Raw genomic sequence first — 67,139 nt, 5'->3', positions numbered from 1 at the left:
CCTCCTCCCTCTCCTCTTCTTCCCCCCTTCCCTCTCTCTCCCCCTCCCTCTCCCTCTCCTTCTTTTTTCTTTTTCCTTTTTGCTGGGGATCGAACCAGACAGGGCCTTGTGCGTGTTAGGCAAGTGCTCTACTGTTGAGCTATGCCTCGTCTCCTTTTTCCCATTTTTTGATTTATTATATGCTGTTGTTTTCTAACACAGGTTAAGCGTAGGTAGAATTTATTGAGGGAACTCTTTTGTGTAAGAAAGCTTCTGTCTGAGAGTGACAGAAAGGGGCTCAGAAAGTAGGTTGCCTCTATTGCTTTGTTTTGTCTGTTTGAGACAGGGTCTCTCTATGTTGTCCAGGCTGGCCTCGAGCTCACTATGTAGCCCAGGCTGGCCTTGATTTATTATTTTAAATAAATATTTCTAAACCAGGTGGCCCACGCCTGTAATCCAAGCACCCAAGAGGCTGAGACAGGAGGATTGCTGTGAGTTCGAGGCCAGCCTGGGCTACACAGTGAGACCTTCTCTCTCTCACACACACACACAAAGGAAACATTAAAAAAATAAACATTTCTAAAAACACCAATTTCACGCTAACTGCCTTTTGTAAAAGCACCCCGGGATGTCTCTACTTATTATTATCTTGACACTGCCTACCACCACAAAAGACAGTCAAGCCAAGGATTCCCTTGGTCAGCACCTGCGTGTGCCACTCCCCGACCCCGGACACCGCTCAGGAGCGCTGCCAGAGGCAGAAGAGGGCAGAGCCCACCTCCTCCTGGGGATCACCTGCAACCTGGTCTCCCCAGGGCCGGTGAGCAGGAGGTTGGGGACACCTCCTCACCCCATTATGCTCTATATTTTTATGTTTTACATTTAATTATCTACTTAAACAGGTGATAAAAATGAGATGCTTCTCAGGTGGCTCAAGGCCCACCAGGTCCTAGTATTCAACAGGGGAAAACAAGACCAATTAGTTGGCACCAAAAAACCTGACCCCAACCCAGCCTGGACCCATGGAGCCCGACGACTGGAAGAGCTCCAGGGAAGGATGTCAGGCGCCTGCAGCGCCCTCTGCCGGGCACAAGGTGATGGTGCCGCAGTGGGAAAGAGGCGCTCCAGCCTCTAAAAGCGGCAGAACTCTAGGAGAGGGGAGGGCGGGCTACAGACAAGAACCACGCGCACAGAAACTGTTACAGAGAACCAACGCCTGGGATCACAGCATATTCAAGGGCTTCTGCATGCCAAGAGAAACCAGCAGCGTGAAGAGGCAACCTGCAGGATTGGAAAAGATTTTTGTTAGCTGCTCCTCAAAGGACTAATATCTAGTATATATAAAGAACTAAAAAAAGGCAGACCACCCTCCCAAACTTAAAGACCAATCCAAAAATGGGCATCTGAGACGAATAGACACTTCTCAGATGATGAAGTAGAGACAGCAAATAAGTATATGGAAAAATGTTCAGCATTGCTGGTCTTTTGAGAAATGCAAATTAAAACAACACTGAGGTTCCATCTTGCCCCAGAAAGAATGGCTGTCATCAAGAAATCAACCAATAACAAATGCTGGCAGGGATGTGAGGAAAAAGGAACCCCACTGCACTGTTGGTGGGAGTATGGACTGGTACCACCACTGGTGGAAATCAGTATGGAGAGTCCTCAAAAAACTAGGACTGGAGGTCCCATTGGATCCAGCTATTTACTTTCTTGATATCTCCACAAAAGAATGAAAAGCATCACACCACACGGATATACGCACACTCATGTTTATAGCACTATAGTTTGTAATAGCCAAATCTTGGAAGCAGCCCAAATTCCCATCACTGGATGGATGGATGGATAATGAAGACGTGGGTCTTATATACAATGGAGTTCTTACTCTGCCATAAAGAATGAACCAGACGTTTTTTGGTAAATGGATGCACCTTGAGAATATGACTTTAAGTGAAATAAATCAGGCATGTTTGTTTAAATAATGCATTGTTTCTTTTGTGTGAGAAACCCAAAGGGTAAGTAAGGAGCAAGGTGGGGGATGGATACTGGGCAATAGGAAGAAAAAGTTCAAATGGGAAGGGAAATGAGGAAGGGAGGGAATAGAGATATAAAAAACCAAAAAACAGTGGAAGGAAAACAATACAAGCAAGGTGTTGTAAAGGAAGAGGGGAAGACGGATTGAAAGGAAGGGACAAGAACGAGAAAAAAAAGAATTAAGATATATATTATAAGGTACATAGCTAGGCGTGGTGGCACACACCTGTAATCCCAGCACTTGAGAGGCTGAGGCAAGAGGATCACTGCGAGTTCAAGACCAGCCTGGGCTACAAAGTGAGCTCAAGGCCAACCTGAACTGCATAGTGAGACCCTGTCTCAAAAACACCAAAAAATAAAGTATAAGGTACTGATGGAGACTACTACAAAGCAGACCTGAACAGGACTTAAATTAATCAATTGGCTTTTCATGTTCACTTGTGAATCTGCCCAAGGCCTAGGCTCCTTATCTGGAAATGCTGGACACATAGTAAGTGAACCTCTGTGAGTTACTAATCCCTACTAAAACCTGTAGTGGTGGATGAAGCCAGAAAGCCTCAAAGAATAAGACAACATCTCAGCCAAGGACACCGGGATCAGATCTCAACTGGATAAAGACTGTAGCCTCAGGCATCTCACTTCTGGGTGGATTAACTTAATACCCTATTTAGAGAAGTCCTTGAGTAATTCCACCCTTGTTGAGTACTCCCCTCCCTTCTTCTGATAACCAAATAAATATGGGTGACCCAGAGAAGGTCTTGGTCTTAGCCCTGAGAGAATCTTGAATTTTATGAGAGGGCTCTGATCCTCCTGGAGCCCTGAAATCATGCCATTAGCCTGTTTTTATTTAGCCTTCGCTGTACACTCATACAGGAGATTATGGACTTGATCAGCCCACAATAACTAAGAGATATTATTAACCTGAGAGGGTACAAATTCCCTGTGATGTATGTGATCATTGTATATGTAAAAAATGTACCAATAAAGTTAATTTTTAAAAAGTGAGCTTTGAGGCCTGTGATCCCACCATTTGGGAGGCTGAGGCAGGGGGATTTCCATGAGTTGGAGGCCAGCCTGGTCTATAGAGAAGTGAGTCCATAGTGAACTACTTAGGGAGACCCCTTCTGAAAAAACAAAGGTTAGTGTTTGACACTAGATTAAAGGGAAATTGTAAAACAGCAATCTTTCCTGTAGGGTTTTACGTAAGACTTCTGTTTTTCCTTCTACTTGAGGAATACAGTATTTGCCTGACCCTAGGGCAAGCATGGATGTTGTTTCTCAATGGAAACTGTACTGACCACTTCAGAGAGGGAGTGAGATCGATGTGGAGGACTGACCACTGACTCTTGGGTCACAGTTTCATTCATTTTGTCACTTGTGAAAAGGCATTTAACTCTCTGTGCTGTGCCTAAGTTTTGTTCTTATGTTTTGTTTTCTGAGATAGGGTCTCTCTATGTAGCCCAGGCTGGCTTCAAGCCAGTGGTGATTCTCCTGCCTCAGCCTCCCAAATGCATGTGCCTAATTTTAAAGTAAAATGGAAGGAGAAACCCTAAGTCTCTGACAATGGGAATGTAAGCACCAGACCAGCGCCACATTCCCAGTTTATGTTGGGCCTGTCAGGTGGTGGCTGCCCCTGCTTATTGTTCCCTGCCATGACCTGCAGTCCAGCACCCTCGGGGGAAGATGCAGCACCCACGCCCATCTGCACAGCAAGGGGCAGGGCATCTGGAGCAGACCAAGCCCAAATGCTCCTGCGCTGTCTGGACAGCACTCCCAGGAAATCTGTGTTGAGCTGGTCTTGAGGGTGCAGGCAGTGGCTGGGACAGCTTTCTTCATTAAAATTACTTAACTCTCATCAGAAGGACCTTTCTTCCCCAAACTTTCCTCCAAAAACATAATAATTAGAAGAACAGCAAGCCCACTGCCCATTCATCTCACTGGAAGCCTCCGCACTGATGTGTGGTGACAGTCTCAGGGTGCTCTGAGACCAGTGTTAGGTTTGACGATGTGTAGCTGGTACATTGAATATAGTAATGCAGATGTGACTCTGATATGATGTGGTGTTCTGACTTTCATCTCTTTTCAGAAAAACATTCCATGAGATCTGTGTTCTCTACGCTAAGTATTACATCTTATCTTCCACGTACCTAGGCCTGGATTTCTCAGCAAGCGTTTTCTTTAACTGATACATAAAAATATACATATCCTACATACTAATGGTATACTGTGTGGTGTTTTTATATCTGTACACATTGTGTGATGTGTAAATCAGGTTAAACCCATCCATTCCTTCAATCATTTATCATTTCTTTGGCAGGGTCTTGCTGTGTTGTCCAAGCTGGTCTCTTAGTCTCAAATGATTTTCTTGCCTCAGCCTCCTGAGTAGCTGAGTTCATGCCACTGCACTGGTCATAATTTTTAGATTCTACATGTGAGTAAGATCATGTGGTACTTGTCTTTCTATGCCTGGCCTATTTCATTACAATATAAGGGAGAAAGAGCCTTGTTCTGCCCCGCATTTTTTTTTGCTCTTGTTACTTTGCTGTCTTCTGCCACCTTGAACTATGGCTCCTCACCATGCCACCCTGCCTTGGAGTCAGCTGATTACAGAAACCTCCACAAACTGTGAGCTAAATAAACCTTCCCTTGCTTAATTTTGAGTGTTGGGTATTTTATCTCAGCAATGAGAGAAAAGTAACCAAGACAGAATTTGGTACCAGGAGCAGGGTTGTTACTGTGACTATACCTGACCATGTGGTTCAAGAGCCTTTGGAAATGGCTTGTGGGAAGAGTTTGGAAAGTCCCTGAGATGTCTTCTGAAAAAGTAGAGCTGGAATGCCTTAGGCTGTTCTGTGTGGGAGGTTCTGGTCAGAACTCAGAAGACCGGAAGGCTGATAGAAATCCTGCCAGTAAAGACCAGGTTCAAAAGATTTCTGCTAGGAAAAAGGACTGCATTGATTGCTGGACTCCAAATGATGTGTGTTGTAGCTTGGCAGAAAGTTTGCATTTTGCTTGTGTCCAGGGACATTGACTGAGACTGAGATTAAGGGCAGTGGACTGATTAAACTGGCAAAAGAAAATTCAAGGCAGTCCAATGTTAAGGTGGTAGCATGGCTATTGTTGGGGGACCTTTAGTCAGATCTATGTTCAGAATCAAGAGCAAAGAGCCCAGCAGGATGATTTAAAATATTGTGAGTTTGGTCAGAAAGGAGGCTCCAGAAAGCTGTGGACTGCAAAGATAAGGCTGAGGAGATCTCAATTGCTGAGAAGGAACAGGAGAATCAAAAAGATGGCCTGAGGGCATCACAAGAAGCAGCAAGTCTCCACCTTTTGCAGCCTCAAAACTGCCAAAGGGAAAGACTTTGCTTTGAGGAGAAAGGCACAGAGTGCCATGATCTAGAAGGATGATGGCCACACTATGCTCCAGAATGGCAGTGGCATAGAAAATGCATTCCTTAGAATGGGTTTCAGAGTGCTCAGCAATCCAGGCATTTGACCCTTTCAGCCAAGAGAGAGGGAGGCCTGGCTACTGCTCCAGGTGGCAGCAGACCTTGGCATCATCCATGTGGCACCAGTTTTAGGTGCATGCAGAATGCAGGAGATGTGGGTTAACAAGGCTTCCTTTAATATTTCAGAAGTCCTGGGAGGCCGGGCAGTATGCCCCTGAGAGGGCAGTGTGTGAAGCTGGGAGGTTGAAGCTGAAGGTGCAGTGGAGAACCCAGAAGTTTGGAGAGGCCGGGAACACGGACCACCTAAGGAAAGTTGCAGGAAGGGAGCAAAGTGGGCCTAAGAGAGAAGCTGTGGGAGCTACAATCACCGAAAGTGCCATAGGGGTTGAGCCACACAAGCCCTTTGGCTCTCATAACTTGCCACAGATTGCTTCAGATATTGAACACAGAACTTCAGGACTTAATGTGTACCTTGCTGGATTTTGGTTGCAATCTTTTGTATTCCCCTCTTTGCAACTTTTGGAATGAAAAAGTTTATTTTGTGCCATTCAATGTTGGAAGCGTCTCTCTCACAGGAAGGCACACAGACAGGAATTATGACTGTTCAAAACAGAAGCTCATGCTTGTGAAATTGTTAATTTTTTTAAAAAGAAATTTCTCTGAATCTGTTAATCCAAACAGTAATAGTTTATAAATGTATCCCTTATCCTGCCCCCCTTCATCAGCCAGTGTATGTAGCAGCAGTAGGTTTTTATTTTGTTTTTTGGCTTTCTTTTTTCTGGTACTGGGAATTGAACTCATGACCTTGTGCTTGCCAGGCAGGCGCTGTGCCACTGAGCTAAATCCCCAGCAGTAGTAGGTTTTTAGATGAAGCTGTGTGACCTTTTCCCCTTGTCCTTGAGATGTGCTCAATAATTGTTGATTAAAAGGCGAGCCCTCAGTCCTTAGTGCAGATTTCATTCCTCCATAGAAACAGCAAGAAGACTGAGGAGCCCTGCTCAGAATCAGTGCTTCCAGAACTGTGAATTAATCAAAGGCTTGCAAGGATCTGAGAGGCTTTCATTCAAGAAGAAAGCTACTAAAAACCGGAAATAACAGCAGGCTCTGTGGCACCTGAACTCTACACGTTCCACTTTCTACTTCCCACTCCTGGTAGCCTGGAAAACCAACAACCTTGCAGTCAGCAGGCTCCGGGGATGGGCAGGAGGGGGCAGGGTGCTTCAAGAGCTCCCGGAAGAGAGGCATCATCATCTGCCTGTTTGAGAGCCCCGGAGATTCCAACTGCAACTCCACGTTGGAACTCACGGTGAGAAGCCTGTTGCTAGAGTGATGGCTGGAAATAAGCTCCAGGAATTGTGGGGTACCACAGCCAGGCACAGAAGAGCTGGCTAAAACTTAAAAGGAGAAGCCCGGAAGTGAGGGCTCTGGAAGCTCTGACCTAGTCCCTGGACCCGAACACATAGGGCAGTGGGTACAGTGACTAGGACAGACGCGAGGGGGCACTCATCCGTCCCCTTGGGCTGTCCTAGAACCTCAGAACAAGCAGAAGGTGAGGGCAAAGGCAGAGTTGTGCACTGCCTGCTAGGGCACCGAGGGCCCACTCAGGGTGCACTCAGAGACCCCACAGAGGCCAGAGACTCACCCGTTTAAGGCATTTACCAAAAACCTTGGTTCCATTGTTAGCTGTGACTCCGCCAGCCGCACATGAAGTTCAAAGGGCACACATGACAAACAGTACAGGGTCTACAGAGTTAGCCCCGGCAGTCCCAGAGCAAATAACAGGAGAAACAACTAACAGCTGTACCGAAATATGCTTATACAGGATATCCCATGAAGTGGAGATTATTGATAAAAAGCTAGACATAACAGGAAGTAGAAGCTGTAGAACTGAATAGTACAGGGGAAAGAATCAAACCAGGTGGAAACAAAGTTTTGCACTTGACTGAAATGAAAGTTATTATTAATTTAAACTCAATTTTTTATAAATTACGATGTTAATTGTAATTTTCAGCCAAGCACTAAGAAAATAAGTAAAAAGTAAAAAGAGACCACAAGAAAAATAAACCATGAGGGAAACAGAGAGATAGAAAGAGAAAAACACAGACAGAGAGAAAGAGAGAGAGGGAGGGAGAGATCTAAGACACATGAAACCAAAAATTGAAGGGACAATTAGGCAATTCTACAGTCATATTTGGAGACTTCAGTAATCTACTTTCAAGAATGTATACAACAGGGGCTAGGGATTTAGCTCAGAGGCAAAAAGCTTGCCTGGCAAGCGCAAGGTCATGAGTTCGGTTCCCGGTACCGGAGAAAAACCAAAAAACCAAAAAACCAAAAAAAAAAAAAAAAAGAATGTATACAACAAGAAGGCATAAGATCAATTAAGATCAATGAAATAGAAGATTCGAACAATGCTATAAATCAACTGGACCAAACAGATGTCTACAGAATACTCTACCCAATAACAGCAGAATATGTATTCTTATACATGTTCTTCTCAAGTATACATTGGAAATTTTCTAGGTACAAAGGCTGATCAAACAATATGGTGTGTGTTTAAATTTTAAAAACTGTGTTACAATGAAGACATTGCCATTAATCCCCCTCAGAATCTTTCCCCTCACTTTGCACACCCTCATCCCATCCCTCTTGACACTTTCTGAAGCTGTTCTGGAAATCCTCTCAAGCATATCTTTATTATTATTTTGCGGCGGATGGTCTTTTTTGACACAGGGTTTTGCTATGCAGTTCAGGCTGGTCTTGAGCTCATTTTGTAGCCCAGGCTGGTCTCGAACTCACAACGATCCTCCTGCCTCAGCCTCCCAAGTGCTGAGATTACAGGCATGAGCCACCATACCTGGCTCAAGCATATCTTTATGAAGTGTGATCAAAAATGCAGTGAATGCTGCTGCTGAGTGCCATCTGATGGAAATGCAGGCTTGTGAAAATATGACTAGGTGTCCTCATCTATCTTACTCACTAGATTCGAAACTGTGTGATTTGCATCTCTTCCCTAAGGTCAAAAGTTTTGAGCCAATTCAGGACATAGAGGCAACCATGACCATGCAACTAAAGACACCAAGGAAGAAGGAGTTCCAGAACTGTTTCAAAAAGTGGCAAGAAGAATGAAGTAAATGTGCTTAAAATGAGGTGAGCATTCTGAGGGGAATTAATGTTAACTTGTCTTGGGGCTGGGGATTTAGCTCAGTGGCAAAAGCGCCTGCCTGGCAAGTGCAAGGTCGTGAGTTTGGTTCCTGGTACCGGAGAAAAACCAAAAAAAAAAAAAAAAAAGTTAACTTGTCTTTTACTGTAATACATTTGGAAAAATATTTAAATATTCATCATATTTCCATCACACCTCACCGTATTAGGCTATTTATTAAAACACATGTTAATACATTTAAAACTATTAAAATCATGCAAACCATGTTTTCTTCACAGTGGAATAAAATTTGAAATTTGTAGCAGAAGGAAAGTTAAGAAATGACAAAATGAGTGGATATTCCATTTTCTGATGTCCTCTTTGAGCTCTTTTTTCAGAGTTCTTGAATTTTCATTTGAGAGGTCTTTCATGTCTGTAGTTAGGTATTGATTTTTTTGTTTTTTGTTTTTCGGTGCCAGAAATAGAACTCAGGACCTTGCTCTTGCCAGGTGTGTGCTATACTGCTGAGCTATATCCCTGGCCCCACTGACACATTTTTTTGGGGGGAGTACCGGGAATTGAACTCAGGACTTTGTGCTTGCCAGGCAGGCACTTGAACCACTAAACCATATTCCCAGCTTGATTTTTTTTTTAAGCTATCATGAATGGTCTTGTTTTTCTGACTTCTTTCTCAGTGAGTTCATTATTGGTGTAGGGGAATGCTATTAATCTTTGTGTGATGATTTCATATCCTGCTCCTTGGCAGAATTTATTTATTGGTTCTAAGAGTTCTCCGATCATTTTGGAGTCTTCTAGGTGTAGGATCATGCCATTTGCAACATGGATAATTTGACTTCTTTCTCTCCCATTCACGTCCGTTTTGTTTCTTTCTCTTGCCCGGTTGCTCTGGTCAAGTTGGAGGACTGCATTGAACAGCATGGGCGCATGTGCCTTGCTCCTGATTTTACAGGGAGCAGCTCCCGTGTTTCCCACGTAGTGCAATGTTGCCAGTGGGTTTGGAATTATACAAATTATTGTACCTTCTAGAGGCCATTTGAAAACACGATCTTTTTAAGCAGGAGAATAAAACAATTTGTGATTAATTATCTTGGGTTTTTAAAGGTCCTTTTCTGACACTTTTTGTGCAAACCCAGAAGGTCTACATTAACTCCCCTAGAAGGTCTATTTTACTTAATCTCTGAGCTCTGTTCACAGCGCTGTGCAGGACTAGGATTGTTCACTTTATTTTGAAGTGGAAGCTGGAACAAACCTGGGACCTGGCTCTTGGCTCTGACAACTAGCAGCGCCTTTCTTTGACTGCTGCCAGCCGAGGACTCAGAGCAGGCTGTGCTCACAGCGGCCTTGGAGCCAGCCCGGCCAGGCCGGCGTGGTCTGGCGGGAGGGGACCCTGGAGGGCAGGCGCCCAGCTCGTCCTCACTCAGGACCTGAATGCGGCCTTTTGCAGAGCGGTCTCTGTCCAGTGTGGAGATGGATTGTTCTGAGAACAGAAAGATCTCCGTGTGGAGTCAAGACCGACGGCTACAGGATTCAGGGCGGGGCTGACTAACCGGATGAGGTCCGTGGGATTCTTTCCGGGTTCTTGGTGTCTGTTCTAAAAAGGGGCCAAGACACACGGGAGGCAGCGAGGGCGCTCATTCATTGAAGGCAGAGGAGAAGTCCGCTGGGCAGAGGGGCAGCCGCTGGGGAGAAGGCTCACAGCCCCCCAAGGTCGAGGGGAAGAGCTCTTTTGTTTACACTGTTCTAGGGTTCTCTTTTTTATGTAAAGAAGGCGTTGAGAAAGTCATCCTATCCGATACTCACTTGGCATCATGCTGTATGAACCATCTTATCAGACTCGCTTGGCTTCCTGCTGCATGCGCACAGATAACCCAAGTTAGTGTCCGATCCCTGGCTGCCCGCTCATGCAAGTGATGACCGAAAGGCGCATCTCGCAGTTGGTTCCATGAACAGCCCCAGGTTCAAGTGAGGGATTGAAAACCCATAATCACAGCGGAGTAACTCTAACAGCTAAATCTTGAAGACAGCTTTTGTGTTGGCTGAAAATGTGATTTTTACCCACAGTGGAGTACTACTCTGTCATAAAGAAGGAGAAACTCAGAGTCATTTGTAGGAAAATGGATGTACCTTGAGACCATCATGTTAAGTGAAATAAATCAGACACACAGTTTAAATACTGCATGGTTTCTTCTGTATGGGAAACCCAAATTATAAATAAAGAGCAAGATAAAAACAGACAAGAGGAAGTACAGAGATGGATCCTTTTTAATGGGGAGAGGATCAAGAGATGGAGGTGGGGGAAGGAGGGGGAGGGATGAGAAAAAGGAATGAAGATGTGTCTAGGCACTGACTGCACGCAGGAATGTGATCCTTATGCACATGTAGTAAAAAAATTAAAAAAGAAAAACCGCATGTTTCTGGTTGATCCGGAGTAGCACTCTTCTGACTGGCTGTGTACGGTGATGGTGACGTCACTATGTTAGGAGTCTCCCTCCCCCGGGGAATGTCCCTCCCCCATTTCCCGTCTTGTTTATATGCCAGAGACAGGACTGCCTATGCCTGTTCCACTCTCTCCATTATGTTCACCATCCACCCAGTAGCCAGTATAAGAAGGAGACTTGGAAAAATTGGGATCATAATATTTTATTTTCCTAATGGCTTTCTTTTGCATGTAAAACCCATTGTTGTTAAGCTTAGAGAGCCTCCAAAATCCAGCCCCTGGCTACATCTCTGACCTCATCTTTACTTCAAATTTCTTCAATGACAAATATAAAGCAAAAAGAATTGGAGAGATTCCAATTCAAAAAAAAAAAATCAATAGGTTTCAAGAAATGGAAGAGACCTATAAACCAATGCAATGTGTGGATTCCGGTTGGCTTCTGAAAGGAACAGAACTATCAAAAATTATGAGGCAGTTGGAATAACTTGAACATGGATTGGGTATTTGCATTAAGATTTATTTTTGTGAGGCTGAGGCGGGAGGATTGGTGGGAGTTTGAGGCTAACCCGGACCATAAAATGAGTTCAAAGCCAGCCTGAACTACACAGACAGACCCTGTCTCAAAAATTTTATTTTCAAATTTATAGGTGTCATAATTGTACTATCATTTTTGTTTGGTGAGAGTCCTTCTATTGTAAAACTATATACTAAAACACAAACCGTATCTGGGATTTGCCTCAAAATAACCTAAGGCAGTGAGTGTTGAACTGGGTGGTGAGCTTATTATCCTGTTTTAGCTGGGACTTTATTCTAATTATTCTGCTCTCTTTTCTTTCCCTTGGGTCCTTGGAAGGATTTTCTCAGAAGAAGACACTGGGGTAATTGCATCAGGAAAAAATGTCTCAAAGAGGAGGATCAGTTCCCATTGGGGGGAAAGCTCTTTGAATGTAAGATTTATCGCTAATTTGTTTCCATATTGATTTAGTTTTTGATTTAGCAATTCTGTTTCATTTAAGTGGAGTGTTAAGCAGCTCTGTAAGCATCTAAAACAACCATCCTTCATCTAGCGGAAGGGGGAAGTCTGGCTATAATCATCTTATGTTCACTTTTCTATTGTCAATAAAAAAAAAAATAGCTGGATTAGTGTGTGACCAGCTCAAGAATTTACTGCCTTCATTCTTTCTTTATTTAGGTTTTCTTGTTTGTAACGTAAGTGTCAGGAATGAAAGAAAACCTGGGGAAGGCCAAAAAGAAATCAAAATTGAGAAAATGCTGTATCTCTTCCTAATAGCCTTGAATCTGACTGGGGCTTCTTTGACAATCACATAGTTCTTTTTGAATAAGCCTTATGAGTAGTCCCAAATATTACAGCACCCATGTCTCCCTACTTGGGTTGAAGCTCTCCCTCCCTAGGTCTGAACACTGCTAGATTTGAGCTCCTGATTATACTTTGTATTTTTAAGAAATTCTACTTCTCTTTTCTTTTTTTCCTTCCCTTCCCTTCCCTTCCCTTCCCTTCCCTTCCCTTCCCTTCCCTTCCCTTCCCTTCCCTTCCCTTCCCTTCCCTTCCCTTTCCTTTCCTTTCCTTTCCTTTCCTTTCCTTTCCTTTCCTTTCCTTCCCTTCCCTTCCCTCCCCTCCCCTCCCCTCCCCTGCCTTTCTTTTCTTTTCTTTTCTTTTCCTTTTCTTTCTTTTCTTTTCTTTCTTGAGACTGGTCTTGAACTTGCTTATGCAGCCCAGGCTGGCCTCAAACTCAAGGCATTCCTCTTGCTTCAGTCTCCCAAATGCTGGGATTACAGGCTTGCACTACCACACCTGTCGGCTTATTTTCTTTTCTGGGTCATAACTCAGTTTCTTGAAAAACTGGCAAGGTCTTTGATAAAATGTTACAAGGGCCATGAGAATTAACCAAAAGTCTTCAGTTAAAATAGCATGCTTATGGTTTTATAGGCCAAGAGAAAATTAAGTTTCTAGGAGTTTGAAAAGTCAGAAGGCTTAGATGAGCACTGCTGGGAGGATTTACTTAACTTTGTAATGACTTTTCCTTTACCATTAATTAACATTCAGGCCCAAACTCAGCCCTCTGTGGCTGCTGATCTCACCCCAGTTGCTAGCTGCTTGGGTCTGTGTAAATGACGGAGGATGCACAACTATTCAGAAAACCACCCTGCATGAGAGGCCATCAGGAAGGCTGGTGGAGCCTGAGTCATGTCTTTCTTGCGGTTTGCCTAGCCATTAATATTGTAGAAAACCAGGGGTAAGGGCGCTAAGATATCACATCCGAGGAAGAGACCTGCAGTTAGCCGTGCTAATTAGTGACTTGCTTTGTTCACGCCCTTGGAAACTGTTTGCCCAGGGTATGAATGTGGAAAGATCACATTTGTAATTCAGTTGCTTTGGACTTCGAGTCAGCTACAAGAAGAGTAGCTGGTTCCGGAAATAAAGCTCTCTTATTTCCCAGATATTCTGCCTCTTGGCTTAGTAGCTTTGAGGGAAGCTGGGCAGTTTACTGGTAAGAACATTCTGCAGAAGATAATGATAAAATTAAGCATTTGGTAGATCTATAACTAGATTGCTTGTAAATGAAATGAAATACGTTTTGATGGCATTTGCTTTTGCAATTTTGAATCAATTAACAATAAATATATGACAAAGTGATCAGGGTATTGCTAATATTTTGCAAGAGTTTTTGTGCTTAAAAACCAAACTCATTGGTGAAGTTTAAAGGAATGGTAACCCTTGTTCTGCTGCAGGTGTAAGAAGAAAAGGCACACTTTTTTTTTTTGGTACTGGGAATCGAACTCATGACCTCAGGCTTGCCAGGCAAACGCTTACGCCACTGAGCTATATTCCCAGCCCAGAAAAGGCACATGCTATTAAACTCAGCTGATGAGAGTACAGACTGGCGTCTCTTTAAGAAGCACGGAGCCGTGTCTGTTAAACATTGAATGTCCCATCCTTTGGTATAGCAGTTCTCCCTCTAAGGCTGGATCCTGTGATTGAATTAGCACTCCTGATAATACACGAAGGAACACAGAGAAACGTTCAATGCAGCATTGTTTGTAACAGAGAAATTTGAAACAAATGAAAAAACCTTCCAGACAAGCTACAATGCTATGCAAATACAGTGGGACACCATGCAGTGGCTAAGAGTAAAGCAGATCTATGTATAAAGGCATAGAATTATGACTGTACTCTATTTTTTAAAATTTTATTTTAAAGAGAGGAAAAAAACCCAATAAAAAGGTACAGAATTTCAAAACAAGATAATAGGAAATTAACAATAGTTATTATATTGCATATGGATATCTTCAAAGTAGTTGTTTGAACTGAAAAAAATAGTATCAGAGTAGCATCATAGGTTTTTTTTTTAAAAATAATGATGAATAAGTATGTATTTGGATTTACATAGAAGACGTCACTTCTTGCTGAGGTCTATCTTGGGCTCCCTTTTAAAAACTGTACCACACCCAGCTTGCACTGCCAACCCCAGTTGCCTGGCTTTGCTCCATTTTCCCAAAGCTCTCAGCACTTTCTTACCTGCCACATAGATTATGATATGAATATGAACCATAAGGATACAAAGCTTTGTCTGTCTTGTGCATGGATTGTCCAGGAGCCCAGCTACGATATTGCCTGGTGCATGGCAGTCATTCAACAAGTATTTGTTGAGTAATGAATGAATGGTTGGATTCTGGGTGAGGAGAATCGAAGGAAGGGTGCCTTGCCTTCATACTTTACATATTTTTTACTGCTGATTTTTATTTACAACTGTGTGCTTTATCTTTGTTCTTTAAAATGACATATAACAAAATTATAAATTCTGTCTTTGCTATTGAAAAGATTTTCATGAATCTAACAGTGTCACTGGTAGAGTTACGAGAACTCTGGTTTTACTTTGTGGGAAAATGAAGGTTGTGTTCAACGTGAGTCATATCCATTGTTAAGAACCTCACAAGAGGCCAGATATGCCTAGTTACATGCTATGGTTTGTGTCTGGGTGTCCCCCAAATCCTCCTGCAGTCATGGGGAGGGCTTTTAGAGTTTTGATTGATTGGGTGTGAGTGCTACACCTGCCCTGGGGTGGATAGTTTGCATACGGAAGGGAAAGGGACTGCTTGCCACTGCTCCTCCCTTTTGCTCTTGCTGCTTTTGCTGTGTACCACTATCATGAATGGTTGCCCTCTGCCATGTGCCACTCTGCCTTGGAGCCAGCCAAGTATGGACTGAAACTGCCACAGACTGTGAGGTAAATAAACCTTTCCTTCCTTCATTTTGGGCGTCAGGTATTTTGTCTCAGCAATGACAGAAAAGTAGCCAAGACATGACAGCAGTGCAGAATCCATGTTTCAGAAGTAAAAAGTCAGTTGAATTTTTTTTTTTGGTACTGGGAATCAAACTCAGGACCTTGCACTTGCCAGCTAGGCACTATACCACTGAGCTATATCCCTGGCCCTGGTCAGTTGAACTCTAAATGTCTTTATTTGGTGTAAATGTCCATTGAGTCAGTCCTCCTCTTTGAGTGTAGGGCCTGAATCATTTAATTTCTGATTCCTCCAGGCAAAGTTCACATCTCCCCCGTCTAGAAATTTTCCTTCCTGTCCTAAGTAACCTCTCATTCTCTACCCATGTCCTGTGAACAAAGAGTGGAAGTTTTCCTGAATAACCGGATTTCAAATTCTCAGACCATTTTTATTCTTATAACATTCCCACAATGTTCTAGTAATTCCAGAATTTTAGTAGCCAAACTACAGCTCCTAAAAAATCTCTGTATTAGTCCATTTTTTGTTGCAGTAACAAAATATCCTACTTTATAAAGAAAAGAACGTTATTTTGGCTCCGGAAGGTGAAGGTCTAGGGACCTCATCTGATGATGGCATGAGATTCAAGGTGTGTTTATTTTATTTTATTTTTTATTGTCTTTTTTGAGACAGGGTCTCACTATGCAGTTCAGGCTGGCCTTAAGCTCACTTTGTAGCCTAGGCTGGTCTCGAACTTGCAGTGATCCTCCTGCCTCAGCCTCCCGAGTGCTGGGATTACAGGCGTGCGCCACCACGCCCGGCTCGAGGTGTGTTTATGTGTGGTCTCCCTCCCTCTCCTTTATAAGATGCCGGGATCCAGCCATGCAGCACCACCCTAATTACCTTATCTGTTCTGGATCACTTTCCGAAGTCTTTACCTATAGACTCTGTAGGTACTTGGGTTTCCTCCCTCTTAATAGTGTTAGCGCATGACTTTGGGGTTTAGAGTCCTGCACGAATTCAGAGGGACAAGCCACATCCAAGTCACAGCAGCCTCGATCACCCTGAGAAGGGCTGCCAACACACATTATGGGTTTTTGAAGCAGGAGGTAGCAAAAGGTCACAGAAAGAGTACAGTCCTTGAAATCGGACATCTGGCATTCTAACTCTGTTGTTTACTAATGGGTTATCTTGGACAACTTCTCTGGAAAACTAGGAATTCTAAAAGCTAATTGAAGCAAAGTTCTGAGAGCGAAATGAAATAATGCACATAAGTGCCCCCCCATTGTATACAGGGTCAGGTACATAGAATATGCTTAATAAATGGAATTTTGTCCCTATTTATCAAGAAGCAATAACAGAGATATCATGATTAAAGATATGGTGTAACTCCATGCTGGACTATTATGCAGCCATTAAAAGGACAAAGTTCTGTCATTTGCAGCAGTGTGGGTAGAACTGCGGGACATTATGTTAAATAAAGTAACCGAGGGGCAAAAAGATAAACCCCACGTGTTTTCACTCATTTGTGGAGTTTAAAAAGTTGATCACATTGAAGACTAGAAGTCACTATGGAGAGTAGTAAGGGGGACCAAATACCTTGGTTTTTTTCCTGTACTGGGAATCAAACTCACCACCTTGCACTTGCCAGGCAGGCGCTGTGCCGCTGAGCTAAATCCCCAGCCCCTGGGACCAAATACCTTGGTGGAGGATTAGTTCTAATGTTTTGTAGCACAGTTAAGTAACTATGATCTGCAACAGCTAATGATACTTTTCAAAATAACAACAGAACAGGAATTTGAAGCTTCTCCACATGTGGAAATGATAATATTTGAGGAAATGAAAATGCTGTTACCCCAATTTGACCACTGTATATTTACACATGCATTGAATTGTAATACTGTATCCCATAAGTAATTATAAATATTATGTCAATTAAAAGGATTTTTAAAAAAATGGTTGCATTGGTCACTTACCTGTCACTGGTACAAAATGCTTCACACCTGCAATTTATAAGAGGAGAGGCTTATTCAGCTCACGGTTCAGTGGGTTTGGTCCATGGTTGGCTGGCTGCAAGGCGGGAAAAGTTCCAAGGCAGGAAGGGCAGAAGGTGGCTCAACCATGGCAACCAGGAAGCAGAGCAAAGGGAGGAGCTGGGGACAAGAACATACCCTTCCAGGTCATACTTTCTGGGACCTGCCTCTTCCTACTGGCGGCTCCCAACAGCACATTCCACCAGGAACTCATCAACGGATGAAAACAGCGGTAAGTGTAGTGGCCCCAAGATCCAGTAATTTCCAAAAGCCTCACCACTGAGTATGTGAGAATGTAGGAGAACATTCCGATCTAAATCGTCACAGCTGAAGACCTATAAAAATAGTTTATGCCTACAGTGATGCTAACAAACAACAAAAATCCGTTTCTGTTATTTCTCATTCTGTTAGACAATTAGAATTCTGTTACCCAATTAGGGTAACAGTTCTTATTCCTCTGGTTAACTTTTCACGTCTGTGCACTTTTTCTCCTGGACGAGATTTTAAGTAGGTCAAGGGAGACTTTAAAAAATACTTTTTATTGTGCCTGGAACTGTGGTGGGCATAACACATATTTTTGGATTGAATTCAGCCAAAGGAGATGTCTGGCCTCTGAGTTTAAGCATCAGATCTCCAACATGAACAGCGCTGGTGATGGTTTCGGATTGAGTCCTGCCATGTGATGAGCCCTGGTCTAGGTCCCAAAAGGTAGTGAAGTTGGGAAGGAGGAGTTGTCCCAAAGCTGCTTACCACCACAAGATTAATTATACGGACTTTTCCTGCTGGTTTTGTGAGTGTAAATCGTAGGGCTCTTGTCCGTTTGCGGCATGTTTTGTAGGAGGGCCAATTTACTTGACACTGTATGTGCTTGGCATCAGAAACAGGCCAGGAATTCCGTTTTCAAAGGGGGCACAGTTTGCTGTTGGACTCACTGCCAGAGCGATCTCCCCTCCCTCCCTTAGCCTCCCAAGGAGACAATTGGCTGCATTCGGAGTGGCTGCTTCCTTGGGGAGTGGGCAGCAAGCCGTGGGCAGCCTGCTCAGCTAAGTTTAGGCAAGACTTTTGTGTTTCTTATTATATTAATTAGTGTCTTGGCAAGCGTGAATGGGATTTTTAAACCAGCAGGGGTTTTGTTGATCCCTTAATTTGTAGCTTGTGATAGCTCTTTTGTTTCTCTTTCTGCTTGATTCTTCCACTCATTAAACACTTGAGCCTGGCATGAGCCGGAGCTCCCAGCTGCGCTGGGTCTTTAAAGAGTGATATACGGAGACCAACGGTGACCGCTAAGCAGGGCAGAAGAGCTTTGTCTTTGCCACTGGCCCGAAGGTGGCTTTTAACCTCACTTCATGCGCGGAAACAGATGTTCCATTTAGGAATGAGCTCCGAGGGAGAAGACGCCACACGGCTGGTGCTTTTGAGTGATGTGTAGAAGAATTCTCCAACCTTTTCTCACACTCCCGATTGTGCCCATGCAATCCATCTGCCAGGGACTTGTGAGCCGACGAGGAGAACATGGAAGGAAATAACATAGGAAAGGAACCAACCTCCAGAACTGGAGGTCAAGAGAGAGGGAGTTTCCTGTTGGTTCTGAGTGAACTTCTGGGATTCTCAGACTCTGGAGGACAAAGATGCTCTAGAAGTCGCCTCATCCATCCCTCACCACAAGGGTCCTGGTGACTGAGGCCCAGTCCAGACCAGTTGGACGAGCTACTTTCCTAATTAGGGAGGCCTTTTGCTTTCTCTGTCCACAAGTGACCCACGGCTTTCACGGAGAACTAGGTGGGCAGGCCTTGCCCCCCGCTGTCCAGCACCTACTCCCTAAAAGGAAACAGCTTATTACTTAAGAATAGATTATTTTTGTGCATTCAAAGATTTTCAAAAGATGAGACCTGAAAGTGAGGAGGGGGAATGGGGCCCGGCGTTCTCCTTTCCCCTTTGAAGAGGAGAGCGTGCGAGCTCACTGCCGGGGGCCAGCTCCTCCTTGATGCCCTGAGGTGACTGCCATGACCAGCTCTAGCATTTCCCTGGGACAGCAGACTATGCCCAAAAGGCCAGAGATGGGAGCTGGTCTGGGGCCCCCTGCTGTTAGCTCCCAAACCCCCAATCCCCAAGGGCCACGCGAGACACTGCTGCCCAACCTGGAAACGGCTAGAAAGCAGCGGCAGCCCTGACCTCAGCCCAGTGGTTCCCGTGGGAATGGAGGCAGCTGTCAATCCGGCAGCTGCTTCCCCACTCAGGTGGGGCTGTCGCTATGCCCGCACCGCGGGGCCATGCCCGGTGATGGTGTGCTGGCTGCAGAAGGCTTCGGCGTAGACCTGTCCAGATGACTTTGCCCTGTGGGCTCCAGATGACCCCAGCCCTCTGCCACTGCTCAGAAAGGCCCCAGATAGGCCAGCAAGACCCAGGACCAGGGCCTGCAGCCTCCACTCTCTGGGTCAGTGGTGCTCCTCATGCTTTGGCCAGTCCCAGTGCCCCGCCTCCATGCTGCCCGCCCACCTGCAGCATGGGTTGCAGAACTGCCTCCCCCTGCTGCCCCCTGGTGAACTTGGTCTTGGGTGGGCTGAGCCAGTTGCTCTAGGAAAGAGCTGGCACCTCCGGGGGCTCTTAGCCCTGCACATGACTGGCAGCCAGAGGGCTGCAGAGGATCCCAGAGCCCTGCGGGGTTCAGCAGAGGAGCCCCAGGAGGTGTGGCGTGGCTGAAGAGCTTCAGCCCCTGCCGGGGCGATGAGGTCTGGCTGTGAGCGCCACAGCAGGGCACTGCCAGGGCTGGGCTGTGACACAGCTGAGAGGCAGAGGTGTGCAGCGCTCAGTGGTGTCACACCAGGGGCGAGAGCCGCTGGCACCGAGGCTGGGCTGCCAGCACGAAGGCAGCAGACTGGTGATGGGGTCCCCCCGAACTGAGCAGGGGCCCTCAGCTGCTGCGGCGTCTTGGGAGCAGGGACAGGGGCCATCGCCCCTCTTAGAGGCCTCTGAGGAAGAGGGTGACGAGGGTGAGAGTTGTCCGCTGCTTCAGCAACTGGTCCACATTTAATTTCCATCTCATTTGTGGCTAATGATCCACCCTAGCGGTGACAGAGGAGCAGGGGGTGAATACAGAGAACTCCTGCGGAGAAAGTTGGAGAAGTTAGGAGTGATGATTAGTTGATAGGTACTGTAGGGAGGATTCGGTAGTAGGATGAAACATCCATGTTAAAGCACTTCTTTCTCGTGTGTGTGGGGGCAGTACTTAACATTGAACTCACAGAGTGCTTAACTACATCGCCAGCCTTTTTTATTTTAGTTTGAGACAAAGTCTCACTAAGCCTTGGCTGGCTTCAAACTTGTAATCCTTCTGCCTCAGCCTCCTGAGTAGCTGGAAGTTTTTTTTTTTCCACTGTTACTTTAAGTCCAGGCCTTGTACATTCTAGGCAAGCAGATAAGCATCTTAGCATGAGCTATACTCACAGCCCTTTATTCACATAGTCTTAAACATGTTTTGATAAAGTCCCAGTAGAACAGCTGTGTTAGCATTGTCACTATGACAAAATACCTGAGGAAATCACCTTAAAAGAAGGAAAGGTGTATTTTTGGGTCCTAGCCTCAAAGAGTACAGTCTATGGCCTCTTGGTCCTTTTGCTTTTGTTGTAGAGTTCAGGACCAGACCAGAAGAAGACAGGGCACCAGAGGCACTTTGGAAGGCAGACAGCTTTATTATGCTAGAGGACTGAGGGACACCAAGATCCAAATTACCAGCCTCATTCTGAGATTACTAATTGTTTATGTAGGTTTTCAGAAGGAAGTACAAAAGGCAGCTAACATTACATTCTATAGTTGGCTACGCATGTCTTTGCCATTAATTTCTAGGCAGGATTTACTCTTACAGGAACTAATGAGGTTACTATTGTACAACATGGGGAAGAATCAATCATTGTCTGAGACCAGGCAGTGGTGTCCTTGAGGCAATAACTCTCTGGGACTTAACAGTAAGAAAAACATCACTGTCTGGCTAAGCTGCATTTATCTTGCAGCTGGCTCTGGGAGCCCTATGGCTTGTGAGGTTTTGCAGCTCTCTAATTATGAGAACCAACTGTGTTTCCCAGTCTCATCCTTGAACAGCGTTAGAAATATGCTGGTGTTAGAAATGTAGGATTAAATTTTTCATTATATTTAAAATAGCCCCTACACTTTGAGCTTGTTACAGCGTAGGAGGTCACAGTAGGGACACCTGGGGGGAGGGGGACCTCTTCATCTCACAGCAGCTGAGAAGCAGATCTCACCGCCCTGTCATGGGTCTCCCCCAGCGTCCTCGCCGCACCCCTAGGGGACCCCAGGCCGGCATCCGAGTTTTCACACAGGGGCCTTAGGGAGGTATTTGAGACCCGAACTGTAGGAACAGGAGATGTTAAAAGATGAAAGCCAAACAAACTCTTCCTAAGTGAGTGGCGCTTCTACTTATCAAAAGTTGTGGGGCTCCCGGAGGGTGGGCCCCCAACGCATGGGGAGCATCGGGCGGGGAGCGCTGGTCTTTGGACCGGCGACTCACTCCCGGCCTGGTCGTTACCTGGAAGGAGTGCTTCCGGCACACAGGGAGCTGCGGGTGGGTAGCGCCAGTCTTGGGGCTGGCTAGCTTCCTGCCTGGTGGCTCCCGGAGGGTGGGCCCCCAGCGCATGGGGAGCCATGCAGCGGCGAGTGCTATTACGCGCCGGCCCTTAGGCCGGCCGCTGCCACTCAATTCAGATCTATCATGACACAGAGAAACAGTGACACAATTGGACCACCATGCACCGACTGCAGTTGCCTACACACGGATGTGTGTGAACCATTGAAACTTTGAACAACCCCTGGGAATACATGCCATACAATGGGCCACTCTTGCTCCTGCCATTGGGAACCAGAAAGGTCCAGAGCCAGTGGAGGAGCAGCTGCTGAACAAGGACTCAGAGAACATGAGAATGCAAACTAAGCCCACGGAGTCAGAGGTCCAGTGGACTGGGGTCATGAGAGCCGCTTGGAAGCTGTAAACCAGAAGGACCTTGCACAATACCTGCAGAGACTCATTGGAAGCCATTCTTCCCCTGACAGTACAGGCTGTGGTGGAGCTCTGGAGAAGTCTGCAGCAGGATTCCTGCTGCCTGCGCCGACAGTTGGGGAGAGGACACTAACTGGTTGTGGGGTCCCAAAGCAATGGGAAGCTGGAGAGAAAAAGCTACAAAGAATGGCTTTCACCCCAGATAGCTCACTTGAGATGTTAGTAAGAATTGCCTCCTCAGTATTCTATAGCCATGATGAGGAGGAGGCCAAGGAGAGAAAACAAAGAGACCGAGAAAAAGCAGCTGCTTTTGCTGCACCACTAAGAGAAACAGATCCCAGGTCTGATTCCTGGGGCTCCAAGAAGAACTCGACAACTGCATTCATCTGCTACCACTGTTAAAAGCCAGGCCACCTCAAGAGGAACTGCCCTAAGAGGCCCCATGGGCCATGCCCTGGATGCAAAGGAGACCACTGGAGATTGGTCTGCCCTCTGAGGTGGAGGACCCAGAGCTCAGACCCATGCTACCAGTTACTCCAACAGGAATGAGAGGGCTTGGGGCATGGTCTGCCTTCTCCCTCTGGCCAGACCGTCATCTCCATCGAGGAGTCCTGGGTAATCATGACTATGGAGGAACAAGAAAACAGCCTGTTGCTAGACACAGGTGCAAGTCTCTTGGTCCTCCTTTTCAATCCTGGCCTTCCTTCCAGCCATCATACCTCAGTGAAAGGAGTCACTGGTGAGGAGGTAATATGCTATTTTTGACAACCCTTAGGCTGTAACTACTTATTAGATCCTTCTTGCATATCTCTGTCTTCCTGAGAAACCACTTTGAAGATACCACCATGTATTACAGCAGCCATTGATAGTTTCCTAATCTATCCATAACTGGGTAAAGTTTGTAATGCTCCTATCCTATTTCATAAATGGATGTATGTTTATTATTATGTGTTTCCTACAACAACCATTGAGAAGAGTTAATGATTTTTCAATAGGTCACTCATGTATAGCTCTATTTATTTTCTTTAGAAGCCACTTTGAAGATACCAAAGTATAGCACAACAACTCTTGATAATGTCCTACCTCTTTTGTCTCTCACTATTATTTGTCTATTTGTTTTCCTGAGAAACTATTTTGTAGATAATAATATGTAAAATGATAACCATTGATAATTTCCTACCATTTTGTCTGTAATTTGCTAAGTCCCCCCTATTATTATGTTATCCTTCTTTTACTCTATAAAAAAAAAAAAAAAGTTGTGGATCCATTTGTCACTGCTGAGGAACTGACACGGGCAATCCTATCCCATCCTGAACCACGAAACTATGTTAGCTGCTTGGGAACCCCTGGGGTCCTAAAGTACAGAATCTGTGAGGCAGTCCTTCCTTACAGAAAGAAAGAGATGAATGTAGACGCATGACTTAAATCGTTTACCATAAAACTGCCAAGTTACAACTGTGCATGTACATTAAGCTCTCCGTTCTAAGGCTTGAACTGTCTTCTAGAAGTCAGGAAAATTAACTTCATATATTCTGTTTGTTTTGCTTTCTTTTTCAAATGCAATGATGCTCAAAACAGTGTGTTGCTGTTACAGCTTGGGTCTCACGCAGTCATAGTGTAGCAGAAAAACCAACATCAATCCAAATGTATTGAGGAATTAGAAGGCAATTTTCATTATGCTAGCCGGCTGGGGAACCCAGAGGTTCAAATCACCAGCCCAGAGTCAGCTTTGAGCTCAGTTTAAATATGGTTTGCAAGCGGGAAGTACAAAGGTGATAGCAGGTTATTGCATGATTGGTTACATGGAATACAGGAATTATGTCATATTTTGTCAGGCAAGTTTACTTAAAAGGAATTGTTTAACATTCTGGGCAAGAGGGGAAGGGGTGTGAGTGGAGCAAGTAGAGTTAAAAGGGTCCTTGACTGGGCCAGTCTGTCCTGGATGTGAATCACTGAAGCAAATTGGAAATAAAACATATTTTTCTAACTAAGGAAAACACAAACTGGACACAGGCAAGTTGGCCCAGTGCATAATCGAAGAGAAGTAGACAGTCAAGGCTGACTATCTATGTGACAGCCAGCATGAGCATAGTCCTAGGCTATGCACTGATATCTAATTTTTGCTATAATATGCCTACAAGTCTGCTATTCTATACTGCTCTTACAATAGGCAGGGATTTTTCAGAGATGGCTGGATCTAGAGTATGTGATGCTGGTGTTGATTCATGGTGCAATGCTAGGCTCACGAGTATTAGGATTAAGAGTGTGAGTGCTGCCTACCGTAAGTAGCCCGGATAAGATATGAGGGACAGAAAGAGCTGTGGTGGCCCCTTGTTGCTTTGCTACCTTCTGCCCCCCATAAACTGTTTCTCCTCCGCCATGCCACCCTGCACTGTTCCAGCCAATTATGGACTGAAATCTCTACAAACTGTGAGCTAAATAAACCTTTCCTCCTTTAACTTTGGGTGTTGGGTATTTTGTTCCAGCAAGGAGAAGAGTAACTACAACAGTGGCATATTTTTAAAGTATTCTCTTTCCATATACTGATAACAAGAATTAGAGGGAAACAGAACACTGTATTGAGCAATCTGGTTAGAAACTATGACTGAACACTTTGAGGACTCTCTCAATCTGTAAAGTGCTAGCGTTCAATTTATTACTTAAACAAATGAAAAATTGATAAATATCATTGTATGATGTGACAGCTTTGGTGCTGGGGATCAAACCCAGGGCCTTACACATGCTAAGCAAGTACTCCGCCATGACTTTACCTCTCCCGGCCCACTCTGAATGTTTTTATCCTGTCCCTGATGTTTTGAAATATATAGAAATCAGGGAGTGGTTGAACATAGCTAAGTAACAAAAGCATTACTAAAACATCATTTGCGTGGTGAGAACACACAACCCTTTACATTTTTAAGACTCCCATATATTGTCATTAACTACAGTCAGCTTGCTGCATAATAGAATTGTAATGATGTTTCCTTTCACTACTTCTCCTCAAATGACCATACTGTCCTCTGGTAAAGACCATTTTACTCTCCACTTTTACGATCTCAAGATTTTTAGGTTCTACATATAAGTAAGATCAGGTAGTGTTTGTCTTTTTGTGACTAGCTTATTTCACTTAATGTCTCCTGGCTTTATTCATGTTGTGCTGAGTGGCGAGGTTTCGTTTTTAAGGTTGTATAGTATTCCATTGTGTGTACATACCACGTTTTCCCTACCCATTAATTTGCTGATGGACACAGGTTGACTCCACACCCTGGAAATTGTGAACACTGCTGTAGTGAAAGTGGAAGGATGAATGTCTTCCACACACTGATTTTCATTTCCTTCTGAAATAAACCCCATGGTGGAATCGCGGAACCATATGATAGATCTAGTTTTCATTTTTTTTTGTTTTTGTTTATTTGTTTGTTTTTTCTTCCGGTACCAAGAATCAAACTCACGACCTTGCTAGACAGGCGCTGTGCCCCTGAACTAAATCCCCAGCCCCTAGTTTCCATTTTTTGAGAAATCTCTATACTGTTTTCCATAAAGGTTGTACTAATTGACATTTTTACCAGTGAGGTGTAAGAGTTTCTTTTTCTCTACAACCTCACCAAAGTGTAACTATTTTGGAAAATGCCATAGCCAGTACATTTTAAGAAGACTCATGTGAAGTATTTGTAGTGTCTGAATATTTTTTTTGCCAAAAAGTGGTCTAAAGTAGGTAAGAAATATTGCTAATTTGCACCTCTGAAGGATATTTGCAATTCAGTCTGGTTTTAAAACTTCTATTTAGGACTGGGGATATAGCTCAGCAGCACAGCACCTTGCTTAGTAAGTGCAAGGTCCTGAGTTCAAAACCACTATGGGGGCTGGGGATTTAGCTCAGCGGCAAAAGCGCCTGCCTGGCAAGCGCAAGGTCGTGAGTTCGGTTCCCGGTACCGGAGAAAAACCAAAAAAAAAAAACAAAAACCAACCACTATGGTGAATGCTTAAAACTCCTATTTAAATTTATTATGTACGCATGCCTATAATCCCAGCACTTGGGAGGCTGGGACAGGAGGATCACTATGAGTTCAAGGCTACCCTGGGCTACATAGTGAGTTTAAGACCAACCATCAAGGCCAACTACATAGCAAGACCCTGTCTCAAAAAAAAACCCCTAAACTTATTATGTATTTTTAAATTTCCTCTGGTTGCCAGTCAATAACTCACTAATTCTAGAGCTGTGTATCTGTGTGGCTTCTCATCTCTCAGAGGAAGAATTCCATCCATGAGGCCACATGGAGCTTCTGCTCCTCCCCACAGTCTGCCTTTGAATACCTTCCTACTGGAATAACCCATCATGGGAGGTGTGTAGAATGGCAGAGAAGTGGGCTCAAGAAAATAACTTTTGGAGTTAGATAAGCCTGGCTTTGAGTCCAGACCACACCAGGGTGAGTGAGTTCTTCATCTCTTTTCATTTTAGTTCTTTAAAAAGACAGTGTGGAGACAGAAGAAACGGCTAACCGCTTGGGGCATAGTACCCCAGAAGTGGCTAGGCAGGACCAGTTCATCAAAGGCTGTCGTGTTACAGAAATAGCTCAGCTCTGCTCTGTGTTCAGGGTGACCTCCCTGGGAATTCACGGACCATTACTCTGAGTGAAAATCAGAAACTAGGAATCCAACCTAAGGTTTATAGACAAGTAAAGGAGAGGACATTTTCAGGTGTCAGCAGAACACACAGGCTGGGGGTTTAGCTCAGCGGCACAGCGCCTGCCTGGCAAGTGCGAGGTCATGAGTTCGATTCCTGGTACCAGAAAAAAACCAAAACCAAAACCAAAAAAAAAAAGAACACACAAAAATAGGTGGGAGGGAGCTGTAACGAGAAATCAACACCACGCTAAACTGTGGAGGTGAGAGAGGACCTCTGTGGCACAAGTAATAGAACAAGCTCTATTCCTAGTCTGCTTGAGTCAAATTCCAGCTTCAGTGTTTACCAGCTGCGCTATCTGGGGCAGGTTATGCAACCTCTCTGGGCCTTAGTTTATTTATCTATCAAATGGGATAAATAAGAACAGCTGAACAAGTTGTCAAGATGATTCCTTGTGTTAGGATTCATAAAATGCTTAGAATAGTGGCCGGCAGACAGCAAAAACGACCTAAGCATTTGTCCTATAGGTAAGTATATCTGTATTCCTAGTATTTTAAAACAAATCCACATTTAGATGTTTAGGGTAATTTAACATGAAATGAATTCCCCAGCACTTTTGGTGTAGAACATAGGGCATAGAAAAGTAATAGAAGAATTGGCCTGTGAGATTTTTTTTTTTCCCTATAGAGAATACTTCCCGGTCCTTGTCACAGCCTGGGAAGTTTATATTTGTAATTTCATGGAAAAGTGATTGGAATTCTAGTGAGTTAAATCCAATCTATCACCTCCAGCGCAACCCATGGTGAGAATAAAGAAACTAAAGCATATTTATAGTTATGAGGAGCCAAGGGGTCCTAAGTTCAGCTAGGATAATGATAAACCAGAACAAGGGCCTCAGCCCAGGGCTGAACCCAGGTTTCATTAATTCATGAAGAAGGGAGTGGCTTGAGGATGAGTGACTGTGAGAATCTCAGAGAAACAAGTGAGTGCTGTGAGCTGGGCTAGGTAGGAGGCCTGAAATCACCTCTGCAATATGCAGAGAGAAGGACATGCAGAAAGAGTACTCTGCCTGACACAACTGAGGTACTATCTAATGTTTTGGGGTTGGTGCTTCAGCTCTGCTGTGTAATCTTTCAAGCCGCAGGAAGGCACAGCCTCTACCTCGAGGCTGATCCCAGCCAACAGCGTGGAGCACTGGCTTTTCCTCCCGGCTCACACAAGGGAACAACAGGGAGTCCGAGGAAACACACCCGCCGTCTTCAAAAACTACCATCAGCACCTCGGCTGGACTGATATGCATTGCTTAAAGCCAATTGAGGGGATAAGGAAAAGGCCTAGCCAGCTCTGCACATGGCAGTACATGGAAATAGGGTCAGGTTCAGCCAAAATGGAGACAATTGCTCCTCCCTCAAGGAGAGTCTCCCAGGTGGTCCTCCACATTTCCCCTTCCTCCTGCTCAGAAGACAGGAGGGACAAACACGAACAGAAGATCCTGGTTCTGAGAAGGGCGCGCTGCGGCTGGTTCCCGTACTCTTTCCTAAATTTGGACCACCTGGAACTATTTTACCTTTTATGCTTTCCATGTTGTGAATTCTCTTAGAATGTCTTTAAGGTAAAGCTTTTCACTAGTGTCACTTTCTCTGGGACATTTTCAGCCCCTTTGTAGCCCTGCTTTCCTCATTTATGCCAAAAGGTTGTCTTACAGTTGCCAAATCATTGCATAGCACTGACTATGGTTGAAAGGTATTTCTTCAAAATACTGAAATCTGTTAGTCTGAAATTCCAATGTGAGGCCCAGTTTTACTCTTTAAGAATATGTAGAGCAATCAAAAGCCCTTTTCTGCGTGATGCCCTTCAGATATTCTATTTGGTTACTTTTCTTTCATTGCTGAGACAAAATACCCGAAGCCCAACATTAAGGAAGGAAAGGTTTATTCAGCTCACAGTTTGTGGAGGGTTCGGTCCATACTTGGCTGGCTCCAAGGCAGAGCGGCACATGGCAAAGGGCAACAGTTCATGGTAGTGGAAGACAGCAAAAGCAGCAAGAGCAAAAGGGAGGAGCAGCAGGAAGCAAGTCTCTTTCCCTCCCTTATGTTGTATGCAGGCTGCCTGCCCTGGGTTGGGTGTAGTTCTCACACCCATAATCCCAGCATTGGATGATGAATCAATAATAAATTCTTGAAGCCATGGCTGCATGAGGCTTTAGGGGGACATCCAGACACAAATCATAACATATTCCAGGGTAGCAGTCGTGTATATCCGGGTCCTTGTGTCTTCCTACTGAACATTTCTGACCCTACTGGACAAGCTGTCCCCACAGTGCTGGTAACATAATTTTCATTTTCAAATCGCTAGCAGATTCCCCACCCTTGGTCTATTTTTCCCTTGTCACTGCTATATAATCAAACTGTCAGACAGATCAGGAAAATTTCAGAGCCCTGCTCTTCAGCTGATTCAAGAATAGCAGTTTTGTAATCTGCTTAGGATGGCGACTTCCTTTTTGCTCTTCCATCTGGCCGACCCTAACAGGGCTCTTTTGGAAATGATCCCGAAACTGTTTTAAGGACTGAAACAAAATTACAAAGACTAAATTCAAATAAAGACATGTATAAGACCCAATTTGGACCATCTGAGAATCTTTTTTCGGCACTCTCGCTTCAGGGATCGTTCTTGGATCGTTAGGGTTTCAGGAGTTGGAACTTTGCAGAAAGACCTGTTAGACTTTGCATAGTGCTTGCATTTAGTTAATGTGGCTATTTAGGCCTCTAAGGCCATAAACAACATCTGCATCAACATCTGCATGCTCTCTCTTTGTATCTTGAGTCCAGCAAGGAGAACACAGAGTCCTTAGCTAAGGCAGTAGGAGCTGATCCTACCACAGGGAGGTGTGAGGCAAGTGATGTCCGGGTGCCAGTGACAGGGTAGAGACCGGAAGTGGGGGCCGGACTCTGTGGAGTATGTACAGAGAGCCGAGTATCAAACCTGGGGAGAGGTGGGATTTCTTAGGTGAGCTGCCTGTATGTCAAAATACCCTGGGGAACTTCAGACATTATTGATCAGGAAGACATAAACACATGACCTGGTCACCTCCTGCGGCTCTGTTTCAAGGCTGTAGCTTTTCACTCTGGAGGAGCGGGGAGGAGGGTATGGGGAGGCCCTTGGACTTGACTTTTTATGGTAGTTTGTTGTTTAGATTGCTATTGGAGCAATGTCTGTCCTTCAGTGGATCCCGCTTTCCCAGTTGTGTTCCCCGCCACCTGTTGCATCTCTCACAGCAAAGGGCCTGTGAATGTTCAGGACTTCTCATGTGGGAGTCTTTCCCAGGTCTCACTCATGAGTAGTCACGGTGTTGGAATGTGAGTGGTGGCGCTTTTCCCTTGGACTCTGGTAAGCGTTTTGTGCCAGGAGCAATGCACCGATGCCTTTGAGGCTGTGCGCGCGGCCGGTGCTGGTCACTTGCCCTCCTTTCTGCAGGTCAGTGGTGCTTCCTACCCACGGCTCCAGTCCTCCTCTCCCATCCCCACCCTCTTCTACTGCATCTCTCCTGTCAATCAAAAAACTACACAAATTAAATTTAGCAGAGTTTCTTTGAGCAGAGACTGATGCATGACTTTGGCAGTCTGCAGAACCAGAGCAATTCGGAGAGCTCAACCCAGCTTGATGGGCAGGCAGTATTTATAGACAGAATAGAGAAGTGACGTAAGGGAAGATGTCTTCGGCTGGTCACTTCCTGAGAGTTTTAAAAAAGACAGAAGGGAAGTCCAACTTCTGTCTCCACACAGGGCTTTTTACCCATCCTCAGACCCTCGGAATTTCCCAGTTCCACCCCGGAGGCAGACGCGGCCTTTCTTCTAAAGGCTCCGGGACTTCTGGCAAACCCCTCAGACCCGCTTCATTAACACTGGAAAACCAGATCAGGAAAGGCCCTACAGTGGCAGGAACTTAGTGTCAGTTCCTGGGCAGAAGTGATATTTCATCTTTACTTTTGTAGTCTAGTTCATTTTAAGTCGATTTCACCAAATAGCTTCCAGTCCAATCTGGAATAACTGATACAGGCTGAGACAGAGAGAGACTTCAGCCTTGACTCGAGTATTGCTGACTCAGCAATGTTTTCTACGCGGCCTTCCTTTTTCCTGGGACTTTAATTTGATGAAGAGCTCAGCTAGGGTCATTCAGGGATTTTTTAATTGCAGCGTAAATCAAAGCTGGCTGATGCCCAGCCCCGCTCCTTGGACATTCTCCTTGCTTTTGCTTATTCCTATTGAAGCAGAGTGAAGAGGAAGAGGATGAAGAGGATGAAGAGAAAGGTTCTAGAATGACGATTTCATCTTAGAAGAAGGAGAAGAGGGAAGACGGACGGGGTAGCGGGTGCCCAGTTGAGAGCTTCCCCATGCTGTGTGGAGCAGCAGCTCCCAGGCTGAGCCTGGCTCTGTGAAGCCGAATCTTACAGAGCAGCACTTTCTCCATTGTGAGCACAAAGGCGAGGCAGAGTGACTTGGCCTTGTGGTGCATGCAGCACCGCCAGACGCTGGACACGGCAAACGCTGAGAAACAGCTCTCAACCCCACAGCACAGAAGGCACGAACAGCTAAGCAAATCTTGCTGATAAAAATACACCACCCATGACCTACCAGATGAAATAGGGTCACACAGACAGGATGTATCTAAGTTTCAGCAAGAAAACCAGGCCTGTGAGCTTACTGGACACCCCAGACCAACACTCGGTGCAGCCCCGTGCCTGGATCACAGAAGGGAGGGACTCATGCCAGGTGTGGAGTGTCACACTGGCCTGTCATCTCTTTGGACCACCTGGGGATGGGGATGCATTATGAGCGTCACCGGCTACCAGCTCCAGCTCTGTCCCCTGGCTTTTTTTTTTTTTTTTTGGTAGCCTAGACTGGCCTCAAACTCATGCAGATCTCCCTACCTTGGGCTCCCGAGTGCTGGGATTACAGGAGTGTGTCACCATGCTGTCCCTGGCTTTACCTCAGCTCAGGCTCCCTGCTTGGCTGTCTGCTGGAACAGTCTACCATCCCGAGGGCAGTGTTATGGTGTGTGTCTGGATGTCCCCCAAAGCCTCAGGCAGGCATGGGGCTGGCTTTTAGAGTTTATGACTGATCCATGATGCAATGCTGGGATTATGGGTGTGAGTGCTACACCTGTCCTGAGGCAGGTAGTTTGCATATGTAAGGGAGAGAAAGAGGCTGCTTATTGCCGCCCCTCCTCTGTTTTGCTCTTGCTGCTCTTGCTGTCTTCCACAGCCATGAACTGTTGCCCCCTGCCATGTGCCACTCTGCCTTGGAGCCAGCCAAGTATGCAAAACCTCCACAAATTGTGAGCTACATAAACCTTTCCTTCCTTAATTTTGAGAGTCAGGTATTTTGTCTCAGCAATGAGAGAAAAGTAGCCAAGACAGGCAGAATGGAGGCCTGGAGGCTCACGGTGCTGGAGAGGTCAGTGTCTGTCTCTTAGAGGCACAGATCCATGAAGTGCATGTTACAGAGCAGTGTGCAGAGGGCACAAGCCATGAATGGGCTGTGCTTACAAGGAAATGTGCATTTTTCACCTTAATTCTTTTATTAGCTTTTGAGAAAAGTAAAGGTAGTTCTGTCATTTTGTTTGTTCCATTATTTCTTTCTTGAAGCATCATTTTGTTTTACTTATTTTGTCAAAATTTAAAGATAGCTTTTTATTTGCAGTGCTTGAGAATGTCCTGAGCCATTTTTCCTGGCATGGTATTAAATCCATCACAGATGGGATTTCAAAGAGTCATTTGCCCGAGATTTCTGAAATAATACAACTCCAATTATTGTGCCAAAAACATTCTGTTGAGCTCTCACTCGCTTTGAATATTTTACAAACATTTAACATAGATTGCTTTCCCTGCCTTTAAAGCTGTGAATCTGTACTAGTTCCCTTTAAGGGAGGAAGGGGAACAGGAGCACAAACCCTTCTGCAGCATGACTCAGTCCCCCCACAAACACAACCTGCGTGAACATTAGAAATGGCCCCAGAGACCAGGCACAGCCCAGGCCTGTTCAGTGGGTCACTGTAGACCCAGCCTAAGCGCTCTAGGCCTTCCTGGGTGTCTTTGTTCCAGGGTCATGAACTGTACGTATTTTCCCCTGATGACTTACTCCTTTGTTCTTCCTTGAGAGTCACGAGAGTGCCTAAGTTAGCCAGGGTCTATCCCACCCTCCTCCTCCTCTTACATAAAGTAGATATGGCCAAATACTTTACATTTTATTAATAATGCTTGACAAATATATCATTTTCTAATCAGTTACCTTTCATAACAATTTTTATCAGAGAAATACATCTTTCTTGTTTGTGATTTGTTTGTTTGTTTGTTTTGGTTCGGTTTTCCCTGAGACATAGGGTCTCACTATGTAGTTCAGGCTGGGCTTGAACTCACTGTGTAGCCCAGGGTGGCTTTGAATTCATGGGGAGCCTCCTGCCTCAGCCTCTCGAGTGCTGGGATTACAGGTGTGTGCCACCACACCTGGCTGAAATACATATTTTTAGACGCAAAGGATTGTGACAAAAAGCAGTATCCTTGCTACATTCCTCCACCATCATCCTTATCCCCAGAAGAAACATGTATTTGCTACAAGTTTCTAAATAACACATTTCTAAATATACTGCTCATTCTCAGGGTGCTTGTTTTGGTTTTGCATATTCCAAATCAGTTCGTACAGCGTAGACATTCTACACTTCCAATATCTGCTCTCCAAACTCAGTTTTTCACCTTCTACCCTCCCAATACACTTAGGATTCTTTTTTCTTACATACACACTCACAGTTTACCCTATCATGACCATGTACGTGTTACGGTTTGTATCCAGAAGTCCCCAAAAGCCTCATGAGCTCAGAGGTGGGGCTTTGGGGCAGGAACCAGATCACGGGTGCGACACTGCCTTGGTGCACGAATTGGTTTAGCGTAGTTCAGGGTGTGGACGATGGACTTTTGGAAGATGGAAGACCCAGCCTGGCTGTGGGTGGCACCAGGCTTGTGCTCTGGATGGAATAAAAATGGAAGGAAGGAAGTCTCCCTGCTTCCAGCTGACCAGTGCCTTGAGCTTCTTGTCCTGTGCCAGGCCTCTCTGCCACACCACCCTGCTTTGGGGTCAGCCGCTACGGACTGAAACCTCCACAAACCGTGGACCAAAATAAACCTTTCCTCCTTTAATTTGTAGGTGATGGGTATTATGTCACAGAGACAAGAAAGTTACTAAGACAATAATGTATTCACCAGGGAACAGTATATTGTACTAGGATTACCTTTCCTTTCCTGTACAATTTCTCCCAAGAGTTAATTGTTGATATTTTTCTTACCTTATTCTGTTTTTCACCCATGCTTTATTTATAATACCTGATAGCAGGGTAAATCTCTTCTTGTTTTATATAGGTATCAGATCTGCTTCTCTCTCTGTCTCTTTCTCTGTGTCTGTCTCTGTCTGTCTGTTTTTCTGTCTCTGTCTGTCTGTCTGTCTGTCTTTCTCCTGTGCTCATGTTCTTTCTGTAAACCCCACTGCCTGGAGCCCTCACCTTACCTTCTGATTCATCTGAGATTGGTTGATTTCTAGCTCCCATGCCCAGTTCTCACCCTGGAATTTCCTTGAGCTGGATTTTTTTCCCCTAGACCCTGCATTTTTTTTTCAGTTTACTTTTAATCAGAAATCATCTTCTCGGGGCTGGGGATTTAGCTTAGCAGCACAGCGCCTGCCTGGCAAGCACAAGGTTGTGAGTTCTGTTCCCGGTACTGGAAAAAAAACCAAAAAAAAAGAAATCATCCTCTCAAACCTTTTTTTTGAGACAAGGTCTCGATGTGCAGTGTAGTCTGGCCTTCAATTCACTGTGTAGAGCAAGCTGGCCTCAAACTCATGGCAGCGATGCTCCTGCCTCAGCCTCCTGAGTGCTGGAATTCCAGGCATCACCTCGCCCGGCTCAAAGCTTCTTGAGAAAGGGCATACGATAGGTAAAAATTTTTAAATTTAAGATACCTGCAAATGACTCTACCCTCACATTGGTTAGTAGTTTGACTGAAAAATCCAAGCTAGGAAGAAAATAATTTCCTATAGGATTGTGAAGACAGCTTGCCATTGTCTTCTACCTTCCAGGGTGAATGTTGAGAAATTTATTTTTTAGGAGCTTTTCATCATTTCTAGTATTCTGAAAATTCATGACGATATCCTTCCCTGTCAGCCCTTCTCATCACACCCGACATGCAGTGAGCTCTTTCTATCTAAAAATTTATAACCTGCATCTCAGACTGAACTGTGTGAGATCAGTGATTTTGTTGTCACTGCTGAATTCTCATCGCCTAGATTGGGGTCTCGCATATAATGAGTTCTCAGCAAAGAGTAAACAACTGCATTCACAACTAGATGAATAGGTTTTCTTAAAGTGATAATTCTTTGCTAATTTCCTTTTTTTTTTTTTTTTTTTGTCTTTTTGAGACAGGGTCTCGCTATGCAGTTCAGGAGGTTGGACTTGAGCTCACTTTGTAGCCCCGACTGGTCTCAAACTCACAATGATTCTCCTGCTTCAGCCTCCCGAGTGCTGGGATTACAGGCGTATGCCACCACGCCTGGGATTCCTCCCTATTTTCTTCTACTTTCACTTCCAAAACTCCTCTGATTTTATCTCTCATTTCTTTCATTTTAAATCTTCTTTTTTTGGTTTGTTTTACTTTCTGTGAAGTTTCCTTGGCTTTGTTATATAAACTTTTTTTTTTTCTTTCCAGTACAGAGAATTGAACTCACAACCTTGCTCTTGCCAGGCAGGCACTGTGCCATTGAGCGAAATCCCCAGTCCCTTGTATAAACTTCTTATTGCATTTCTACTGTCTGTAATACCATGTCTAAACTTCCCATATTTCTCACTGTCTTTTGTTTCTGTTCTTTTTATAAAATAAAGTGAGCTGCTTGGATGATTTCTCAAGTTCTTCTATTCACGTGTTTCTACCAAATTGATGCCTTCTAATTCATATATGGTTGAGACTGGGACAGCTTTTTGGAAAAAATAGTATAATTTATTAAATATTTTCTACATTTGAAAAAATAAAACAGCACATACAGTGTGATCAAAATGTATGGTGAATGTCTACATTTTAAAAACTTTATTCCAGGAGAAGACACATTGCCAATAATCTGCCTCAAAATACTCCCCTCTCACAGGATAGCTAGGATAATTGTACTACTAATATCTGTTGGTTTATTGAAAGGAACTGTTAATGTGTAATTGTTCGATTAATCTTACATGCCTATATCTGGTTATACATGCAACCATTTTGAAGATGACATTATGTAATACAACAAGCACTGTTAATATTCTATCACCATGTTTTGAAATTCTGTATCATTTTTATTGTTCCCTATGCTGTTTTATGTATTTGTTTTTGTTATTTTGCTTTTTTAAAATGAAAAACAAAATTTACATGTATATATACAAGGATAGCTGGAATAGGTGTATTGCTGAATACATCTGTATTACTGTGTTGTCTGTGGTTTATTGAAAGGAACAGTCAATGCTTAAAATTTTCTTTTTTCTTGACCAACTTTGCATGCTTGAATCTGGTAATCAGATGACTGATCTGAAAACAACAATATGCAGTGTAAGAACCATTGTTGAACTCCTATCATCTTGTATAGTGAAGCTCTGCATCCTTTCCAATGTTTATTATTATTATTATTATTACTTGTTACTGTCTTTGCTTGTATGATCAATCTTACATTCTTACATCTGGTGCACTGAGCAACTTTGTTGAAGATAACAATATGTAATGTAGCAACCACTGTTAATTCCTATCCTTTTGTTTTGAGGTCATGTATCGTTTTTGTGTTGTTTTGATTTTGTTTTCATTGTTGTTTTGTCAGTTTTTTTAATTTTTAAAATAAAAATTTTCCCCCTCCCCCCCTTTTTTTTCTTTTTTTTTGTTTTTTTTTTCCAGTGCCGGGAATCGAACTCACAACCTTGTGCTTGCCGGGCAGGCACTGTGCTGCTGAGCTACATCCCCAGCCCCTCCCCTCTCCCTTTGAACACACTTATCCTATCATTCTTGTTCAATATATCAAGCATTCTGAAAGTCTCCTGTGAGTGTCTCTATATGGTATGTTAAAAAATACACCGAATACTGCTGCCACGTGCTATCCAGCAGGAAGGCACGCTGGTTAAAATGTGAGTGTGTCCTCATCCACCTCACTCACGAGATCTGTCACTGAGAGACTCCTGGTCTTCCCCAGAGTCAAAACGACCTTGAAAGGGAAATATTTTGAATGGATGCAGGACATCGAGACAGCCACGACAGCCCAACTAGACACTCAGGAAAGAGGACTTCCAGAACTGCTTCAGAAAGTGGCAAGAACGATAGGATAAGTGCCTTCAAGGCAACGGGGAGGATTTTGAGGGTTAATGGCAGTGTATCTTTTACTGTAATAATTTTTGAAAACTTTTAATGCTCATGGTATTTTTATCATACTTCATATTGTCTTGCTGTAAGAGTATCTTACACAGCATCTCACATCTTTGAGGATAATAACATTTGTTTGCTTGTTTTACTTTGATTTGCTCAAATGCTGGGTGCAACGAGCTAATTTCACACCTGTTTGGTTTGCCCCTCTGCTTCGCTGAGATGTGTACTCTCGTTTTACAGATTTTCTTCTCTGCTCTAGTCTTTCATTCTTTATACCATGACTTTATATTGTTTAAAGAACTGCCACTTTAAGGAGTTGTTTGAGGCAATGGTAGTAAGTATATGTTTTAGTCTACAACAAGAATTTCCCACTATGTTTTAAAGTGAAAAAATTAAAAGCACTTAGGATTAGGTAGTTTTCCAAAAAGATTTGAACATAGCATGGGAAAATACTCTTCAACTCTCATGAATTAGGTCAATGGTGTTATTTTTATTTAGATAATAACATACAGTGCCTCAGTAAACTGCCCGAGCATAGAAAACATTTGTTATAAGTGTCAAGAGTTACATCTTGGATTTTGTTTAAAAATTCTAATGAAATTTTTGAAGATTTAGACCACCCATGAGGCAACATTTGCAAAAATCCCCAAGGCAAGGTCATGGTAAGGGCTTGTCTCCCTGAAATGAGTAGAGTAGTAAAACAAACAAACAAACAAAAAACAAAGAACATCTCCAAAATATCCTCCCACAAATACTAATCGTAGAAACAACAGCTCACAGGCGTATTGGCAGTGCTTTCATTTCAGATTGGACATTTGGTGGCAGCCCATTTTACTGCCTCTGGGCGGAGCTGTCTGCAAGGAGTTTGGCCAGTCAGCTGTCGCTGGTAAGAGCCAAAAAACCAGCGCACCACTGAACCAGCCCTCCAGACCTGCCTCCTCCTGCCCCACTATGGGCTTGTTCTCTAGGTCTGCCACCCCTCTCCTCTATCTCTCTGCTTCTTTTTTTGCCTTTTAGGAATTGTCTTAGTTTACCCTCTCATTTTAATAAAGCAAAACCTTCAGATAATTCCTAAGAAAGGGTCCACAGGAAGTCAAGAAACTTCTTTTTCTCTTGTGCTGATATTGCAAGGTTGCATCTCTGCAAATGTCTTCCTTTAACTTATATTTCTTTGATAATTTTCTTGGAACTCTCGTTTTAAAATTATACCTCCTAAGAATTTGGTAGGTATTGTTTCCTAGTCTTCAAGCTTCCCAATTCTGCTACTGTCAAGAGATATGATACCATTATTCCCCAAGCCCTTTGCATGTGGCCTCATTTCTCCTTTCTAGAACATTCTGAGGTCATCTTCTATGTGTAAGTGTCATATTTTCTTTACCTATGCATCCTGGTATGTTTAGGTTAAAAAACATCCTCTTTAATGCCTTTTAAAAATAATCTCTTTAAACATGGAAATAGTTAATAGTTCAGCTGTTCCTGGGATGGATTCAGTCTTGCTCTGGTAGGGAGTCACAGCACTAGAGGGACCCCTACCTCCACAGGCTGCTTCTGCGATTGCTGGGTGCGGCTTGATTAAATAAGGGAGAGTGCAATTAATGAGAGACAAAGTCAGAGTTGACAAAAGGCAGAGTTTCTGGCATCTTCTATGTACAGTGTCATGTCATCTGCAAATAAAGATAGTATAACTTCTTCCTTTTCTATCATTATTTCTTTTATCTCTCTCTTGGCTAATTGCTCTGGCTAATGTTTCCAGAACTATATTGAAAAGGAGTGGTGACAGTGGACATCCTTGTCTTGTTCCTGATTTTAGAGTGAAAGCTTTCAGTTTTGTCCATTTAGTATGAGGTTGGCTGTTGCTTTGCCATAGATGGCTTTTATCACAGTGAGGTAAAGACCATCTATTCCAATGTTCTGTAGGGTTTTTTATCACGAACAAATGTTTGACTTTACCAAAAGTTTTTTCTGCATCTATTGAAATAATCATGTGGTTTTTGTCTTTGGCTCTGTTGATGTGGTGTATTACATTTATTGATTTGTATATGTTGAATCATCCCTGTATCTTTCCTTTGCATCATCTTGCAGCTTTTGAATTGTTATTTCCTACCTGATCGTGGTGTATAATCTTCTTGATGATTTGCTGTATTCTGTTTGCTAGTATTTTATTGAGGATATTTGCATCTATGTTCATTCAGGAGAATGGCCTGTAGTTTTCTTTTTTGGTTGGGCCTTTCTCTGGTTTTTGTAATACTTGTCTCCAGAAATGAGTTAGGGAGAATTACTTCCCTCTGAATTTCATTGAAGACTTTGAGGAGTATTGGCATTAAATTGTCACTAACATTTTTGTAGAATTCAGCTGTGAATTCCTCAGGACCTGAGCTTTTCTTTGTTGGTAAGTTTTTAATTATGTTTTCAATTTCATTAACTCATATTGGGTTATTCAGAATTTTTATATCTTCTTGATTCAATTTTGGTAATTCATATGTATGTAAGAATCTGTCCATTTCTTCTGTGTTTTCCATCCTATGAGATCAAGATTTTTGAAGTAGGTATTGATGATCTTCTGAATTTCTAGAGGATCTGTAGTGATTTCACCCTTTTCATTCCTTATTGTATAAATTTGAGTTTTTTCTTTCCTTTTTTTGATAAGTTTGGCTATGGGTTTATCAATTTTATTTATTCTTTCAAAGAACAAACTCTTTGATTCATTAATTCTTTGTGTTGTTTTCTTAGTCTCAATTGAGTTAATTTCTGCTGTGATCATTGACTTTCCTCCTCTTCTTTGGGTTTCACTTGCTCTTCTTTTTCTAGAAGCTTGAGGTACAGCATTATTTTCCTGATGTTTGAGTTCATTGCTATAAATTCCCCTCTGAGGACTGCTTCCATTGCATCCCACAGATTCTGGTAAGTTGTGTTTGCATTTTGTTTGATTGTAGATGTTAAAGTTCTGCTTTGATTTCATCTGTGACCTATTGGTTGTTCAGGAGGGTATTATTTAATTTCCATGTGTTTATGGAGTTTTTGAGGTTTCTTTTGTCATTCATTTCTAATTTCATTGCACAGATGATATGCATGGGATACTTTCAATTCCTTTGCATTTACTTAAGCATGTTCTATGTGCTAGTATGTGGTCTATTTTAGAGAATGTCCTGTGTGCAGCTGAGAAGTATGTGTATTCTGATGTTGGGTGGAACACTCTGGAAAGGTCTATTAAATCCATTTGTTCACAAGTTTGGTTCAGTTGTTATTTCTTTGCTGATTTTTTGTCTAGGTGGTTTATCTCTTTGTGACAATGGGGTGTTAAGGTACTCCATTTCAATTGTGTAATTGATTATTTGATTTTCCATGTACATTAATATTTCTCTTATATAGTTGAGGGCTCCGATATTTGGTGCATAGCTATTTGTGATTGTTATCTCTTCTTCTTGCAGTTTTTTCCTAACAAGTATGTAGTGACCTTCTTTATCTCTTCTGGTCATTCTTGGTTTGAAGTTCACATTGTCTGCAAGCAATAGCTACCCCTGCTTTTTTCTCGGTTATCATCACATCAAGTATTATTTTCCGTTCTTTGCCTTTCAGTCTATGAATTTCCTTTTGAGTTAAATGTGTTTCTTGTATGGCATATTGTTGGATTTTGTTTCGTGATCCACTCTGCCAGTCTGTGTCTTTTGATTGGTGAATTGAGGCCATTTACATTGATGGTTATAACTGATATGTATTGGCTTACCTTTGTCATGTTATTTTCCTGCTGTTTGTTCCCTACTTTTTCCTTCTGTTTAATTGCTTCCCCTGCTTGGTGGTTTTTTTCTGTGGTTGTTCCTGGAATTGTGGTCATTTTTATCTCTTTCTAGAATATTTTTCAGCACTCTTTGTAGGGTTGGTCTGGTGGTCATGAAGTTCTTCATTTGTTCTTTGTCATGGAAGCATCTTATTTCTCCATTAATTTTAAAAGATAGTTTTGCTGCGTACATCAATCTGGTTGGAATCTGTTTACTTTAGGGACTTGAAATACGTCACTCCAAGTTCTTGACTTGATGGTTTGTGTGGGGAAGTCTGCCATGATTCTGATGGGCTTTCCTTTACAGGTGTTTTCTGTTTCTTTTCTCTAACACATTTTAATAGTCTGTTCTTTTTCTGAATTTCTGGGATCTTGATTATTATATGTCTGGGTGTAGATTTATTTTCATTAAGGCTAATTGGAATTCCATATGTCTCACTTTTTTGTGTGTCAGATTCTTTTCCCATGCTTGTGAAATTCTCTGCTATTCTGCGAATAATTTTTTTGTCATTTGTGTTGATTCCCGCTTTTTCACTGATACCTATCAGTCTTATATTGCTCTTCTTTGCATCATCTGGCAGCTGTTGAATTGTTATTTCCTGTTTCCTTGTTATTTTTAAGAGATCTTTCCTTTCGTGCTCACTAGATGCAATGCTGTCTTCAAGGTCTGAAAGTCTATCTTTAGTTTCACTCAAGTGGTTTTGCCAGCTTTCAATGGAAGTTTTAATTTCCTGGATATCTCTTTGAATCTGTTTCATGCATTCTAATTCTTTCCTATATTGTTCATTTGAGGTTTCCATCATTTTCCTATACTCCTCTGGTTTTTTTTTTTTTAACCTATATCTTCTTTATATGTGCTGAGCTATTTTTTCATTGTGGTTGCCATTTTTTTTTTTTTTTTTTTTGTCTTTTTGAGACAGGGTCTCACTATGCAGTTCAGGCTGGCATTGAGCTCACTTTTGCAACCCAGGCTGGTCTCGAACTTGCAATGATCCTCCTGCCTCAGCCTCCTGAGTGCTGGGATTACAGGTGTGCACCACCATGCCTGGCTGCCATTTCTTTTTTTACCTGAGAGATTATTTCAGATCTGACTTCCTCTATAGCCTCATAGAGTTGTTTCTTTACTTCAGTTCCTATCATTTCAGAAACCTCAGGTGTGTGGCTTTCAATTTCTTCTATGGTGATGTCTCCTAGACTTGTTCTGTGTGGGCTGGAGGTCTGAGATAGTATTTTGCTCCTTTATCTTGATATTTTCTATTTCCAAAAGAAATTTTTATTTTGTTTTCTGTAATTATCCTTGTGAGTTTTGCTAGTAGGTAGCTATATCACTAGTATCAAGACCTCTCTAGGAAAAGTCTGTTATTCAGGGATATCTTTTGTGTGTCAGAGATTCTTGGTTTGTGTCTGTCCCAAGATCTACCTTCCCAGTTAATTGAGAGTGGGATGTTGGTTTCTGTTTGGCTCTGTCCTCAGTCTTTATGCATAGGGTTACTGTGAGGTTATTACCCCAGAGCTTCCCAACATTGTTACCCAAGGGAGAACCACTTATTACAACAGAGATGACATATTAGCTGCAGTAGTTCAGTTAGAAGTAGTGATAGCATCAAGCAAAATTTCAAAATTAACAAACTGTGGTAATTAATCATAAATTAGGAGTTTGTATGCAAAGTGTTTGCCCTTGGTAGAGTGGACTTACCCAGGGTTCCTCTGGCCAAGCCTGTTGCCCGGTTCCAGGCACTTCCCACCATGTAGGGTGATGGGCCAGGCACCAGGTTCCTCTGACCAAGCTGGTTGCTGAGTCCCAGGCACTTCCTCCACTTGCTGCCCTTCCCACAGTCGCATGTCTCTAATTTTGATGACATTTATCTATAAGCCAACTTACGTTGCAGACAAATGTTTCAAAAATGAAAAAATGCAAAAAGAAGAAAAATGGTTGAGCTCAAATTAAAGCAGCTATTTACAGACAGACACACAAATACATATAGGACAATTTGTTTATAAAATCAGAGTGCACTCAAATGTATTTGGCCAACTTGAATTATAATAAGTCTTTTATAGTTGTTTGTAACTATAAATAGATTAATCTGAACTTTTTGTAAGTCAGTTAACAGAGATCTCTTGTAACAAGAATCAGGAGTAAAACATTTTACAGTGGTAAAAGCAAAGACAGTTTATAAGATGGGCCCTAGAACAAATAGGTCTTTGTGACATTTCGAGTTTTCTGTCCAGTCACTTATGTAAATTTCTTTACTGCAGTGCTGGCTAGGCTCTATTAAATCACTCTGAAAATATGTATCTCTATTACACTGAAGAAACTTACTGATTAAAATCTGTACCCATTGTCTCTCATTAGAAGTCAATGACTTAAGCATAACGTCATAATATCACATCTCCTCACTCTAGTATATAGGTCTGAGCAAGTCCCAAAAAGACGTCAATGTACTTATCAGGATCACCTGAAAACTCTCCCAGTCGTTGCTTGATCTGTTTTAGGTTACTGATAGAAAAGGGGCACATGATCATGACTAGTTCTAATTTTTTTTTGGAGACAGGGTCTTGCTATAAAGTTAATAATTTATACAAACACAACTCATTTAATATTCTAGTAATAGTTTTTTAAAAAAATCCTTTACAGTAAAGGGTTAATAGTGGTGACTTACCAGGTCTGCAAATGGGTTTATTTATGTGACTTAGTTCAGGCTGGCCTTGAGCTCACTATGTAGCCCAGGTGGGTCTTGAACTCACCACAATCATTCTACTATAGCCTTCCAAGTGCTAGGATTGTATGCCAGCCCCTAAAAAGAGAGGTTTTTAAGAAAGAGATTACCCCTTGTTTTAACTGTAGTGAAATTACTACTTGTATTGAAAGCCATTACCTTAGCTCTGAGCTACATGTCTCTGGAGTCATCACGTGAGATCTGAACACTGTCCAAACACTCCTAGTAAATCCATCAGGCAGGTGAGAACACTGTGAGTTCAGGCCACGTTGGATGCCAGTTATCAGACACCCCCACTGTAGACTCCAGTCTCCTGCCCTGAGTTATGTCACATGGCAGGAAGAAAGAGCAAGAGACAAAATAGTGGTGTAGCAGGGATCTGGGGTGACCAGTTGTTCACAGGAAACAAAAGGCTGCAAGGCAGCCAGAACCTTGGTATTACTCATTATACCTGAGTCAAGGACGATGCGGGAAGGGCAGTGAGTGTTTTCAGGAACAGTAATGGTGACTGTGGTGGGCTGGTAAGAAGAACAAAGCATTCTTGCAAGACCAAGGACAAGACAGAGGGGCCATAAGGAAGCTGTAGTTTACTACAGTAGTAACTGTAGTTTCCCCAGGTGCCTTATCATCCTCAGAAGGTCTTACCTTGCCCTGTGATCCCACAGCAGTCACCAGCCCTAGGGCTCCCAGCTATGACCAAAAAAGAGTAGGAAGTTTCCACCTTCTAATCTGTCTCAAAGGGCAGGACAAGGATGGCCTTGGTCATCCCATAGACTCAACTTATCATTTGTGGTCCCTACAGGTGTTTCTATAACATAAAAATGGCAATATTAATATTCTAGCTATGAAGCTTTGTTACTTTCTATTATCAACTTCAGAATTTGTGTTTATGTTATTTGAAACCAATCATTACAAAGCATCTTTAGGACTATGAAATAGAACTCTATAATAAAAATGTTAGTGCCCAATTGTAAAAAAATACAGACATATTTATCTGGCACATTCATTCACAGTCATTGTAATTAAAATAGGAGGACATTAATTTGCTTATAGACAAAACAGGGAGGAGTCTGTGTGCTCTTAAACACCATTTGTTCATTGGGATAAACATCTCAAAACAAATAGAGGTTAATATTAAAGATAAAAGGCTTATGACAATGTTAATGACTTCTTCCAGTTTTTGGAGGCACTCCTCATCAATATTCTACTTTTAATTTCTGGCCCCAGTGTCTTAGTTATTTCTCTCATTGGTGAGACAATATACCCAACACTCACAGTTGAAGGAAGAAGGTTTATTTGGTTCACAGTTTGTAGAAGTTTCAGCTCATAGTTGACTGGCTCCAAGGCAGGGTGGCATGGCAGAGGGGTATCACAGAGAAGAAATATTCAAGGCAAGTTAGGGTAGGGAGCAGGCAGCAAGCAAGTGAGCTACAGGCAACAAGAGGCAAGCAATGACAACAGAGGCCTTCTGTCCCTTATATTCTTATCCAGGCTCCTTGCCCTTTGGGTAGGAAGCACTCACACCCTTAATCCTAGCATCACACTGTGAATCAACCCCAGCATCACATCCTTAATTCCAGCATCACACACTCGATCCAGTCACTTCCTAAGAGCTCCACCTATGACCACATGAGGCTTTGGGAGGACATCCAGGTACAAGCCATAACATGCAGCTTGTTGAACAAGGTTATAAAATGAAGCTTAAGGAGGCCCCTAAGGGAATCCGCTTGGAAGACCCTAAAAGGAACTTTACTAGTCATCAGCATTTAAAGTACTGTGGCTCAGAAGACCTAGAAAGATCCACAAACTCTGGGGTGGAAGAGGGATCTGGTCCTACATCAGTGCTTCCCTTATTCCAGAGTTGTGAAAGTTATTTCCTATGTAAAGGTGGACCTGGCTCTTTCAGAGAAATTGGGAAGAAGCACAGCATGTCTGGACAGTGTTTAGTAAGACACAAGTTATTGCATAAGACAAAACTACTTCTCATAATCTTAGTGTGGAAGCTGTCAAGGGGAAAGGTCACTTTTTCTATAAGACATACTTCTTTTAACCAAGGTAGTAAAATACTGCCTCTTAGGACTCCTTCTACTAATACTAGAATACAGACTTAATACAGACTTCATACTGACTATTGTTCTATAACTTTTTCTGAGAAAAACAATTTAAACTTTTAAATAAAGGAATGCTTAGCCAGTGGTGTACTAATGTGTGACACATTATTTCAACATTCAACTGACTGATACTCAAGTCGTTAAGGTCCTAAAAACTCAAAATTTTTCATTGTACTTCTTTTATACTATCCAGGCTCTCATAATTTTTGTGAAACTGAAAATACTCTTCCAAAATCAAACAACTCAAATATGATTCTGATTGACTAACTCAAGCAAAATGTATGTTAGCAGTTTTGAGGACATCCTTGTTATATCTTAAAACCATCCTTTAAATCATGTGAACAAAAATGCACTTGGGTTTATACTTTCTTAATTATTGAATACTTTTATTGTTAGATTAACCCAGTACCACCTAGGTAAACACAAACACAAGTATACACATAGACGTTACATATAACACACACATTCATACTGACATACATAGGACAAAGACTTAAATTGATCCTTTACAAGCTTTTAAAAGGTTCCTCCTTTATTATTAATTTTCTTTTTACAGTCCTCAGCAATACTTAATCCTAAATTTGCATGTCTGAAGGTAGGATTCCTGGTTGTATCAAAGTGAGAAATATACAGCTAGAGGGAGATTGCTTGCCCAGTTAACCTGAGCCTGGATTTCCAGAAGGTTTCCCTTTTCCCCACTTTAACTTATGGGTCTCCTCTTCCGCTTCAGTCTGCCATCGAGTGCATGCTCTTACTTCTGAGCCTAACCACAGCTTCTCACAAGACTTCCAGGATCAAACGATTTCTGGCCAAGAAGCAAAAGTAGAATCATCCCGTTCCTCAATGGATTTGGATGAAGACTGGTAATAAAATCAGGTACAACTCCAAGAGGAGGCACTGGAGGAGGACCAAGCTGGGACTGTAAGGAGCTGCACAAGAGCTGCAGCACATTTACCCTCTCGGAGGTCATGAGATGACACCCTCTTTATCATGGTCAAGACAATATCACCTTATCAAGCTTAAAAAACACCACTGGTCCAACAGTGGAATATACTTAATCAGGAATCTTAAATCTTTTTCTGTGATCAGCACTAATAGACCAACAATAAATATTTGAAACCTTTTAAAAAAAAAAACCTTATGGGTCTTAGTTAGTTTAAAAGCTCCCAAGTTGGTTTTTTGCTTTTTTGATACTGGAAGTTGAACTCAGGACCTCACACTTGCTAGGCAGGGGCTGTGCCAATGAGCTAAATCCCTGGCCCAAGCTCCCAAGTTTTGAGACATTTTCTATTGTGCTAAAATTTAGATATAGCTGTCAGAAGTTTACATATCTTATCCACGCTCAATTGCTAAAGGCCTCTAAGTATAGAAAAAGAAATAAAAAACAATTTACCCACCACTGAAAAAAACATGACAACAAATCATTTGTAGTCCAATTTCTCCATTTCTCTAGTTAAGGAGGGGAGGTGGCCGAGACAAAAATCAATGTGCAGCAAATAGAAGTTTTGACAAATAATTTTGAAGCAGGAGATTAGGGCATGGGCAGGCAGCTGAGCAAGTGGGCATGATCTGTCAATCATGGAGATTCAGGACACATGCAGAAAACCAGCCCAACCCCTGCACCTGGGACCAATCAGAAAAGGCTATCTTCAACTCTGCTCATGAGAAATCTAGTTCTCATGAGTACCAAGTTCTGATAGGACGGACTAGACCTGAGGGGTAGGAGATACCAATGACAGCCTCTGTGGAGGACCACTTGGACAACTCCTTGAAAGAAGGGTAATTATCTCCATTTTGGCTGAACCTGGCCCTATTTGCATGTATTGATGTGTGCAGAGCTGGCTAAGACTTTTCCTTATCCCCTCAATTGGCTTTAAGCAATGCGCATTGGTCCAGCGCAGATGTGGATATGTAGTCTTTTAAGAAGGTGATAGGTCAGTGTTTCCCCACCCCTGTAGCTCCCACAAAGCATGTGTGAGCCAGGTGGGATGGAGAGCCATGCTCCACACTGCCTGCTGGGACCAAGCCTTGAGATAAAGGCTATGACTTCCCAGGGCATAAAGGATTACAAATTAGAGCTGAAGTTCTGACCCCAAAACATTAAATACTACCTCAATTGTGTCATGCAGAGAACTCCTTCTGCATATCTTCTCTCTGCATATTGCAGAGGTGATTTCAGACCTCCTACCTAGCCCAGCTCACAGCACTCACCTACTTCCCGCCATTCTCACAGTCAGTCATCCTCAAACCACTCCCACAGGCCTTTGCTTTGGTTAGCCATTATCCAAGCTGGACTTAGGACCCCTTGCTTCCCCACAACTACAAATATGCTTAGTATCTTTATTTTCACCATGGGTTTCACTGGAAGTGGTAGATTGTAATTAATTTACTAGGATTCCAATGACTCTTCCGTGGGATTACAAATACAAAGTTTCTGGGCTGTGCCGAGGACTGGAAAGGGCTCTCTGTAAGCCACCACTGAGCTGGCCACTGCCCTCCCTTTAACAGTGTCCCCTGGGACCCTATAGAGTGCACTTTTCCCTACTTTTACTTGGCCTAGATTCACTCTCCAGAGCATATTTCTGTTCCTCCTTTTAATAAATGTAAAACCTCATTCCTTTTATGCTTTTGGTCATTTCTTTGTTCAGGACAGAAAGAATTAGAAAGAACCTAGAAAGAATCTCTGAAAGGAGTCTCCAGAACCTCAGTACCCAGTATCACTTTGAAACACAACTGGTTTAGAATGGGTGAAGAACTGCTAACGAAAATGAGGGGAAATTTAAGCCCCATAAAGAAGCTCACCAACATTAGTTAAGCAGCTACCTGCTCAGTGGCACTCAGCCTTTGCTTGTACTTACCACTAACCAAGGAAAGGACCAGGGAAACAGCTCTGGATGCTATCCTACCCAAGGTTCCCCCAAAGGAATTCTCAAGGTCAGTTCCAGCCAGGCATGGTGGCACATGACTGTAATCCCAGCACCTGGGAGTCCAAGACAGAAGCATTATTATGAGTTTGAGACTAGTCTGGGCTACATAGTGAGATTCTGTCTCCAAAAAATAACAACAAAATATCCAGTTGCACTGAACATTGCATTTTCATTTATATAGGCCATGCTATCTCACAATAGAATCTCCTTCTTAAAAGTCACAGGTAACCAGAACTTCGCTAGGGAGAAGCTGCTCAGGTTTATAGGTTCAGGTTTGTTTGCTCCCATTGATCAAATCAACGGTGGTAATATATTTTGGTGAACAGAAAAAAGGTTTTCTTCAAGGTTGGTTTTGGGGGTTTCCGGCCTCATTTGCTTCAAGTCACCATCTCCTTGTGTACAGTTGGGCAAGGGTCTTTCATAGTAAGGAACAGGGGAGAGGAGCACAGAGAGTGCAGATCTCCACAGTTGTGAGGTCACTTCCAGCTATCTTTAGCCCATTCCTTTTCTTTTTTTGTTTTTTTTTGGTTTTGGTTTTTCTCCGGTACCGGGAACCGAACTCACGACCTTGCGCTTGCCAGGCAGGCGCTTTGCCACTGAGCTAAATCCCCAGCCCCTAGCCTATTCCTTTTCTTATGGAAAGTAACCAAGCCCCTGTCTCCTCGGGCAGGTGGCATTTGAAAAAATATATATATCTATCTTTTAAAGTTTCACTTCATAATGCCAGTTACAAGAACAGGCTTGAGGAAGAACATTGAGAGTTTGGTTTTGGACGCTAAATTTGACATTTTCTGGACATCACATGTATTATATTATAGTCAGAATAATTCTGTAAATTGGTATTGTTCTCAATTTCAGCTTTTTCTTCCCTTTTTTGTTTGCTAGGTGCTGAACCCAGGGCTTCAGCTACGCTAAGCACGTGCCACTGAGTCACACCCCAATGCTGTCAGTTTCACTTTGCAAATGAAAACAAAGCTGAGAGAGGTTAAATACTTTGCTCCAGATCACATACTAGGAGATGGCAGAGCCAAAGTGGAATCTGAGTCTTAGAATCCAAAACAGGCACTCTTCTCACTACCAAGTTATGCTTATCCATTTCTGAGGCTGTTTCCACCTTATTCTCTATGACCTGGATTTTCTCTAAGTTGCTTTCTCTTAATAAACATTCTTTCTAATAATGCTGCATCTCTGGTACTCTGCTACTGTCTGATCATTAACATGTGATCATTCAGTGCTGCGCAAACGTGGCAGGGATTGCTAATATCAAGTTGTAGTGGATTGACAACTGGTGGTCAACTTATAACCCCCAGCTGAACTGAGTAAGCGTGGTGCTGGGTGTGGGAGGCCCACCTGGGGATTGTTGCCAGCAGCATAAGAGGTAGAACTGGAGAAGAAGTGAGGCTGTTGGAAGCTGTGAAAGGCTGTTGGGAGCTGGTAGAAACTGTAAGGAGCTGTTGGTTCTGTTGGAGGAGCTCATCATGCTGGCTTTCCTGATGAACTTGGCTGTTTTCATTCTCTGAGGAGCTCAGGACCTCGTTGGCACTGAGAATGGCTTTGGTTCACTTTGGGGGAGCTCTGGTCCTCACTCTGAGCATCTCTTCCTGGCTCCTGAGGGGAAGATGGTGCACTGCCAGTCTCCTGCAGAAGCTTGCTGCATTGGCTTTCCTGATGGGAACTCAGCTTTCTTGGTCATCAGAGCAGCTCAGGACCTCAGTGTTGCTGAGGATGGCTGTGCTACTTTTCAGGGGAGCTCTGGTTCTTACTTTGAGCATCGCTTCCTGGCTCCAGTGCAGATCCCTCAGCCTGCTCGCACAGATCCTTCATCGCGCTGGCACTGTCTTCCTAGATTCCACCACTGACCTTTGGGCCTTTTCAGTGCAGATCCGTGAAACAGGCCTGCATGAGATAGTGTTATGGGCTCTGGGCCTCCAGGTGGATTTGTGGGAGGCACTGTTAGGAGCTCTAGGTCTTCAGCTGGACTCCTGCAGGACATTTCCATGGGATCCAGGCCCTCAGCTGATTCTTGGTCTGTAGTGTGTGGACAGATTTCCTGCACTCTCTTGTATATCATTCTTTGGGTGACTATTATAAATAACCTTATAAAATAAATGTCCTGTATATTATATTGTTCACCTTGCAAAATATCCCCCAAACTAAAACACAAGTCTTCTCTGAGTTTCAAATGTGTACGTGGCTGCCTTGCTGGACACCACATTTCTGATTTCCCTGACATTCTTGGGTCCCCCAGACCATGCCGTAGTTGCTATTCCTGGGCAACAAAAGAGTTAAGAACCCTTAACGAGAGAACTCTGGTTAACCACATCCTGTTCTTGGTGCACGGCCGGAGGACAGAACAAAGCTTTTTATGTCAGGCCCATTTGGTCCTCCCAGTGAATCCTGAACCAGCTCCTCTCGGAGGTGTATGGACCTCATTATCTAAAGCTGAAAGGTTTCCTGCGAGCCAGTGTAAATGCTAAGTGAACCAGAAAAGACACTGGTAAGCTAATCAATCACATTCGCTACCTAGAAGTTTCCCTGCATCCTCACACCCTCCAAAAACTCCAGTCTGTCACACCGATGGTGTGATTCCTCCCTGGAAACTCACCTGCTGACCCTCTTGGAAGTGTCCCCTGATCTAAAGGAACCCCTGCCTTTTCTATATTCCTTGTGGGTTGGTAAATTCTTTTCACTGCCCATGTCACTGGCTCTCCATATGCTGTCTTGAAAGTCCAGGTTATGGCTGAGCTGTGTGAATAGTGACAGTGTGGACCACTTCTGGGTCACATGCCTAGAAGAAAGCTACTTGTCCTCTACTTCTGTTTCTCATTTTGGGTGGGAGCAAGGGTGTGCTGGTTGGCAAGAGATGCTCTAGGTGAAGTCTAGGTCTCCAATGATCCTGTAAAGCAAGCTGCCCTTGTCTCCTGGACCACCTGATAACTTAGACTAAATGAGAAAGAAATACACCTTTTCTTGTATGTGAGCTAATCTAAAACATAGCTGAGTCACTGCCCTGTGGAAACAGCTTATTGAACTTATAGCTTCCCTCAGGCAGTATGGCCTAGTGATTAGGCATACAGAGTGTAGAATTAGACCCTAGGTCCAGTCCTGGCTGTGCTAGGCAGTTGCTTACATCTTGGCTGAGTTCTATAATCTTGCCGTGCCTTGGGCCCTTATCTTAAAATAGGGTAATAATAGTACCTCCCTCCTGGAGTTTGAATATTGTTAAGCTTTATGTGCAGAACATTTCCAGCATTGGCTCGGGCATAGTAGGGGCTTAGTAAACATCAGCTGCATAGATAACACGTTCAGGCGGCACAGGGTAGGCTACTAATATGGACAGTGGCTCTGGCTCCTGAGCCGTTTTGTCTGAGTAGAGGGACACGAACACCCTACTCAGTCTCTTTCTCAAAGCCTTCCGTGGTGGCAGAAAAGGTTAGATGTCCACCCAGCAGTTGTGCTCCCTCCCTACAGCACGGCTTTGTTACCGGGAAGCCACTGCCCACACAAGGACTCGTGTTCTTCCTCTTCTTCTTGTTATCTGAGACAGTCCCACTATGTAGCTCAGGCTGACTTCAAACTCCCAACGTATAACCCAGGCTGGCTCTGAACCCACGATCCTCCTGCCTCAGCCTCTGAAGTGCTAGGATTTTGGGCATGTGCCACCACATTCAGCTAAGAGAGATTCCCTTGATTAGTTCTAAGTTGAAGGGTTTTTCTTTTTCTAAAGAAGTTTGTGGGAAGCATAAGATTTACCCTTTTAGCCACTTGTAAGTGTCCACTTCAGTAGCACGAAGTACAGTCACAGGGTTAGGCAGCCGCCCCCGCCCCCTGTCTTCAGAGAGTTCTGCTTGTACCACACTGAAACTTTGCACCCCTCAACAGTAACTCTCCGCTCCGTCCTCCCGAACAAAGTTCTTCACACCAAAACCAACAAATGTTTGCGTGGGCAGGTGCCCGGCAAAGGCCTCTATTTGTTCCGCCTTCAGTCCTACTTAGACTCTCTTTGTTTTAGCTTGAACTTTGCCTGCCAAGATTTATAATCGTTACCCTTCTCCTGTTTTAGTAAAGCTCTGAAACACAGAGGGTGCGAAGAGGGGAGAGACCCATTAGCAAAGCACCTCGACAAGGTTAGGAACTCAGCATGACGCAAAGGCAGCTGGGTTCCCAAAACGCAGTGTGTATTTGGCAGCATTTAAGTAAAATGGTTTATCAAATTTTCCCCTGGCCAACTATTTGCTTTGGGTCATATTGATTTAATTCTGTATTGATTTAATTCTGTATTTTCTTGCACACCTGCATAGATGGCTTAGAGCTTTATTTATTTATTTATTTATTTAAGGTGTTTTTTTTTTTTTTTTTTTTTTTGACACAGGGTCTCACTTTGTAGTGCAGGTTGACCTTGAACTTGCTATGTAATCCACGCTGGACTAGAACCTGTGGCAATCCTCCTGCCTCAGCCTCCCGAGCACTGGGATTACAGGCATGTGCCGCCACACCTGGCTCTAGAGCTTTGTTTTTGAAATGAGACTTACGCTGCCCTACTGGATAACAACCACTGTGAAACTGCCAACCATGGCATTTTATTTATTTATTTATTTATTTATTTATTTAGGCACTGGGAGTTGAACTCAGGACCTTGCACTTGCCAGGCAGGCTCTTGTTCCACTGAGCTATATCCCCGGCCCAATGCTATTTTAATATAAGGCTCAAAGATGATATTAATTGTACAATAAAGAATCAGGTACAAGCTCAAATTTATTGAATGTAGGAGAGCTTACAAAAAACTCAGGCAGGCATGCCAAAGGAAAGCATCAGGAAGAAATTCATGGAATGTCTTTATGTCCAATTATTAGGAAGGTTAGGAAAGTTCACTTAGCTTATATATTTCAGTTTAATAATAATAATTTACAACAACATTCAGTTCCATTTCTCCCTTTATTCTCTGTGGCTCCAAGTTCCATATTTAGTTTGGAGTTTTGCAGATAAAGGTCCATTTTTAAAAAATATCATATGTGAACAAGCAGGCTGGCACCTTACTCTCCTCTGCATGTCATGGAGGTGGGCGTGTCTCTGGCAGGGGGCTGTCGGCATTCCCTGCCTCTGCTCCAGCATGAGATGCCCAAGATTATTCCTTCTGTTTTTATCCTTCCTGGAGCATGTGATTTCCTGATTTTTAATCCATCAGGCCTGGGACTTCAAAAGGGCAAATCTAAGTTTTACTCAGAAGGTGACAATTATGTACATGGAAATCAACACTTGCTTCATAATTTCTTTTTAGTTCAAAATTCTTTTATTTTAAAATAATTTTAAAGTACTGTGACTGAAAAAGTATAAGAACGGTCTTCAGGGGCTGGGGATTTAGCTCAGCGGCGCAGTGCCTACCTGGCAAGTGGGAGGTTGTGAGTTCAATTCCTGGTACCAAAGGAAAAAAAAAAGAATGATCTTCAGTCGGTTTCTTCAAGTGGAAATATTTTATATAAACTATTTTGCAATGATTAAAACTGGGAAAATAACACTACTATTCTACAAGCCTAAAGATCTTATTTAAATCTTGCCAGTCGTTTTACTATTTTAAAATGTCTAAGCTGGTTTCATAAGATATCATGGATCATATATGGCTTTTTAAAAAATATGGTGTTTGATTTAAGGAAATTTCCTCCGAGATGTGCTGACTGTCTGTTTTAAGATAGAAAATTGGTACCAAAACATTGGAGCTGCTGCTCCAACAAATGCCTGAAAATGTGGGTGTTGCTTTGGAATTGGTAGTAGATAGCGGCTGGAGGAGTTGGAGGATCATGCTAGGAAGAGCCAGCATTGCCACACATCAAGAGTTCAGAGTGAGGCTGGTGAGAGCTCAGAAAGTACTGAACTGTAGGGCAGGTTGAGTACTCTTAGAGATCACGTAAGAGGCTAGTGAGCAGAGTACTGGTGGACACCTGTGTGGTAAAGGTCACTGTGATTAGTCATAGGTGGAAATGAGGAATGAGGCATTGGAAACCAGAATAAAGGCCATCCTGGTTACAACGTGGCAAAGAACTTAGCTGACTTGTGTCTATGCCCAAGCGATTTAAGAGATAGAAATTAAGATTGCTGAACTACACTGCTTGGTGGAAGAAATTTCTGAACAAAATACTGGAGGAGCTGAGTGGTCATTTTTAAATGCATACAGTGAGATGTGAGAGGAGAGATATAAGGACAGAATTTACAATTAAAAGGAAAGCAGAATCTGTAATCCCAGCACTTGGGAGCCTGAGGCAGGAGGATACTTGCAAGTTTGAGACCAGCCTGGGCTACAAAGTGAACTCAGGGCCAGCCTGAGCTGCCTAGCGAGACCCTGTCTCAAAAAGACAAGACAAAATAAAACAAAACAAAACAAAAAGGAAAGCAGAGTAAAAACATTTGGAAAATGCATTGCCTGGTCAAGTGAAAATAAAAAGAGATCTTTAGGAGAGCAGTGAGTGTGGCCAAGTGACAATTTGGTAAAGAGCTTGAAGAATAGTACTGAAAATCCACAAACAAGATCACGCCAATGTAGAAAGCTTCTGCACAGCAAAGACATAACCAATGGAACAAAAAGAAAACCTTAGAATGGGCAACAATTTTTGTCAGCTATTCTTTAGACAGAGGATTAATATCTAGCATATATAAAGAACCCCCAAAATTAGATCCCCCCCAAATTAAAAGACTCAATCAAGAAATGGGCAAGTGAAATGAACAGACACTTCACAGAGGTACAAATGGCCAGTAAACACATGAAGAAATTCTCACATTGCTGTTCATGAGAGAAATCGAAATGAAAATAACACTGAGATACATCTTATTCCAGAAAGAATGGCCATCATCGAGAAATCATATAATAAGAAATGCTGGTTAGACTGCAGGGAGGTTGGGAAGAAATCCTTCTTTATTGTTGATGGTAATGCAAGTTAGTACAACCGCTGTGGAAACCAGTATGGAGACTCCTCAGAAAGCTAAAAATAGAAATTTCATTCGACCCAGCTATTCCCCTTCTAGGTATCTTCCCAAAGGAGTTAAAGGCATCACGTTACAGTGACACATGCACACCCATGTTTATAGTAGCGCAGTTCATAATGGCTGAATCTTGGAAGCAGGCTGTATGTTCTCCAACAAATGAACAGATAAAGAAGAAATTATACTTTCACACAGTGGAGAACTACTCTGCCATAAAGAAAGATAAACTTGAGTCACTTGTAGGGAAATGAATGCACTTGTTAAGTGAAATAAATCAGACACACAAGCTTCAGTATTTCATGTTTTCTCTTGTGTGAGAAGCCCACAGTATAAATAAATAGCAAAATAGAAGATAGAAAATAGGAAGCAGGCAGATAATTTTCAAATGAGAAGGGGATCAGGAGATGGAAAAAGGGAGGGAGAGAAGGGAGAGGAGGAAAAGGGGATAAAAAAAGTAATTACGATATGTGTTATGTACATGTAACCAACTCCACACAAGGAATGTAAACATGATGTGCTATAAATATGGGCTAACAAAATTTTTTTACATTAGATTTTATTGGTATAATTTAGATATACATAACAGTCACATTCATCATAGAGAATTTGGACCTATACATGATATAACTTGTTTTTCCCCCATTCCCCTACCCTCCCTTCAAAGCCTCCTCCCTTCCCCATTTACAAAGCTTTGTTTCCATGTTTTTCTTTTATCACTTTTTACTTTTCCCTTCTTTCATTTCCCCTCTCTTCTCTCTCGTGCACCCCTCCCCATTTGAATATTTTCCTATTTCAAAATACATTTTGGTTCTTCATAAAAATATTTTTGCAAGGCAAAAGAGGAAGAAAAAGAAAGAAGGAAGGAAGGAAGGAAGGAAGGAAGGAAGGAAGGAAAGAAAGAAAGAAAGAAAGAAAGAAAGAAAGAAAGAAAGAAAGAAAAAGAGAGAAGAATTTATTTCTCAGTGCTCTGAAGGCTGGCAAGTCCCATATCATGGTGCCAGCACCAGGTGAGCATCTTTGCTGTGTCACCCACAGCAGAGGGTGGAAGGGCAAGAGGGCTTGAGAAAAAGAGAATGGGGCCGAATGGATCTGTTCACTGGGAGCTGTGAGGGCTGGTATCTAATTGTCCACTGCAAAGCCTCCTGTGCTCATAGTAGGGCTTTTCAGAGATGGCTGGATCTAGGGTATATGAATATGATTAAGGGTGTGCGATAACTCAGTTAGTCCACTGATTGATTTAGCATAGTTCTAGGTGTGGACAATGGGAAGGTCCATCCAATAGGCTTGCAGCCTGAATAGGAAAAAGAGAAAGGGGAGGCTCGGGGCTGCTTGCTGTTTTCTGCCTGCCCTGCCATGGGACTCTTTCTCCTCCACCATGCCCCTCCACCACGCCCCTCTACCATGCCTTGGAGCCAGCCAACTGTGGACAAAACCTCTACACACTGAGCCAAAATAAACCTTTCCTCCTTGAATTTATGGATGTTGAGTATTGTGTCTCAGTGATGACAAAAGTAACTAAAAAAAACACTCACTCCTGTGATATTTAACCCTCTCTCAAGACAATGGTGCTCATTCAGTCATGAAGGCAGAAACTTCATGAGGAAATCACCTCATTAACGTCCCATGTCTTAGCACCATAAAGATGGCAATTAAATTTCAACGTGAGTTTCACAGGGGGAAAACTATAGCAGATAGAGTACTGTGACCTAAGTGGGTTAAGAGCCACCCCTTTAGCCACCCCTGTTCTAGTGGACTGGGGATATAGCTCAGTGGCACATGCACCCACCTGGCAAGCGCAAGGTCCTGAGTTTGATTCCCGGTACCAAAAAAAAAAAAAAAAAAGAGTATGTTCTATGCACACAACCATTTTTTTGTTAAGAAAATTTGAAAGGCTTTTATATTATTGTAATTCAACTTTTAAATTAGTAGTGCACATCTTCACCAAAGGAACATAAATACCTAACAGTAGATTTTGTTTGTTTTATTACCAAAAGTTTCTTCATCTTCATGCTTTTAAGCATGGTTAAAAATTTTATTAAGAATGACATATAGCCAAGTGTGGTGGCACATGCCTATAATTCTAGTACTCAGAAGGCTGAGGCAGGAGGATCGCCATGAGTTTGAGGCCAGCTAGAGCTACACAGTGAGTTCAAAGCCAACCTGAATTACATAGCAAGACCCTGTCTCAAATAAATAAATAAATAAATAAATAAATAAATAAATAAATTTTTAAAATGACATATATTTGATACAAACTTACTTGCTTTTATATTTTTCACATAATTAAATTTTTATTGTGTTTGCTTGTTTTTAGCAATTTCCCTAATATTTCATAAAATATTTTAGGTAGTATTGTGTTAAATGTATTCAATTAAAAATCATCTTTCTGAAATCATTTTCAAGCAACAAATTTCAGATTTAAATTCAGTTCTCTTAGCAAATGAAACCTAACCTCATTGAAGTATGACTCACTAGTACCTGGACTTACAATAATGACATCTGATGATTTATTTAAAGTGCTACATGATAATAATTCTCCAGTTCATTTCATCATTTATGCACCATATCACAGAAAGCCAAATAGGTGGGGAAAATTTTCTTAGTTGCTGAAGCTTTGCTTCAGATACTGAGGTTGCAATGCCATTAGGCCCAGGTGCCATGGGAAGGTTCCTTTTTCTGAAATTAATAGCATCCAGAGTGTCTTAACTGAAAACAAGTCAAATGGCCTGCTTTGATCATTTCTCTGTGTCTTCATGTGTTTTCTGTTGCTATACCAAAATGCCTGCTGCTGGAGGGTGAATAAAGGAAAGAGGTTTATGCAACTCATAATCTGGACATTCAAGTGATCATCACTTCCAGCTCTGGGAGGGCCTTCTGGTTCAAGGCATCATCACAATAACAGAGATGTGTGTAAGACCACACATGGTGAGCAGGAAGCCAGAGATATTAGTGGCCAGGTTTGTTGCTTTGATACCAACTCTTTCTTGGGAGAACTGACTGGGGTCCCAGAAGAACTGCATGGATCCCTCCCAAGGGCTGTGCTCCTAGTGATGTAATTGCCTTGCACTGGGCTCTTCCCTCTTAAAGGTTCCATGATTCCTCAATGCAGGCCCCACTGAGGACCACACTCCCAGCACAGAAACCCCTGGGAGACACACTCTGGCTTCAGAGTAAGCGGGGGTGGTAAGTGGAACAAAACTGGGAAAAAGAGGAAGCCTCCAACACAGGCTCTTTTCTTCCCTCCTTGCTTCCTGAGCACCATGGGGTGAGCAGCTTTCCTGCTCTGTGCCACTGTGCAGTGACGTTTCCGCCTTATTTCAGACCTAAAAGCAACAGCACCAGATGACCATGGACCAACACCTCTGAAACCACAAGCCAAAACATTATCCTCCTTGAGGTTATTTTTCTCAGCTGTTTGGTCACAGCAATGAAAAGATGGTGAGTATAGTCAGAAGCCATAATTTTACGCTGATAAGTGAAGGACTTGGGGGAGGACAGGCAGGGAGACTGCCGGGCAAAGCCGCCTCTCAGCTCCTCCCTCCCATTCGTGGAGTGTCACAAACAGGCCTCAGCCACAGGCAGCAGAGCTGTCCTCGCCCCTGAGCTTTGCACAGCACAGAAGCCAGAAAGTGGTCTGGGTCTTTACCACCAGGCAAAGCTGCAGCCTGCCTCCTTTATGCTGGCTTAAGTTGTTGACAGTAGAGAAGACTTATATTTAGAAGCCAGATTTCATAAACTTGATGAGAAGGTCATCCCTTGGGCATAGCCCTTAAAATTAGTGAGCAAGTTAACTCCTAAAGCTAACATTTAACGTGAGAACATTTTAGGTTGAATGTCATACTCAGCAAAAGCACACCCTCCAAGCTTTCAGGAGCGGGAGGAAAGGACGGGAAGGAGAGGTCCACAAGGCCAGCAGCACTGAGACTTCTATTTCAATGAGGTCCGAGGGGTCCAGCAACGCCAGTGTCCCCTTGGTGCCAGCAAAGAGCCTGAGGGAATGAGGGACCTGCGACCCAGCTTCTTTGCTGTGCTCCCCCTGCTCTTTCCCGCCTGCAAAGGGAAGGGGTGGTTTGGGACGATGTCATAGAATTTGTTAAATCAAAAATAAAGCAAAACACAATACCACACGTCACAACAGAAACATACTTGGAATCTTGGTCTTTAGACTTCACACTCTTTGGGGCCAGTCAGTACGACATCACATTTTTCCCACTGAGAAAATATACCTGGAGATATGAATATTCCCCCAAACCACATAAAAGTTGATGAAAACATTTACATGGAAAAACAGGAAAAAGACATAACTGTCTCATATACTTTATGTTTACAAAAAATAGGATTTCATTTCTAAAATATTTTATGTACTTTGGAGAGAGGGAGCAAAAGTTACATGGTATTTGCTCACTCAGGAAAATAGATTCCGCCCCCATGAAAGTTTTGCTATCAGCTTTGCAGCACAATACCAACAGTTGTGTGGTTTCAACTACAGTCAACACTTCCGTGACGTCCGTGCAAGCACTGCATGGCCGGACTCTGCTCTGGTCTGAGGGCAAAAACCCAGGTGTCAGCCAGCGTTGTGACCTGCTTTGGCAGGATTCACACACAGTGCACAAAAAACGCTTCCTCTCTCCTGGGCCATCAGCCTGAGCAAATTTGGCTTTAAAAACATCTCATGTCATTTGCCAAGGCTTGAAGGATAATATCCCCTCTCCTCACTGGCAGTACGACAGCTTAAACCCAAGAAGTACCAAGTTACACTCCTAGCCCTTTAAAAAATTTATTTATTTATTTATTTAGACAGGGTCTCACTATGTGGCTCAGGATGGTCTTGAACTCATTATGTAGCCCACGCTGGCCTCATACTCATAGCGATCTTCCTGCCTCAGCCTCCCAAGTGCTGGGATTACAGGTGTGTGCCACCACACCCAGCTATATTTATTTATTTTTGTGATGCTAGAGGTTGAACCTAGAGCCTTTGCACTGAGCCATTTTCCCTGGTCCTTTATATTATTTTAATTTTTGAGAGAAGATCTTGCTAAATTGCTAAGTTACGCAGGCTGAACTCAAACGTGTGAGCCTCCTGCATTAACCCTTCACCGCCATCCCATTCACCACCATGCCTAGATTTATTTTTAAATTTTTAATTAAAAAAATTTTTATGGTACTTGGGATTGACTCTGGAGCCTTTGCACTGAACTACATCCCCATCCTTTTTTATTATTTTTATTCTCAGATAGGGTCTTATTAAGTCACTACACTTCCCAGAGTGGGGCCAAATCTGCAATCCTCCTGCCTCAGCCTCCCAAGTAGCTGGGATTACAGGCATGGACCATGACTCTTGGCTCTTCTTTCTATTCTTAATGGAGGAACACACTTGGCTGATAATCTTCTTTTCCTAGAATGAACTATGTCACATGACATAATCTCATCACAGGGAAGAATTCATCATGTTTATAGCCATGAACATTATGGGGGGTGTGTAAGAAGGAAGGGAAGTCTTGGGCATCAGCCATTGTGGAATTGCACTCACCACGTTCTTTCACTACAGCCATTGCTGGGGGAACCGTAGTGTCTTAGTTACCTTTTTTGTTGCTGAGACAAAATGCCCAGCACTCAAAGGTAAAGGAGGGAAGGAGAGATTTGAACCCATTACCTAATCATAAGCTGCAATAGATAAATATTATTATTTGCTTCACAGTTTGCAGAGGTTGCCGTCGATAGTTGGCTGGCTACAGTACAGGGTGGCATGGCAGAGGAGAAACAGTCTGTGGCATGGCAGGACAGGCAGATGGCAACAAAACAGCAGGCTTCTTTCTGTCCCTTATATTCCATACAGGCTATCATGCTAAGGCAAGTAGTACTCACACCCAGGGAGGACCTGTCCATTATCCACACCCAGAATTATGCCAAGCCAATCAGTGAACTGATTTAATAATCATACACCCTTGATCCCAGCATCACACACTCTAGATCCAGCCACCTCTAAAAAGCCCCCACCTATGCCTGCATGAGGCTTTGGGGGACATCTAGACACAAGCCACAACAACTAGTGTCTAAGAAGCAAGTGAAAGAAGACAGCCCCACTGAGGAAACCAGGAAGAGCAACCAGGGATGTCAGAAAAACCTGGAAGGAATTTGTAATAGTTGGGTCAGGAGAGTCCCCAAAGCTTCCTGTGTTAAGGGTTGGTTCCCAGGCTGTGGGCTATTGGGAGAAGCAGAATCCTTAGGAGGCAGTGCCTCCTGGGAGGAAGTGAGGTCATGGTGGGTGTGGCCTTCAAGGGGATTTTGAGACCGGGGACCCTCCCTCCCTCTCTTTGCTTCCCAGATGCCCTGAAGTGAGAAACTGCCTCACCACATACTCAGCTTGGTGTTCTGCATCACCCATGTGTGAGTGTGTGTGGGGAGTCGCTGAAGTGACCAGACACTGAAACCTCTGAAACTGAGTCAGAATGAATCTTTCCTCTTTATAAGTGGATTATCTCAGGTATTTTATCACTGCAACAGAAAGCTGACAAACTGAACTGAAAAACACCCTTTCCTGTGAGAAGCCTCGTAGCCTCATGATTAACAGCAAGGACACTGGAGCTGGATGGACAGCTCTGGCCTTCACTCTGAATGGCCTCAGACAAGGTGTTGAGCTTTGCAGTGGCTTCTCTGTAAACTGTAAGCAGTGGTGCTCCATATGGGACAGGTGTTTGAAGATTAAATGAGAACACGTGTGTTAAAAAGTGTAGGAAAACATCTCTGAAATTAGGAAGCTATAATACATGATTGCCAAGGTTTTTTCTTTTTTTTTTTTTGATTGCCAAAGTTTTGAAGAGATTCCATCTCTTTATATTGTATTGGCCAACATAGAATATGATTTCTAGTCTCACTGGAAATTAACAATTCTTTATATAGTTTCAGCTGCACAGCCCTGGAGATATAGTAGGTACTTAAGAGAGATTTGAACCCACTGCATAATAAAAAACTACAATAGATAAATATTATTATTGTATGCCACCACTAAGATTGAGAATAATGAAGAAGTTGCAGTCCTTTTTTAAAAATTTAAATTTTAAAGATTATGGTGGAATACACATAACCACTTTACCATTTTATGTTTTTGTTTTGTTTTTGTTTTTGTAGTGCTGGGGAGGGACCCAGGGACTCATGTGTGCTGGGCAAACGCTTACACTTCTGGTGCTTTTTAAATCATTTTTATGTGTGTGGTTCAGGGGTGTAAAGCTGATGCTGTGCAACTGTTGCCACTATCCATCCCCAGAACATTTTTATTGTCCTACGCTATAACTCTATATCTATGGAGGGCCCTTCCCAGTTCTTGTCATGGTCCGAGAAGTTTATATTTGTAATCCTATGGAAAAGTGATTGGAATTCTAGTGGGTTAATTCCAATCTACCTCTCCCAGTGCAACCCATGGTGAGAATAAAGAAACTAAGGTATATTTGTAGTTATGGGGAATGAAGGAGTCCTAAGTTCAGCTAGGATAATGATAAACCAGAACAAAGGTTTCCACCCAGGGCTGAACCCAGATTTTAATTCATGAAGAAGGGAGTGGCTTGAGGATGAGTGACTGTGAGAGTGGCGGGAAGTAGGTGAGTGCCGTGAGCTGGGCTAGGTAGGAGGCCTGAAATCACCTCTGAAATATGCAGAGAGAAGGACATGCAGAAAGAGTAATCCGCGTAACACAACTGAGGTAGTATGCAATGTTTTGGGCTTGGTGCTTCAGCTCTGATGTGTAATCTTTTATGCCCTGGGAAGTCATAGCCTCTTGTCTTGAGGCTTGATCCCAGCTGATAGCTGGGAGCATGTGGAGCATGTGGAGCATGGCTCTCCATCCCAACTGGTTCACACATGTGTTTTGGGAGCTACAGGGGCAGGGTGGCACTGCCCTGTGACCTTGCTTCAAAGACTACACATCAGCACCTTGGCTGGACCGACTTGCGTTACATAAAACCAATTGAGGGGATAAGAAAACATCCTACCCAGCTCTGCACACCTCACTACATGGAAATAGGGCCAGGCTCAGCCAAAATGGACATAACTGCTCTTCTTTCAAGAAGAGTTGTCCAGATAGTCCTCCATGAATATCCATTAAACAATAACTCCCTAGTGCCTTCTCCCCTTAGCTCCTGGCAACCACTGTTCTGCTTCCTGTCTCTGCGTATTTGGTTACTGTAGGTACCTCAGGAGTGGGGCCATACAATTTTTGTCCTTTTGTGACTGGCTTATTTCACTTAGAATGGGATCTTCAAGGTTCACCCATGGAGTAGCACGTGTAGGAATTTTTTTACTGTTTGTTTATTTATTTATTATATGTTTGCAGTTCATGCACCTTTACTTTTAAAAGCTGAATAATATTCCATTGCATGGCTGGTGTAACATTTATAATCCCTTTACCCACGGTTGGGCACTTGGTTGTGTCTCCATTTTGGCTTTTGTGAATGTAGCTATACATATATCTGTCCAACACTATTGGTTACATCCCAGAACTGGAATTTCTGGGTCATATGGTAGTTGTGCTTAGATGCTATGGTAATTTTTTTTTCCGGTACTGGGAATCGAACTCATGACCTCGCGCTTGCCAGGCAGGTGCTATGCCACTGAGCTAAATCCCCAGCACTATGCTATGGTAATTTTAATACTGTTTCTTGCCTCCCTTATATTTAGTTGTGAATCTTAAAAGTCATCTCTGTGATACACTCCCATTGCCTTATGACCTGCATACTTTATGATTTTAGATGCCCTCATCAGCACTGCAAATTCTTTTTGGAATAAAGAAGAGCAGAAAGCAATCAATCAAAAGCAGCAACAATATGTCAACTTCACTTTTCCTGTGGTCAGTAATAGATAATCTGTAAATCCATACATCAGCTCAAATAAATATGTTTGTAGCAATTTGAAGATTTGGTTGTTTTTATCTTGTGACACTATCTACAATTTGAAATTTAGCATGCATACATTCACAGTATTTTTATTTACAAACTGGCTATTTTATAATTTGCTATTTTCCTCTGTGCACTATCTTCCAAGGCTCTGCACTCTTAGACTCCCAACACCTTTGCCAAGCTTTTGTCCCCCCAAAACCTCCAGGCACACTGTTACCGTGTGGATCTGTAAAGTCCCCAAAAGGTTCACATGTCAAAGCCTCAGTCCCCAGCTGGTGGGGCTTTTGGGGGTGGTGGAAATTTTAAGAGGTGGGGCTACTTAGAGGAAATAGGTCATGGGACCTGTGTCCTTGGGGCAGTATTGGAACTCTACCTCTCTCTCTTTCTCTCTTTCTCTTACACCTTCTTCCTCTTGCTCTTTATCTCTCTTCCTCCCTCTCCTTCTTGTGCTTCCTGGCACCATGTGCTCCCCAGTGTGAGGTTCTGCTTTACCACGGCCCAGAAACAACAGAACCAATGAACCATGAACCGAAACTTCTGAAACCATAAGCCAAAAGCAGTCATTCCTCCATGAAGTTGGTTTTCTCAAGTATTTAGTCACAGTGGTGGAAAGCTAGCACATGTGATCCCTATTTACCCAGGAAGACTTACTATCAGGTTAATAATATCCCTCAGTTATTGCAGGCCAATCAGGTCCGCAATCTCCCAAATGAGTATACAGTGAAGGCTAAATAAAAAGAGGTGAATGGAATGATTTCAGGGCTCCAGGAGGATCAGAGCCCTCTGACAGAATTTGAAATTCTCTTAGGGCTAAGACCAAGATCTTCTTTGGGTGACCTGTATTTATTTAGTTATCAGAAGAAGGGAGGGGAGTACTCAAGAAGGGCAGAACCACTCAAGGACTTCTCCAAGTAAGGTATTAAGTTAATCCACCCAGCAGTGAGATGCCTGAGGCCATAGTCTTTATCTAGTTGAGATCTGATCCAGGTATCCTTGGCCGTGATGTTGTCTTGGCCTTTGAGGCTCTCTGGCTTCATCCACCACTACAGGTTTTAGTAGGGATTAGTGACTCACAGAGGTTCACTTAATATGAGTCCACCATTTCCAGACAAGGAGCCTAGGCCTCGGACAGATTCACAAGTGAACATGAAAAGCCAATTAATCAGTTTAAGTCCTGCTCAGGTCCGCTTTGTAGTGATGTCCATCAACTTACCATACCACAGTTCTAAAAAGGAATTTCTCAGCATTCTGCACCAATAGACACTTTTACTCCATGGCCCATCCTCTCTGCCTTGGAGGGTATGGAACTCAGGGGCTCAGACATGCAGAGCAACTGCTCTTCCATGAGTACACCCTGGTCCCATGTTCTTCTCCTATAGAATGTTCTTGCATGTCGCCTTCTTTAGGACCTCATGTTCTCCTCAGCAGAGGAGGAATTACTCCTCAAAATTACATTCTCCCACCATTCACAAGGTATTTTGTTAGTGCTCTTTCAAAGATGCTAATCCTATTTTTCTTTAATTTTTTTTTTTTTTTTGAGACAGGGTCTCACTGTGTAATTCTGACTAGCCTTGCACTCACTATGTAGCCCAGGCTGGCCTTGAACTCACTGCAATCTACTGCTTCAGACTCCCAAGTGCTAGGATTATAGGCATGTGCCATCATGCCTGGCTCTGATTTTCATTTTTAATGAGCACCAATCTGCTGTAAAATTCTTTTAAGCAAGGCTCACATGTTCATCTCTCATTTTTCTACAGCTTGGCATCATAGACAGTATTTCCTACCAAGACATGTTAATGACATTCCTACTGAATGAATCTTTTCTTGAGTGAATTATAGAAGAGCTTGTTTGGGTTAGAAAAAGTGTGTGAATTTGCATAGTCTGTTTATTTGGGCTATGTCTACATTAAATTCCCTAAGACCGAAAGGAGTACTCAAGCTGATAATATTATTGGAAGCAAGACAGACCGGAACCATAATATTTTTTGAAATATTTGAGTGACATCATTCCAAACTGAATTCAGCATCAAGCAGTCTTCTTTCACTGCCACATGGGTCATAGAGGATAGTTTCAGTGACTGAGACGATGGGTTTTTAGGCCAGCTTGGGGGTGTGTAGAGGTTTGGAAGGGGTCTGCAAAGAGAAAGAACATAATGGAGAAGTGGAGGGTTAAATGCACCCAAGAAATTGCACACACCCACTAATGAATACAGAGCCATCAAAAGGGAAGAGATTGGGGGAAGTAAAATGAAAAAAATCTTAGTTATTCAAATTAAATATGGTAACAGGCACTTTAGGTTTGGAGTTGTCTGGGAATCTGTAAGTCTTAGTGTACCCAAGTTGACCTAACACTGAAAATTATTTATTTT

At 43.0% G+C, this 67,139-nt stretch overlaps 1 pseudogene; it reads left to right on the top strand.

Annotated features, from left to right (window-relative positions):
- The first annotated feature begins 21,808 nt into the window (after nt 1–21,808).
- Nucleotides 21,809–47,009, top strand: LOC102029855 (annotated as a pseudogene).
- Nucleotides 47,010–67,139: the final 20,130 nt, after the last annotated feature.

Source organism: Chinchilla lanigera, unplaced genomic scaffold (genome assembly GCF_000276665.1).
Source record: "Chinchilla lanigera isolate Chin_1 unplaced genomic scaffold, ChiLan1.0 scaffold00073, whole genome shotgun sequence".
In the NCBI taxonomy this organism is placed as follows: domain Eukaryota; kingdom Metazoa; phylum Chordata; class Mammalia; order Rodentia; family Chinchillidae; genus Chinchilla; species Chinchilla lanigera.
The sequence above is the reverse complement of the archived record's forward strand: the minus strand, read 5'-3'. Positions and strand labels throughout refer to the sequence as shown.